The sequence below is a fragment of the Pituophis catenifer genome, unplaced genomic scaffold, assembly GCF_029215685.1.
Source record: "Pituophis catenifer annectens isolate HBS135680 unplaced genomic scaffold, rPitCat1.0.hap2 SCAF_9, whole genome shotgun sequence".
Taxonomy (NCBI): domain Eukaryota; kingdom Metazoa; phylum Chordata; class Lepidosauria; order Squamata; family Colubridae; genus Pituophis; species Pituophis catenifer.
This window is the reverse complement of record NW_027256889.1, coordinates 6,485,742-6,546,689: the sequence shown is the minus strand read 5'-3', so window position 1 is coordinate 6,546,689 and position 60,948 is coordinate 6,485,742. Positions and strand designations below refer to the sequence as shown.

General features: G+C 44.0%; 3 protein-coding genes across 3 annotated transcripts; all 3 read right to left on the bottom strand.

Moving 5' to 3' along the window:
* Window positions 1-507: 507 nt before the first annotated feature.
* LOC139321023 (phospholipase A2 inhibitor gamma subunit B) lies at window positions 508-8,322 on the bottom strand. Its single transcript, XM_070949627.1, has 6 exons — window positions 8,159-8,322; window positions 6,098-6,194; window positions 4,062-4,178; window positions 3,338-3,490; window positions 1,730-1,870; window positions 508-835 (listed from the first exon to the last, which is right to left on the bottom strand). Exons 2-6 carry the CDS (start codon window positions 6,144-6,146, stop codon window positions 693-695), a joined length of 603 nt encoding a protein of 200 aa, XP_070805728.1. The 5' UTR covers window positions 6,147-6,194; window positions 8,159-8,322; the 3' UTR covers window positions 508-692.
* A 5,620-nt stretch (window positions 8,323-13,942) lies between these two features.
* Window positions 13,943-20,782, bottom strand: LOC139321394 (phospholipase A2 inhibitor NAI-like). Its single transcript, XM_070950078.1, has 5 exons — window positions 20,734-20,782; window positions 18,220-18,333; window positions 16,775-16,918; window positions 15,012-15,149; window positions 13,943-14,223 (listed from the first exon to the last, which is right to left on the bottom strand). Exons 1-5 carry the CDS (start codon window positions 20,780-20,782, stop codon window positions 13,943-13,945), a joined length of 726 nt encoding a protein of 241 aa, XP_070806179.1.
* Window positions 20,783-27,675: 6,893 nt separating this feature from the next.
* LOC139321443 (phospholipase A2 inhibitor PIP-like) lies at window positions 27,676-38,906 on the bottom strand. Its single transcript, XM_070950152.1, has 5 exons — window positions 38,858-38,906; window positions 37,551-37,673; window positions 33,820-33,966; window positions 31,704-31,856; window positions 27,676-27,884 (listed from the first exon to the last, which is right to left on the bottom strand). The coding sequence occupies exons 1-5, from the start codon at window positions 38,904-38,906 to the stop codon at window positions 27,676-27,678; spliced, it is 681 nt and encodes a 226-aa protein (XP_070806253.1).
* Between the last annotated feature and the right edge of the window lie 22,042 nt (window positions 38,907-60,948).

Genomic DNA, 60,948 nt, shown 5'->3' with positions numbered 1-60,948 from the left:
CCCCACCTTATGGACATCTCTGCCTGAACGTGTTAAAAAAAAATCACCGCCGGATTTCAACCTTTCATAGCAGATAGGCCAGTAGCCCAGCAGGACATGGCCATTGAAGGCAGAGAGTGAGGGCATCGGGGAAGCCTCATGTCCATCAACACGCCCACCAGCCAATTGGAATGGAGGCATTTGGGTAAGACAGAAGGAAACAGCACAGGTGGATTTGACTGTTCTGGTTGTACCAGCAGAAGGGGAAACACACTATTTCTGACACACAACATGGGAACTAGGGTGGAACAGGTCATCTCCTGAGTGGGCAAGGGGTATTCTGAGGAGGTCATCAGCCATTCCTGCCCTTCTGAAACAGAAAGTGTCCTGATTTGCCAGTCCAGAAGTGCAAATCAGCACCGCACTGAGTGGTGTCATGGCAGGACAAGTGGTGGTAGTGAACCTGACACCACAAACCTGGTTCAACCACAGTCATTCATTCAAATCAAACTCTGACCCAGAATGGAATTCTTTTTAAAGTTACTGCTTTATTGATTGGACCATGGCTCAGTTAATTTTCACATGAATTGTGGGAAACTTTGACACATCCAGAAGAACGAGAATTCTGTTGAAAGCTGACTAAAACAGAATGAGCCACGTTGGCTCCTAAGTTCTAGTAAGGTGGAGCGATGGCCTTGACGTGCAGTTATACATCACTGGGAAGTCTGCGGGACAGCTGGGGTGCATTTTACGTCTACTTCGGACTCCTTTAAAAATCTCCAGAACTTCTTCTCAAATAAAGTGCACAGACTCTCAGAAGCGCATCCTTTGAAAGACATCTCACTCAATTCGAAGTCTGAAAAAATTAACCAATATGATAGTCAGAAACATCTCTACAGTACCTGATCCTTTAAAAATGGGGACAGAGTAAGTATTGAAAATTCTGGTTGGGAAACTAAATGTGGCAAAAGGAATTGATTGCTTTTACAAAGTGTTTCAGGAAAGACCATGGGTGCAACTTAAAGGAGGAGGAGAAGGAGATGGAGATGGAGGAGAAAGAGAAGGAGGAGAAAGAAAAGGAGGAGAAAGAGATGGAGGAGAAGGAGGTGGAGGAGAAGGAGATGGAGAAGGAGATGGAGGAGAAGGAGGAGGAGAAGGAGATGGAGAAGAAAGAGAAGGAGGAGGAGGAGATGGAGAAGGAAAAGGAGAAGGAGGAGAAGGAGGAGAAGGAGATGGAGGATAAAGAGATGGAGAAGGAGAAGGAGAAAGTAGAGTGGGACTGTTATCAAGTTTACCTGCTTATCTAGTTGAGCATTGACTATTCACCCTACCTTGAACTGTTTAATTAGAAATACTGAAGGCTTAAAGCTCATAAGATTTTTTAAAAAGTTATTATGTACCGGCATCTTACTTTCCTCCATTATTTTGAAACTTTGATAGGCCTTTAATCGTTGTGAGATAGATGCATTGCCCTTAGCTGTTTAATTGGGATACTACTGCAAAGATATCTCTGTTTATCAACACAGGTAACATCTAGCGATGTTTGAGCCTGATCTGTAGAGGCTGGTGTTACTCTTCTGGGGCATTAACTTGGTTTGCTTTCCTGTGCAAAAAAACAGGATCAGCTGCATTTTGAATCCCTTCTACTCCTTCTGTTCAAGAAGTCTCTGACTAACTACTTCAAAATCCTGATTTCTCATGTCGGGCCTCCCATTCTCGAATCACAATTCTAAAGGGAGCCTGTGCTTACCAGGTTTCTTCATCATTATAGTCATACACTGGTTTTCAGATCCCTGGCAGGAAACCAGGTATTCATTGCATTCAGTTGAGCTGAGTCCAATGCATCCAGGACACTGAAGTCCATTGGGTCGGTGGACTTGGGGTTCAAGCACTGCCAAGAACAAGAGCGAGAAAATGATTTGTACAACTCTCCTCTCCCCGCTGCCTGCTTTATCAGACTGGGTAAGGCTAGGCTAGGATGTTGAACATCCTTTCTCTTAAGAAAGGTCTTTTTGTGGGACCTAGGAAGCTTACTATGGCAGCCCCTGCCCCAGGGAAGACCTTTCCCCTGGAGTTCCAGAAGCCACTCTGCTTTTTTAAGCTCCCAGAAAGCCTGGGAGAGCTGGTTGATCCCTCAAACTATATTTCCCTGGAGATCCAGGGAGTCTTCTTGGATTTTAAGCTCCCAGAAACCATGGGAGGGCTGGCTGATCCCTCAAGTTAGATTCATCCTATTTGGGAATCTCCAGCTGTAGGTAGCCAGATGGTATTGCATGGGATTCAAACCCTCAACTGGAAATTCAACGGATTGTGTAATGCCTGAATTCTAGTCGTAATTGATACATCAAGCAGGATATTCCCTGGGAAAAAAATAGGAACTTTTCTCCCATCTGTGTAAAAAGTAAAACCCTTCCCACAGGGGCATGATACCCATCTCTCTCTGCCCTGAGAGCTTCTGGAAACAAATTCCTTGTGTATCTAATCATACTTGGCCAATAATCCTATTCTATTCTATTCTATTCTATTCTATTCTATTCTATTCTATTCTATTCTATTCTATTCTATTCTATTCTATTCTATTCTATTCTATTCTCCTCCCCTCTCCTCCCCTCTCCTCTCCCTCTCTTCTCTCCTCTCCTCTCCTCTCCTCTCCTCTCCTCTCCTCTCCTCTCCTCTCCTCTCTTCTTCTTCCTTTCCTTCCCTCCCCTTCCCCTCCCCTCTCCCTCCTCTCCTCTCTTCTCTTCCCTTCCCTTCCCCTCCCCTCTCCCCCTCCCCCATCCATCCTCTCCTCTCTTTCCCCCTCCCCTCCCCTCTCTCTCCTCTCCTCTCCTCTCCTCCATTCCCCTCCCCTCCCCTCGACTCCACTCCACTCCACTCCATTCCAGGAAGGTGAACTCAAGACATACCTTCAGATTCTGCTCATAGGATCTGCTCTGCCTAAACAAAGCCTATTATCCTCTAGTGTGTTTTTTTTCAATCTTGGCAACTTTAGGATGAGAGGACTTCAATTCCCAGAATTCCCCAGCCAGCACGAGCGAGTTTCTTTCACTCCTTAGCGAGAGACGCTTTAAATACAGGGTTAAGGTTTAACCCTTCGCTCTGACAAGGTTGCAATCAGAAATGGGCAGCCCTGCAGAGCTTAGAGTTCGCCTCACAGCAGTCGTGGGTTGCTACTGGTTCGCCCCGGATCAGGAGAACCGGTAGCGATGGTGGCCGAAGGCTCTGCCCGGACATCTCTGCACATGCGCAGAAGCCCAGGAGCGAACCAGTAGCGACGGGATTTGAATCCCACTACTGCCTCACAGGGTCCTTCAATATTGTCCATTGGGGCTGAGATGGGCTTCTTAGAGCTACATACCAGGAGGTGGCAGAGTTTCGCATTCATTCCCCGTACAGCAGGCTCGTTTGGCCCTCAATGTTAGTTCATTATGTGGATTTGTCTCCACGTAGTCAAGATGGCAAGCGTCAGAGGTGCCACAGGCCTTTGCAGTGAAAGTGATGGACAGAGGGGCTGCACAGGTGCGAAACAAAGAAGAGAAAGGCATTTTATTTGAGATTCAAGGATTCCTTGGTAGGTTAAAACGCTGAATGGCCACTAGATGGAAATAGCAGGTAGTCCTCGACTTACGACCACAGCTGAGCCCCCGAATGGATAAACGAAACAATTTGTTAAGTGAGCTTTGCCCCATTTTACGACCTCTCTTGCCAGAGTCGTTCAGTGGATCACTGCAGTTGTTAAGTGAGTCACCTGGTTGTTAAGTGAATCTGGCTTTTCCCCCCCGTTGACTTTGCTTGTCAGAAGGTCACAAAAGGGCATCACGAGGGCAGGGAGGACACTGTCCTTGTGGGGGACAGTGCGACCGTCATCAAGACACGCCAAGCGTGGCCAAGTATCCGAATTCTGATCACCTGACCCACAGGGATGTTGCAACTGTCATAAGTGTGAAAAACTGTCATAAGTCACCCCTTTCAGTGCCGTGGCAACTTTGAATGGTTCCTGAATGAATGATTTAGGGCCACCTGTATCGAGGACTACCTGAATCCATCTGCCTGTCTATCCCACGACTCTTAATATTTCATACGTCTTATCACTTCAGTTTGATAGGTAACACAAGTATCTTCATTATTTTCACAGGTTTCTCTCCAGCCGGTACAATTCTGGCCCCACATCACACATTGTTCACAGTCGAGACACATGCCTAGAGGAAGAAGATACAACATTGTTTCTGGATGCTTTCTATGGGAGTGCTTGCCCTGCCCCACCCCACACGACAAATGGTGATTCATGCCATCATAACCCAGTCCATCTGTCTTTCTTGTCAAGACCTTCTTTTGACAAACCCCTCAACTTGTTGATGGAATTAGCCCAGGGGTGAAATCCAGCAGGTTCCGACAGGTTCTGGAGAACCAGCAGCGGAAATTTTGAGTAGTTCGGAGAACTGGCAAATCCCACCTCCGGCTGGCTCCAGAGTTGGGTGGGAATGGAGATTTTGCAGTATCCTTCCCCTGGAGTGGGGAGGGAACTCCCAGACACTCAGCTGTACATTTCCACCCCAGACCACCCCAATGATGCCCTCGAAGTGATGTCCCAGTGTCTGGAGGCCGTGCGGGTCTGGATGGGGAGGAACAGGCTTCGGCTTAACCCTTCCAAGACCGAGTGGCTGTGGATGCCGGCGTCCCGGTATAGCCAGCTGGTGCCATCTCTGGCTATTGGGGGCGAGTCACTGACCCCCACAGAGGGGGCTCGCAACTTGGGCGTCCTCCTGGACACATGGCTGTCTTTAGAAGAGCATATGACGGCCGTGGCCAGGGGGGCTTTTTATCAGGTTCGCCTGATACGCCAGTTGCGCCCCTTTCTGGATCGGGACTCCTTGTGCACAGTCACTCATGCCTTGGTTACGTCACGCCTGGACTACTGTAACGCTCTCTACATGGGGCTCCCCCTGAGGAGCACCCGGAGGCTCCAGCTGGTGCAGAATGCGGCCGCGCGGGTGATTATGGGAGCGACGTGGCGCTCCCACGTAACACCTCTCCTGCGCGAGCTGCATTGGCTCCCAGTGGTCTTCCGGGTGCGCTTTAAGGTGTTGGTTCTCATCTTTAAAGCGCTCCATGGCTTAGGGCCAGGGTATTTGCGAGACCGCCTGCTGCTACCGATAACCTCCCACCGGCCAATACGCTCTCACAGAGAGGGCCTCCTCGGGGTGCCGTCGGTCAGGCAATGTCGGCTGGCGCCCAGGGGGCGAGCCTTCTCTGTGGGGGCACCCGCCCTGTGGAATGAGCTGCCTCCTGGAATACGATTGATCCCGGACCTCCGGACCTTCCGTAAAGCCCTGAAGACGTTTTTATTTCATCAAGCCGGCCTAGCCTAAATGGTTTTTAATTGGGATTTTAAATTTTATGGATTTGGGGTTTTAAATTTGGGTAGCCAATGATTTAATTCTTTTAATTATCTTAACTTTTGCATTTGTATGTTTTTTTAATTTTGGCTGTTCACCGCCCTGAGTCCCTTCTGGGAGAAGGGCGGTATACAAATTAAATTAATAAATAATAAATAAAATAAATAAAACGGGGATTTTGCAGTATCCTTTCCCTGCCACACCCACCAAGCCACACCCACAGAACCGGTAGTAAAAAAAATTGAATTTCATCACTGGATTAGCCCAATGTCTGCCTTATGTAGGCGGATGGCACGATGGCCTAGCACAGGGGGTTCCAAACTCAGCAACTTTTAGATGGGGGGGACTTCAACTCCCAGAATTCCCCAGCCAGCATAGCTTCTGAGAATTGAAGTCCATAGGTCTTCAAGTTGCCAAGGCTGAACAGCCCCGGCTTACATTAAAACGAATGAATGAATGAGGTCTACAATGCGAGGGGCTCCCCTACTTCTCCTACATGGCTGAGGGAACAAAAAAATAAATATAGAAAGGAGCCATAACTATGCAATCCAAACTCTGACTGTTTTCTAACACATGCAAAAATAATTATAATCATGGCTAGGGTTTCAGTCACACGGTGGTGGGCACCATCTTGGCTTTTCTGACCCCCTTCTGTGGACACCTGAGACCTGCCTGGAATCCTGCTAGGCAAGGTTCTTGAATTGCTCCCAATGTCTTCTCACCTGTAGCTAAGAAAGTGCCAAAGAGACAACAGAATAAGAGGAACTTCATGGTGGAGAACAAGATGATTGATGCCCAGGGCAATCTGGATAGAAATACCTGGAAGGGAAGGAAGAAAGAAACAGGACCAGGAACATAATGAATAGAATAGAGTAGAATTCTTTATTGGCCAAGTGTGATTGGACACACAAGGAATTTGTCTTTGGTGCATAAGAATAGAAAGAATAGAATAGAATAGAATAGAATAGAATAGAATAGAATAGAATAGAATAGAGGAGAGGAGAGGAGAGGAGAGGAGAGGAGGAGGAGAGGAGAGGAGAGGAGAGAAGAGAAGAGAAGAGAAGAGAAGAGAAGAGAAGAGAAGAGAAGAGAAGAGAAGAGAAGAGAAGAGAAGAGAAGAGAAGAGAAGAGAAGAGAAGAGAATTCTTTATTGGCCAACTGTGATTGGACACACAAGGAATTTGTCTTTGGTGCATATGAAGAGAAGAGAAGAGAAGAGAAGAGAAGAGAAGAGAAGAGAAGAGAAGAGAAGAGAAGAGAAGGAGAAGAGAAGAGAAGAGAAGAGAAGAGAAGAGAAGAGAAGAGAAGTCTTTATTGGTCAAGTGTGATTGGACACACAAGGAATTTGTCTTGGTGCATATGCTGTCAGTGTACATAAAAAGACAAGATACATTCATCAAGGATCATAAGGTACATCACTTAATGATAGTCATAGGGTATAAATAAGCAATCAGGAAGCAATCAATATCAATATAAATCATAAGGATATAAGCAACAAAGTTACAGTCATGCAGTCATAAGTGGGAGGAAATGGGTGACAGAAACAGGTATAATGTGGGTATAAATTTCTCATAGTGCCAGTTTTCAAATAACAATAACAAACCACTTTCAAGAATCTTTTCCCCCTTTTAATAGCTTTTTTAAAAATAGGAAGAATGGAAAAAAGACAAATCTAGAAACAAACATCACTCTCAGAAGGGATTATGTTAGCTCCTGGTAATAACTGCATTTTTCTCCGTTGCCGGTTTGGCCACTGAAGTCAATGGCTTAGTTATTACCAAGATGTACGAAAGTTATTTCTTTAAAAAAAATAAATCATTATCGGGATCTATAGGACCTGCTTTGGTTGAAATGGGTTGTTTTGATAGACATCAGGTGTGTCTAATTTAATGAAAAAAAGGACTGGGTTGGTAACACCACACTTGGAATATTGCAACCAGTTTTGGTCACCACAATATAAAAAAAATGTGGAGACTCTAGAAAGGGTGCAGAGAAGAGCAACAAAGATGTTTAGGGGACTGAAGACTAAAACATATGAAGAACGGTTGCTGGAACTGGGTATGTCTAGCTTAATGAAAAGAAGGACTAGGGGTGACATGATAGCAGTGTTCCGATATTTGATGGGCTGCCAGAAAGAAGAGGGGGTCAACCTATTTTCCAAAGCCACCTGAAGGCAGGAAAAGAAGTAATGGATGGAAAATAATCAAAGAGAGAAGCAACCTGGAACTAAGGAGAAATTTCCTGACAGTTAGAACAATTAATGAGTAGAACAACTTGCCTTCAGAAGTTATGGGTGCTCCATCATTCAAGGTTTTTAAGAGAAGAGATTGGACAATGATAGAGTTTTCTGCTTAAACAGAAAGCAGGTTGGACTAGAAGACCTCCAAAGCCCCTTCCAACTCTTTTATTCTGTTTTCCTGCCTTCCGTTGAGCTCCCAGATCATTTGAAACACTGGATGGGGACTCACCATCATCTCTATCTCACACATACACCCATACACAAATTTCCCTGGCTTTCAAGATAAGTTTCAGAGAAAACTTAGGTTAGAAGCGTAGGGTAAACTCCATTCTTACTATCTACACAACAAACAAAGGCTCCCTGTGTCCTTCAACCAAGGTCAGCATCTGCCCATCTTGAAGTCAGGTAAAAGGGAAGGGTAAATCATGTGGACCTTCACAGAGGAAAGCCAGAATACAAATATGCATAGGATATTGTCCCCTGAAAGGAAACCAAGTCTTGGTTAGAAGGATCCTCAACCCTTAAGAAGGCAGAAGGAACTTACGTAGAGCTTCAAGAAGCTGCAGCCAGTAATTTTTCTCAGAGACTGCCAGATGCTACCAGTCAACGGGCACAGCTCCTTCTCCCCTTTGTGTTTCCTTTTTGTAGGAGAGCTAGAATGTTTTTGGAAACACCTTTCAACTGCCGCTATATTTACTTTCCACCCAGATAGAGAATTTTTAAAAAAGGTAAAACTTTGGCCAGTTCACTGTCCTTTTCAAGGATCACCTATCTGTACGTAGCCTGCTGGATCAGCTTGTGAACATGATAGTATTATTTGGGATTAAAAATTCACCAGGTGGTCAATATAGATTTCAACACTGGGAGAGGGGAATGGCGAAACTGTTCTTGAACTGTTCCAAATCTGGTAGAATTTTCTTTTGAGAGAGGGGTGGATGGGAGGGAGAGAGGGAGGGGGAGAGAGAGGGAGTGGGAGAGAGAGAGAGAAAGGAAGGAAATAAGGAAGGAAGGAAGGAAGGAAGGAAGGAAGGAAGGAAGGAAGGAAGGAAGGAGAGAGAGAGAGAGAGAGAGAGAGAGAGAGAGAGAGAGAGAGAGAGAGAGAGAGCCATTTGGGACAATTCCATTCAAGAAGAATAGAATAGAATAGAATAGAATAGAATAGAATAGAATAGAATAGAATAGAATAGAATAGAATAGAATAGAATAGAATAGAATAGAATAGAATAGAATAGGTCAAGTGTGATTGTTCACACAAGGAATTTGTCTTTGGTGCATATAAACATCTTTGGCCCATAAAATGCTACATATCTGAAAGAGATTCCTGGCTTATTTGACCACAAGTAGCCCTTGTTTAGTGACTGTCTCATTTAATGGCCATCTGCAGTTACAACAGTGCTGAATAAAGCAACTTTACCACCCACCCTCACATTTATGGCCATTGCAAGTCTGTAAGACAAAGAAAAGCTGAAAGCACTGTTGCGGTTCCACTGAGTGATCTCTTTGCTTAATGACCACCTTTCTGATCCCGGTTGTGGCCACTAAACGAGGACTACTTGTACCGATGTAGGATCAGACCATGCTACTGAAGCAGAATGCAAAGCAAAACAGTATTTTTCTTGAGAGGTCAAAAAAGCTAACGCTAGCACTGATGATGTTACCTAGTTTGGTTAATGGAACGTCTGCAAGAAAACCACCAAGCTCAGAGAACACCAAGGACCCCTCATGTCAACCCTGAGCTACAAATATTCTCCTTTATTGGTGCCGTTTTTCTTATCAGACCCCACCAGCAGGTTCCCTGTGCTTCTATGGCTTCAAGAGAAAAGAAGAAGAAGAAAGCAGTGGTGGGTTCCTCCCGGTTCGGTCCGGTTCCGCTGAGCCGGTAGCGGTGGCGATATGACGTCACCGAACTGGTTCTCCCCCCCCCGCCCTCCCCCCCCCCACATTATTCTTACCTTTTATTTGGTCCCAGAAAGGTATCTGTGTACCACTTCTGCCACGCGTGTCATAGGTTCGCCATCACGGGACTAGAGGGGTGACATAATAGCAGTCTTCCAATATCTCAGGGGCTGCCTCAAAGAAGAGGGAGTCAAGCTATCCTCCAAAGCACCTGAGGGCAGGACAAGGAGCAATGGGTGGAAACTAATCAAGGAGAGAAACAACTTAGAACTAAGGAGAAATTTCCTGACAGTTAGAACAATTAACCAGTGGAACAACCTGCCTCCAGAAGTTGTGAATGCTCCAACACTGGAAGTTTTTTAAGAAGAGGTTGGATAACCATTTATCTGAAGTGGTGTAGGGTTTCCTGCCTAAGCAGGGGGTTGGACTAGAAGACCTCCAAGGTCCCTTCCAACTCTGTTATCTGTCTTTCTGGTGAGTGAAAAGGAAATAATGATATCATTGCTATAGTGCCACCTCCTGGCCATATCTTGCCACGGTACATACCAGCCCTTCAAGCTAATCCAAATAAAAAGAACCAACATTGGAATATTTTTATTGTAAGGTTACAGTAATAGAATCTTGCAAGTCCAAACATCTGGATTCCCAGTTCTTTTAATAGTCCATGCCTTTAGCTGTCTCAAACATCTGGATTCCCAGTTCTGTTAATAAGCTATGCCCTTACCTGTCCCAAACATCAGCTTAAACCAGTGGTGGGATTCAACCAGTTCGCACCACTTCGGGAGAACCGGTTGTTAACTTTCTGAGCAGTTTGGCAAACTGGTTGTTGGAAGAAATCATTAGGGCAGAGAACCGGTTGTTAAATTACTTGAATCCCACCACTGGCTTAAACGTCCATCCATCATCAGAAGTGTGAAAAGAAGGAGGGTCTTTTAGACAAACTGAAAAAGGTACTATCTGGGATGATATATTATTTGATATTTTAAAATGTATAAGTACCCTAGCAACCACTGCACGAGGGACGTCCCCCATCCCAGGGGAGAAAAGAAATCAAGTGAAGTGTTGCTAGAAGGCCACTTCTCCTTGATAAAAATAAACACGGCTGCCAGAGAGCAGAGCAGTGTTGGGACCTAGGCTTCCTGAGTCATTAAAACACATGAGTAGTCCCAAAAACCTCTTTTATTGCAACAGCTGTGAATTACTACGTTCATTCACAGCTGAATCCCAATTAGTTGCAAAAAGTCCTTTGGGAGAAGTCCTTTGGGATAATCACCAACATTTAGCTCCCTTGACACTCTGCCAAAGACCTATTTGGCAAAGCCACACGGATTTCAGAATCAAACAGAGATGCCGACTGGGAACAGAATTAACAACTTTGCTTTCCTGCAAAGTGCCCATGTGCCATTGCTCCTCTTTTAAGCCTTATGAAAGGGGCTAATCATCTCCAGGCCTTTCTCCCAAGTCGTCCCTTTTATTTTAACTGTTCATGCCTTCTGGCAGCTCTGCGCATGTGCGCACTAGGAACAGGCTCCTCCTGTTCCTCTGCTTCTTTGCTGTCCGACTCTGGAGGCTCCGGAATCCGCACATCACTCCCAGATGGCCCTGGCCCCATCTCTGCCTCCGACGCAGAGCCCTCGTCCAGGCCTTCCCCAGACTCCAGGACTGGCCCATGCTCCTCCCCAGCCTCTTCACTGTCTGACTCTGCTGCCAGCTCCACAGGCTGCTGGTGGACCACAACAAGCAGAGCCAATTCGATAACATCTGTTTGCAAATGGAATTAGACTCCATCAATAAAGGCTGCAGGTTGGAGAGGAGAAGAATTAAGTCCTTAAGTAGCCTGCGGTGATGCAATCCGCAGGCAACTGATCTGAGAACAGCCGTCTGCCATACACACACACACACACACACACACACACACACACACACACACACACCTTTCAAAAGAGGATTCCTCATCCGGTTCAAAGTAATGTATAATAAAAATGACAATAACCAAGCAGACCAGACAAAGAAGCATCTCGATAGGAAGATGGATTGTTTTTATTGAGAATGGCTACCATATATAAGTCAATCTGCACAAGGGAAAATGGGAAGAAAAAAAACGATGGGGGTGTCAAAGCTGTTTTAATTAAAGAGGAAAAATGTATCCGGTTTGTTTCCACCTGGGAACCACTTTATGCAGTAGTGGGATTCAGCCAGTTCGCACCACTTCAGGAGAACCGGTTGTTAACTTTCTAAGCAGTTTGATGAACTGGTTGTTGGAAGAAATCATTAGGGCAGAGAACCGGTTGTTAAATTATTTGAATCCCACTACTGACTTTATGCTCAAAACAGGAAAAAAAAAAAGAAAAAAACTTTGGTCTTGAGTTTCGAAGACTAGATTAACATTGTTGTTATTGAAGCGATTTACTAGAAATACAAAGCCGAAAAGTTGAGGTGACAACTGCATTTTGCATTGTACTGCACAACAAAAGAGCCGGAAGTCATTCCCCTTTTTTTCCTTTTTTTTTTTTCTTTCTGAACTTAACTCAACCCTTTGTATTTAATACTACGATAAACTCTAATAAAAACTTAGAGGGGGGGAGGGAGGGAGGGAGGGGAGAGAGAGAGAGAGAGAGAGAGAGAGAGAGGCCAGAGTAGTAGAATCTGGCAAATCCAATTCTGCTATGTCTCCTCCCCCTTTTACACCCATCCAAATTAGGGAGGTTTCTGTCTGAGTCTTTTATGAATCCTTTCTGCTTGTTTTGGATATAAGCCATGTTTTCCCCCTTGTCACTCTGGTAACAGATCCGGCTTACCACCTGGCAAAGACATTTCCCTGGCTCTCTACAATAATCTATCTGTTACTTGTAATTTGTTTGTTGGCGTAACCAAGCTTTTTCTCTCAGGAATTGACTGGATGGAATCAACCGAGAAACATGTACCGTGTTTCCCCAAAAATAAGACATCCCCTGATAATAAGCCCAATCGGGCTTTTGAACGCATGCGCTAAAATAAGCCCTCCCCGAAAATAAGCCCTCCCTGAAAATATTTAAATGCATGTGCAGCCAGTCCCCGCCATTTCCTCTGGTTAGGGTTAGGGAGACAGAGCTGGAAATCAGGTGAGACGGCAAGAGGAGCCCCATCTTGCTCCATGCACCCCAAAATAATAAGACCTCCCTGAAAATCAGACCAAGTGCTTATTTTGGGGTTCAAAAAAAATATAAGACAGGTTCTTATTTTCGGGGAAACACGGATATGAAAATGCAAACTTTGTGTGTTGTTGTTGTTTTCAAAATTACAAGCAGGTGGATGGGAATATGAGTCGGAATAATTGAAAATTGGAATCTACTGAAAGGGATCGCTCTGTTGGTCCTGATCTTACCAGCTCCACCTAAGACTTAGCTTTTATCTAGTGAATCAGTTCTCATCTATTCCCCACACATGACAGGCTGGAGATCGAGAAAGGGGTTGATGGTTTTCAAAATTACAAGCAGGTACAGGAAACTTTCGTCCCTGTTTCTCTTCCTTTCCATTGGAAGACCCTAAAAAGAATTGGAAAAGATTTTGGCACTGGAATGAATTGTATAAAGAGGCTTTACATGAAAGGCATGTGGATGGGGTTCTTGTGTAATAACTAACATCTTTCTTCCTAATAAATGCTACTAATCACAACTGTATGATTTAATGATGAATGTATTTTTAAGATGACTATGATCATGATTGATCATAGCTTTATGTACAATGAGAGCTTATGCACTGAAGACAAATTCCTTGTGTGTCCACTTGACCAATAAAGAACTCAACTCAACTCTACTCTACTCTACTCTACTCTACTCTACTCTATTCTACTCTACACTCCTATTCTATTCTATTCTATTCTATTCTATTCTATTCTATTCTATTCTATTCTATTCCATTCCATTCCATTCCATTCCATTCCATTCCAATCACAACCTCTGAGTTTGTTTCTAGAACCAATCACAAAGAAGAAAGGCTGCCTTGGCTAGTGCTGAAGGGAGTTGAAGGCTGCATATCCATCTGATAGTGAATGAGAATCACAACTGAACATTAATTCTCACCATCACAGTTAGTGATAACATTACAGCACATTAGCCTTCCCTTCTATTGTTAGAGGATACCCCTGGACATCAAAAACATTAACTCAAGTGTCGTGAGCCTCTGAGTAACGAACCTTTCCTGATTTTCTTTTGAAATATCTATGATTGTAGAAGATACAGAAGCTGGAAACAAGCTGGATTTAGGTGACCTGATGATTTAAAGCATCTAAATGAAGCGTACATCGGATGTAAGCTACAGCTCACAAAAAAAAAAACCTATTGTTTTTAATAAACTTTCTTAGCTGAAAAAGTGCTACCAGACTCCAGATTTGGGAATACTATAGACCAGCTCAGCATTTTTCCAATGATGAAATCTTTACACTTGGCAAAAATCAAGCCAGGAGTTTCCTAAGAAGGACGCCAGAAAGGATTGTGAGGAAGAGTCCAAACCATCTGGGAACAGTATTAACACCTCCAGAATACTCATGATATCGACTCAAGTCATTCCATTGGCTGACGGTTGTGAACTCCTGGTGGTGGATTGAGGAGTTTGGTGTGCATTGGATAGCGTGATGTCCACTGTCCTCAGGAGCCATGGCTTCATATCCAACCAGACTATCGCAGAGAGCTTTGTTTGCGCATCCTTTCAAACTGACCTCCACAGGAAGCATACCTGTGGAGAAAATGAAAGGGATGAATGCCAGGTCAATGACCAATGATGGGTCAATTAGAGTATCGCAGAATTCAAACTCGATTTCATTGAGGGTCGCATCTGGGTTGTGTTTGACTTCAATGGGCCAGGGTGTCAGCGTTTCAACGCTGGCATGGAGAGCAGAGGAGAGCGAGAGATAAACTCTGGAACTTTTGCCTGCTAAATCCCTTTGAAGTCGGGTTGTCGTGGAAATGAGGGGAGGGGGCACATTCCTGGGGAATGACGTGAAAAGAAGTCTGAAGAATGACTTGGAAGATAGCCAATGAGAAGCAGAGATTTGGGGATCGGAAAGGGAGGGATTGGGGGACAAAAGGTCAGTCTTGTCCGTACGGAGTCATGATCAGGTGGCTGTGCTCAATTAAAGAAAGATCTCCTTAAAGATTGGCAGTTTGGAAATTCATTTAATTTTGAGATAGCATCGTAGTCTGACACAGGGTGGGCGTGGCTAGCTTGACGTCACTTGTGTCACACACACACACACACACACACACACACACACACACACACACACAAACTGACTTGAAAGGTCCAAAGAAAACCCCACAATCAGCCAACGAACCAACCAACCAACCAACCAACCAACCATGGTTTTACCCAATGTATGAACACAACCTGGAGGCCTCTAAGACAGATGGACACTTCCATTGGAAATCTTGAGCTAGAGCTCTGTCCCTTTTGATTAAGGGAAGTTGTCATCCAAAATCAGGCTATTGTAATTTGAGGAAGGTTTGACCTAAATAGATAATTACCCATATTTGGATTCAGATATCCTTCGGCACAGTACAGCTCATCTCCAGTGCAATCGGTAACTTCTTCGAGACATGTTTTTCCCAATGCAAAGCATGCTGGGCACTGCTTCCCATTGGCTGGGGCCTCCTTGGGCAATTCTATAGAAAAGATAGAACAATCGGACACGGCATGAGAAAGAAATATATTCCCAGTGAAAAGGGCTTTGGGGAAGGGGTCTCCAACCTTGGCTAAACGTGACGACTTCTGGATTTCAAACTCCCAGGATGCCATACTGACCGAGGAATCCTGGGAGTTGAAGTCTACAAGTTGTAAAGTTGTCAAGATTGGAGACTCCTGTTTAGGGGGAATAATCCAGGGATTTGTTGTCTTCACTATGATTTTTTTTTCTATATGGCTGACCAACCACCAGCTGTAACTTTATGTCACATCTATATATTGTTGTGGCTCTGACCCCCGAGCCCGTCTTATCGGAGGAAGAAGGCTCCGAAAGGGAAGGAGAGGAGTTGGCCAGGCCTCCCTCTCCAGGACCCTCCTCTCTGGCAATGCCTCAGGTGTCTCCCGACGGAGAAGAGATTGGCCAGGAGCCAGGTATCCCTGCGCAGGTGCAGTCGGACAGTGACAGGGATGAGTCTTGGCTGGATCCACGCCAGTGTCGGAGAGATAAGTGCATGCAACAGAAGAGGAGGCGTGCCAGAGATTAGGCTGAGTCACTAGACCACACCCCACAGGGTATAAAAGGGAGCGTGGTGGCCAGTCAAGCCTTGTGACGAACAAAGCTGAAAGCTTCCACGCCATTCTGCATTGCCGGACTTTTGCTATAGGCTTTGCTGGATTATATTTGGACTTAAGTTACTCTGTAATTATTGAACATTTTACTTTGATGTACCAGAAGCGGAGAGAAGTTATCTGTTCCCTTCGTGAGTAATAAACTCTTGGCAGGCAACCACTAGGTTGCTGCCAAGTTCCGTTATCATAAGGATTTTGTGGGCTGGTTTGGTTTTTAACTCTTGGACGTCTGTTGGTGTGTGTGCATGTGAGACGGGGACAGAACATATATATAAAAGCGAAAACCACTCACACATTAATCATAAATCTCCAGAACCGTAAAGCCTACAAACTTGAAATTTGCCACATACTGTATGTTCCTCTTGGCTTCTAGGGACTCACTAAGAAAGGATTTTTCAAAATGACCATCAGAGCATTAGTATTTGCTATATTATTACTAACACACTCTGATGTATAAATTTTGGGCTCAATGGTGGTCGTAAGTCGAGGACTACCTGTATAAGATACAAAAATACAAAAGAAAATAGTAGGAAAGACAGGGGAGGGAAAAGGGCTGCCATAAAGAAGAGGGGGAGGGGGGGTTCAACCTATTCTCCAAAGCACCTGAAGGCAGGACAAGAAGCAATGGATGGAAACTAATCAAAAAGAGAACCAGTGAAATGACTTGCCTCCGGAACTCATGGGTGGTCCAATACTGCAAGTTTTTTAAGAGAATGGGCAACCCTTTTGTCTGAAATGTTTGCAGGCTTTCCTGCTTGAGAAGGGAGTTGGATCAGAAGACCTCCAAGGTCCCTTCCAACTCTGTTATTCTGCTATTCTGTTCTGTTATTCCGGAATACGAGGTGTTTGCCTCTCACTCAAGAGTTCCACCAACTTTTCTACCCAGTCATATGACGCGAACTGCAGTTCCCAACACATCTGAAGTGGAGAACAAAGACAGGGAAACCTGAGTGAGAAGAACCTAGCCCTGACATACTTGGAGGGACCACGTTTTCACATTCATGTCCGTCGCAGCATTTCAGGTGGGCAACAGCTATTCCTTGCTGACCCAGATTAATTACTTGAACGCCTTTGTCACAGATGTCAGATGTGACACAGGTTTTTATAGTCAGGTGTAATCCTGTGGGAAACGAAGAGAGAGAAACCGCTTTAACACCAGAAGAAACTATGATGGTCAATGCAGAATCAGTAGGAAGCATGTTTTGAGAACAGAAGCAACTGAGCTGATATTCTTTCCCATTTTCAAAAGCCAAAGAAGCTGTTCGATGAATCCAGTGGGATTATTTACAGTAGTCCTTCCACCAAAGATTTCTCCCTTCAGAACTCAATCCAAAGTGAGTAAGTAAAGGAACACTTGGGGGAAAAATGGGGATCTTAGCCATAAAACCCCCCGTAAATATGAAGTATTTTTAATTGAGGTAATGCAAATTACAATTAGGATAAAGGGAAAAAATTGTTCTGGACGGGACTATTTTGGGGGAGCCTTATTCTTGACGTATGCTACAGATAGTCTAGGGCAGCGATGGCTAAACTTTTTGCCATCGTGTGCCAAAAGCGGGGGGGGAGCGGAGGGGGGGGTCGCACATGCGCGTGCCCACACCCATAATTCTATGTGCCTCGCCCCCGTGTATGTGTGTGCGACCTCTCCGCACTTCTCCCGCTTTTGGCACGCGATGGCACAGTGGGCCCAGTAGGCCCGTTTTTTCGCCCTCTCTAGGCTCCAGAGCTTTTCTAGGAGCCTGGGGAGGGCAAAAAATGGCCTCCCCCCTCCCCCGGAGGCCCTACGGAGGCCAGAAATGGCCTGTTTGCTCACTTCCAGTGGGCCCAGAAGGCTGAGCTCGCGTGCCCACCAATATGGCTTTGTGTACCACCTGTGGCACACGTGCCATAGGTTCGCCATCACGGGTCTGGGGAGACCAGGAGTTCTAATCCATCTTAGATATGAAAGCCATCTGGGTGTCTTTGGGCCAATCACCACGAGAAAGTGAGTTCTAGTCCTCCTTTAGCCATGAAAGCCAGCTGGGTGACTTTGGACCAATCACCAAGAGAAGGGGAGTTCTAGTCCCGCCTTAACTATGGATGCCAGCTGTGTGACTTTGGGCCAATCACCAGGAGAAGATAACTTCTAGTCCCACTTTAACCATGAAAGCTAGCTGGGTGTCTTTGGGCCAATCACCAGGAGATGGTGAGTTCTAGTCCCACCTTAGGCATGAAAGCCAGCTGAGTGATTTTAGCCCAATCACTCCCTCCCAGCCCAACTCACCTCACAATGTGATTTTTGTGAGGAAATACAAGTCAGAAGGAGCATTAGGTATTTTCGCTTCCCTGACTTATTTATAAAGTAATAAAGACAGAATAATAATTAAATAAAATCAACTTCCTTGGGGCTTGTAGGAGATGCATCTTTCTTCTTGTACTTACCTATTGGGAGGGCCATATCAGTAATGCTGCATCTGTCTTTCCCAAAATCACATGGCACAATATCCCCAGAACAACCTCCTATTCCAAGGCATTCTTCACATTCCAGAGATAATCCTACAGCATCAACGACAACAAAAAGGACAGCAAATTGGCTCCTTTCTTTTTTCTCTGCCCTGTTTGAGACCAAGGTCACAGCAAGATTTCACCAACAATCAACTGAGATGGTAAGGAGGAAAAATAACCACTTAACAGATCACCTGGAAGGGTTTGGAAGCTTGTTCTCAACCGTGGCATCTTCCAGATGTACTGTTTCTAGATTCCTTAACTGTAGGCTAGCTCTATGAAGCTAGTTTAAGGCAGGGGTGAAATCCAGCAGGTTCTGACAAGTTATGGAGAACCGGTAGTGGAAATTCTGAACAGTTCGGAGAACTGGTAGCGGAAATTTTGAGTAGTTTGGGGAACCGGCAAATACCACCTCTGGCTGGTCCCAGAGTGGGGTGGGAATGGAGATTTTGCAGTATCCTTCCTCTGTCACACCCACCAAGCCACACCATGCCCACCAAGCCATGCCCACAGAACCGGTAGTAAAAAAAATTGGATTTCACCCCTGGTTTAAGGGAGTGGTGCACTAAAATGGAGCAATTAAGTATATACCACCCCATTGTGCTTTATAGCACTTTCTGGGCTCTTTACAATGTCAGCGTATTGCCCTCAACAATCTGGGTCCTCCTTTTACCAATGTGGGAAGGATGGAAGGCTGAGTTAAACTTGAGCCCCATCAGGATCGAACTCGAAATTCTGCTATGGGCAGAATTTGCTTGCATTCTCTGCCACCAAGCTTCTAGATAACCAGAAGGTACAATATCGCCTAGACTTCCAAACATTTTTCAGGATGCCAACAAAATAAATATGTGAAATCGAACTGTTAGATTGATGAGTATTATTATTATTATTATTATTATTATTATTATTATTATTAGTTAATCTTTAGTGAGATTCACAGCCTTTGAGGCTGGTTAATAGCTCAGCAGCTCGAGTCCTAACCAAGGACCTAGGAACTGTTAAGGTGGTTATTATATTATTATTATTATTATTATTATTATTATTATTATTATTAGCTAATCTTTAGTGAGATTCACAGCCTTTGAGGCTGGTTAATAGCTCAGCAGCTCGAGTCCTAACCAAGAACTGTTAAGGTATCGTTGGAGGATGTAAGCTGTTCCAAGTAAGGTGGTTTTTTGTAGAGTCAAAATGTTCAAGTCCGGCAAATGTAGAATTATTATTATTATTATTGTTGTTGTTGTTGTTGTTGTTGTTGTTGTTGTTATTATTATTATTATTATTATTATTATTATTATTATTATTATTATTATTATTATTGTTCATAGCACAGTCAGCCAGATTTTCAGACTGGATATGGCATTGTTATTATTATTATTAAATTCATTTGCTGCCCGTCTCGTGATTCAAGATGAGTCTGAGCGACTTACCGGGAGATAAAATAGCCAAATATCCAAACCATTATAAATATTAAAAAGAAATTAAAATTATCACACAAAAAAAGTTAAACTAAAAAGCATGAGTTTGGAGCGATGGTTAAGAACGCTGGAATTGAGAAAGAAGGAAAAAGTTTCTTATGCTTGCATTTTTGGCTAGCTCCAAACTTCCTCCCTCCCTCTATATGTATGTACTGTACATACGTGTGTGTGAGAGAGGGGGGAGAGGGAGAGGGAGAGGGAGAGGGGAGAGGGGAGAGGGAGGGAGGGAGGGAGGGAGGGAGGGAGGGAGGGAGGGAGAGAGAGAGAGAGAGAGAGAGAGAGAGGAGGAGAGAGAGAGAGAGAGAGAGAGAGAGAGAGAGAGAGAGAGAGAGAGAGAGAGAGAGAGAGAATGAATCTTGTCAACCTCTATAGTAGATGGCTTGGTTTCTTTTAACTCCCGTTAACTCCAGCTAAGTATTTTTTGCTAAATTTTGATCGTGTTCAAATTTTCAACTTTTGTATCCCCAAAATCAGAAGAGGGGAAGATTTTAATTTTTTTAACTTTAAGGTTTAATTTTCAGATTTTAATTTTTTTAACAGAGATTCAGTTCTTTGCATCCAGAGACTGAAATCCATTTACCAATGTGGGATTATAAAAGCAACAGAACTAAATTACCCGATTTATATTTCAAAGCAGTTTGCAGCAATATTCTGACCCTGTAGAAGATGGTACTACCATCTACTGATCCTGCCCAGAATCTCACTGGGGTCTGCTTTTGGGGGATTCTGGTCATTGAAGTCTTCATGCCTAAAAAGTTGCGAAATTTGAAAAACACTGGCCTAGAGATTTCGTCAGCTCCCCAAAAGATTTCCCTTTCAGTATGCCAAATAGAGTTATTTCTTTCTTTGAAATTCTACAATCCCCTATTGTCCATGTGCCACAAATTCTTTTGGAAAAAATATGCTACAAATTTGCAAAAGCAGTGAAGGCACAGAAGCCATTCACTTCAAATATTTGTCACTCTTGCCTACGTACCTTTGATAATAAATAGGGCGAGAAGGAAGATGGTTGGTGAAGTTTCCATGGTGCTTTGTTCAAAGCGGATCTGGAAATTCTGAATACAGGAAATTCTCTTATGCTGCCCGAAGCCGAGGAAGCATTTTTAACAGCAGCCCAAAACTACCACTTCCTGAAAAAGGAGGCGGATTTAAGAAATAAAAGTGGTTTTCTGGAAGGGGAAAAAAAGAGAGAGAGAGAGAACAGCAGGAATGCTTACAGGAAACGAAATCTATTTGTTTCCTGTTTTGCTATCCAAAAGTAAAGATTATTTGAAAAAACAAACTTACTGTACTTGTGGGTGAAGCCAAATAAAATATTAAACATTTAATAGCCAGCCAAAGTCATCTTTTACATATTTTGCTCGGTGCCAAATTAAAAGTTGCCAAGTCTGTCTTCCAGAAGAAAATACAGACTGCTTATTTAGCATGGTTGAATGGCTGCTGAAAATTTAAACTGTGTCATCTTAATCGATGGGGTTCACCCAAATGTGTGTAACTGGGACGACAATCCTCCCGATTTTCAGAGCAAAAGTTGGCACAGCTGCATTCTTTCTCTTGCCGTAAAATCAAAGGAAAGAACTTGAGGTTCCTTAAACACTAACGAAGTCGCTTAAGCAGAAGGTGCATGCTAACTAAGGCATATAAAACATTTGCTAGACCAACCAACACTGCATATCGGACATTAATATAATCGAACGAGTCCAAAGATATTTCATAAGAAGAGTCCTCCACTCCTCTGCTCACAAGAGAATATTTTATGTCACCAGACTTGAAATTTTGGGCTTAGACAACTTAGAACTTCGTCGTCTTCGGTCTGACCTAAGCGTAGTACACAAAATTATCTGCTACAATGTCAATGAATACTTCAGCTTCAACCACAACAATACACGAGCACACACAGATACAAACTTAAGGTAAACCGCTCCAAACTCGATTGCAGAAAATACGACTTCAGCAACAGAGTGGTCAATGCCTGGAATGCACTACCTGACTCTGTGGTTGTTCTGATATGATATGAATGATATGATATGATATTTGCATTGCATTATATTATTATTAATTATATATATATATATATATATATGAAAACCCGAATAACCAAAGAAAACCCGAATAACCAAAGACCTATATAAACAAATATATATATATACATATATATATATATATATATATATATATATATATATATATATACATATATATATATATATATATATATATATATATATATATATATATATATATATATGTACACACATATATATATACACACACACATATATGCATATTCTTTCTAGCCAGGTTTTATATATATATATATATATATATATATATATATATAGAGAGAGAGAGAGAGAGAGAGAGAGAGAGAGAGAGAGAGAGAGAGAGAGAGAGAGGCAGTTTGATTTAACCTGGGGATATATATATATATAACTAAAAGATTTTGGAAAAGGGGAGATTTTTAGAATAGACAAACAGACCAAGCTGATGTTTGGCTTATGAAATACAGCTAAAACTGCCTTCAACTCCTCTTAGCAATGGAGAAATGGATTTTGACAGGCCTGCTGGAGCCTATGAGGAAGTGAAACAAACTATATAGCAAGAGGTTTTTCTACCCCGATGAGAAATGATGACTCTGTGAAAATTTCAATGTCCCAAAAGGAATTGGCACTGTAAGCATTCTTTCTGTGGATAACTCAAAACTCGGTCCCACTCTTCACAAGATATTCCTTAAGGTGATTCTAAACAGAGTTTGGTCAACTCGTGCTTTCTGTCATTTGCCACATAAGTGAGTCCAAATGGACTATGGCAGAGTTTTATGGAAGACGGGATTCTACACTTCAGAAACAATAAAGATTGTACATCATACCAAACCATTGTTTGTTTGTTCTCTTAAAATTTCAATTTCTCTCTTTAAAGCTTTTCTTTTTAAAGCTTTTCTTTAAAGCTTTTCTTTTTAATTTCTCTCTTTAAAGCTTTTCTTTTCTCTCTTTAAAGCTTTTGTGAAAATATATTTTCACAAAACAACAACGATGAATTGACAGGTTGCTGTGTCAAGAGACTGGATGCCCGGAGAGGACTATTCAAGCCAATTCTGACTCCAAGTGACTAGTCCTCAGTGAGCAAATCCGTCATCTGAGATTTTCACTTCAGAAACCCTTTGGCTGATATTCAATCCTTGTAGCGCCAGACCCAGACTCAGCAAGACCTAAACACTGAGAACTAGTCCCACTTTAGGCATGAAAGCCTACTGCAGGACTTTGAGCCAATCACCAGGAGACTCTGAGTTCTAATCCTGCTTTAGGCATGAAAGCCAGCTGGGTGACTTTGGGCCAGTCCCCCTCTCTCTCTCAGCCCACCTCACAGGGTTGTTGTTGTTGTTGTGGGGAAAACAGGAGGAGGAAGGAGCGTTAGAAATGTTCGCCTCCTTCAGTTACTTACGGCTGCTCACTCCAGTCGCCTTTACAACCATTTGATTCATGCGATCAAAATTCGGACGTTTGATAACTGACTCACATTTATGACGGTTGCAATGCCAAGGTATCCCGTAATCCCCTTTCGCAACCTTCCAACAAGCAAAGTCATCGGGGAAGCCAGATTCACTTAACAACCGCATTACCACCTCCACAACTGCAGTGATTCACTTAACGACAGGGGAGAGAAAGGTCGTAAATAGGGTTGCCAGGTCTGCTTCCCAAAAATAGCAGACAAGCGGGGGGGGTGGTGGTTAAGTAGTAAAAAAATAAAAAAAAATTTACAATTAAATTATATATTTTGTTACAAACATTTTAACACGTATTAAAATAATCACTTCAAAACTTTACTTAAAATTCAAAACATCAAATATAATAATATGTAAAATATTAAATTACATTTTAATTTCATCATAAAGCTTTTGAATAAAAAAAAGTCCACTATTTTGTGAAAAAAAATAGTGAACATAATGTGAAAAAAGCGGACTGTCCACTCAAATAGTGGACACCTGGCAACACTAGTCGTAAAATGGGGCAAAGCTCGCTTAACAAGTGTCTCTCGCTTAGCAACAGAAATGTTGGGCTCAATTGCGGTCGTAAGTTGAGGATCCCTTGTATAAAAGGATCTCCCTTTTTTTTTTTTCCTGCGTGGCACAAATGAGAATTATGGAACAGGACCAGCGAAGGAAGGAAACATTATGTTGCGGATAAATATTCCTAATCTTTTTAAGTGCTACAGGAGCCTCTGAGTACTTGAAGCATTGCTTTAATTGTACCAATGGGGAGGCGGAGTGGGGGGGGGGAAACACAGATCTGCAGAATCCTGCAGAATTTCAAAATAGCATATTGGATGGGAAGGGAGAGGAAATCCCACCCTCTCTAAAAATAGTAAAAGAATCTCTCAATTTTCATTAAAAGGAGCAATAAAATGAGGAAGGTGGTAGTACCTCTTTTTTTTTTTTGTTATTTTTGATGACTTCCATCAAAAAATATGTTTGCTGTTGCGTTGAGTAATACATGTCTATCTGTCAGAGAATGCTACTGCTCCGTGCAGCTCTACAGCCAACCATTTAAAGCAAGTGCACACTTCAAAAGGCAATGTGTTTGCAAATTCAGATTTCTCAAAATGTCCCCACACTATCCCAAATGTCACTGTTGGCCCAACGGTTCTAAGCTCATCCTCAGAACTACACAACCCGTGCATCAAAGTTATATGAAGCATGACATGAACTGTCCTTCATGCAAAAAATAAAAATAAAAAATGGAAACATTGGGAGGGTTGGATTTGTTTGTGGAAAATGCCCAAAATTGTGGTGGAAACGCATCCAGCTTTGGAAACAATCCTGAGAACGCACCGGGCGATGGGAAGCCGTTGCTGGCTGCAGATGGTCCGACAAGAATCCTGGGCCTAAGCCATGTAGGGCTTTATAGCAGGGGTGGGTTCTAAATTTTTTTACTACCGGTTCTGTGGGCGTGGCTTATTTTGCAGGAGTGGCTTGGAGGTCATGTGACTAGGTGGGCGTGGCTAGCTGGTCAGAGTCATCTCTGGAAGGTCCTCGCACTTACGACCCGACTCATTTGTTTGCTTTTAACACTGATCAGCTGTAGGGCGGCCCTTTGAAGCCCCGCGGCAAGAGTTTAAACAGTTTTTTTCCCTCTAGTCATCAGCTGGGACTCAGGAGGCAGCAATAGATTGGGGGTGGGGCCAAATAAAAGGTAAGAATAACGTGAGTGGGGGGGGAGGGCGGGGGGGGAGAACCAGTTCGGTGACGTCATATCGTCACCGCTACTGGCTCGGCCAAACTGGACCGAAGCGGGAGGAACCCACCACTGCTTTATAGGTCATCACCAGCACCTTGAATCTCACCCAGAGGGCCACCGGTAACCAATGCAAGTCGCGTAGGAGAGGTGTAACATGGGAGTATCGGGACCCTCCCATCACAACCCGTGCGGCCGCATTCTGCACCAGCTGAAGCCTCTGAGTGGTCCTCAAGGGCAGCCCCAGATAGAGAGCATTACAGTAGTCAAGACGAGAGGTGACTAGCGCATGAGTAACTGTGCGTAGAGCATCTTGGTCCAAATATCCCAATCACAATCCCAGTCGTGAACCCGGAAGTAATGCTGTCCTATCTAGCCACGTTTTGGAGGCCGTGTGCATGCGCGGAAGGCCGAGAATCACACACATGCTCACATTTGCGAACCGGTAGGGAAGTTAAGTGAATCCCACCTCTGCTACAGAGTCTACGTTGTCTGATGGGCACATTAATGCCACCGATAAATTTAGCTTGATTATGATATTACTTTAATTGTTAATTGTAGTCACTTTTAAAGACTTGCAGTCTAGAGGCGGTCAGATTAGGGTGATTTATAAACGATTGGAGATTTTTTAAAAAAACATATACAAATGGGGTTTGGTGCATGTTAGGAAATGATTTTACCTAACTTGTTGGGTTGGCAATATATAAACCATATATAGCTTTAAAAACTGCTGTATTGCATCATACTGTGTCCTGATTGGTTAGCTCTGTAGCCAATGTCCTTAAAAGGGAGCTTGAAACACGATTTGTTTCTCTCTTTGTCTCTCTGATGCTGGTTACTGCTCTTTGATGCTCATTGCTGTTTGCTGTGTTTTGCTACTGTTTGCAACTGTTTATGTGTATGACTACAACGACTGGTAAGAAGACTTTGTAATTGGATTAACCCTGGACTATTGTTTTACTATCTACTACTTTATCTGTGTATGACCTGGACTGTTTATTGGACTGTGTCTTATTACTATTTCCTGAAAGTAAGCACAACTCAGTGTATCTGTGTGTTGGCTGTGTTATTTCCTAACTACTCTCAATCGCTTTCATGTGCACACCCTTGCTACTCAAGGGTTGCTCTGCAAATTCCTCAACAGTGCACATCAGGGGTGGGTTCTACTTATACAACCAGTTCGCAATGGGGCCGCGCGCATGCACAGAAGCGTTCTGATGATGTCGGGGTCGGTGGGTGGAGCCTCCTGCTGGTTTTACTACCGGTTCTATAGAACCGGTGCAAACTGAGGGCAATTCACCACTGGTTCACATGTACACTTTAGCCCAGAAGCTGCCCGCTTTACAGTCCAGCACAATGCACACAACACCAGGGTCCACAAGCAGAAGATTACAGCAGCCTGATCAAAGTCCTGGTCCTTTAAACTTGGATGCTCACTACTGTAACCATCATTTTGACTATTTTTATCTCACACCATAAATGCCAGTCAAGGACATACATGTCAGGGTTCCAGGTAATACACCCACAGCAAACGAGCAGGTTCCTCAAAGAACAAGTTTATTGGGCATATCATATTGGCACAAACTGGTGAAAACTGACTCTGAAGGTTCCTGCAGTTTTCATCTAATTAAAAGTAAAAGTGTCCCCCACCCCACTTTCCCAAACAATCCATCACATGATCCAACCTAGGCTCGCTCTGGTTGCTTGGAAACTTCACTCCTCCTCTCCTCAACCACCTGTGGGAATGCCCTTGGTTCTCAGGGGAAAACTATTTTGTTTTGGCTACAAAACCCCAACTATCTCTATTCCCCCTCTATCCCTCATCACTGTTCTGGCAATACTGAAGCTTCCAAGATGGCGTCAGACAGACCAGCTTCGGAGTTGACAATACAATGGTTTCTATGAAGTGTGGCAATGCTGCCGCTGCGGTGAAATCTCTTCAGTGTCCAGTAACTACAGAGGTGGGATTCAACCGGTTCTCTCCGAATCGGGCGAACTGGTAGCGGCGACTGTGGGAGGCCCCGCCCACCCATGTGGACATAATGCGCATCTACTGCGCTTGCGTAGAAGCCCGTGCAAGTGCGCAGATGAGGCACGTGCCCTCATATTTGCGAACCGGTAGGGAAAGTAAGTGAATCCCACCGCTGAGTAACTAGCAGCATCCTCCCTCCATTTTGTTCTCAATCCTCAGAAACCCCATAAATGGATTAGAGGCAATTTTTGGCAATAGGCCCTCAGAGGGCCTATCTTCTGGACAGACCACTTCCCTTTTTTTTTTCATTCTTCTCACTACCCATTTCCTTGACTTCCTTGGTGTCCATTTTCAACCCTGCTGGATGGGAGGACAAAGCAAAGGGGCCCTGCACCTTCTCTGTACAACTTTCACAGCTCGCTTGTTCAAGGTGGGCAGGTCAACTGGTAACAGAGCTAAGAAGAGGAGGAGCAGTACTAGAAAGAGCTTTAGCTGCTGGCAATCAATCCCCTTGAAATATATGGGTTGATGATGGCCCTATCTTTTCTGCACACCAGTAGAGAAAATAATTGAGAATCAATCCTCGAAGCACAGATAAGGAAAGTTCTGGCTTTTCCCTGAAAGATGAGGACCTGCATGAAGCCAAAGAGGCATAAGCAATGGAGAGGGGGAAGAATTGACAAGCAAGATCTGAGTTTTAATTGCTGAGGACATATCAAGAAAAGATGGTCACCAACAAGAGCCCAGCTTGGGCCGAGAGGAAGAGTCCAAACAATCCAGTTGTGGTGTCAACTGCCCCAGTGGCATTCTTACAATTGCTATTGGGGAGTAAAGTAAATGGGCTAACAATGGTTGAAATCTCCATCTTCTCACAGAAAGCTTTATTGGCACATCCTTTCATGGTGGTGGTCATATTTTTTCCTCCTGCAAAGAGAATGGGAGGAGACAGCTGTCAACAACTGGGAGCTAGCTGACTTGGAGCAATGTGGGAGAGAGAAAGTAGGACCCAGAGAAAACTTCCTTCTGCTTTCGGCATACACGTTCCCAGAAAGAAGGCATGGAACTGTATTCCCCAATAAAGGTTGACACCAGGGATGCTATTCAGCAGGTTCTGGAGAACCGGTAGCGGAAATTTTGAGTAGTTCAGAGGACCGGCAAATACCACGTCTGCTTGGCCCCAGAGTGGGGAGGGAATGGAGATTTTGCAATATCCTTCCCCTAGGAGTGGGGAGGGAATGGGGATTTTGCAGTATCCTTCCCCTGGAGTGGAGTGGGAATGGAGATTTTGCAGTATCCTTCCCCTGCCATGCCCACCAAGCCACGCCCACAGAACCAGTAGTAAAAAAGTTTGAATTCCACCACTGGTTGACACAATAGACTTCATCAGATGAAGATTACTAGATTCAGGTAGTGCTTGACCTATGACCATATTGAGCCCAGAATTGCAATAATAAGTCATACTGGTTATTAAGTGGGTCACGATGTGACTATGCCCGATTTGATGAGTTTTTTGTGACAGTCATTAATGAACTGCATGATTGTTAAATGAGTCAACTATACCCAATGGATATTTTTTTTGCCAGAAACTGGAAGTTAACCCTGGAAACTGGCAAATTGTGGTTATGTGACTGCGGGATATTGCAAATGGCCATAAATACAGGCCAGTTGCCAAGTGCCCAGGATATCACATGATTGCAGAAAGATGTCCATCAGAACTTTGAAATCGAGTTGTACGTAGGTCTGGGGAGGTCCATCATAACTTTGCATGGTCATTAAGCAACCAATTGTAAGTCAAGGACTACTTGTATGTTATAGGCCTGTGATGGCAAACCTATGGCATGCGTGCCAGAGGTAGAACACAGCGCAGTCTCTGATGGCACACAAGCTGTCGCCCCAGTTCAGCTCTGCTGCACATGCGTGCAGGGCTCCCACTGGCCAGCTGGTCTTTGGGTCTCTGCCACACATGCACGGGGGGCAAGTGACATGCGGGGGGTGCATGCATGCACAGGAGGAGCAGGGCACATGTGGGGCGTATGCATGCACGGGGATGCAGGAGGCACATGCATGCAGGGGGCAAGGCACATGCGGGGGGTGCATGTGCATGCAGGGGGGAGCGGGGCGCTTGTGTGGGGGGCATGTGTGCGTTGCATTTTGGGGCTACTTTGGGCACTCGGTCCGGAAAAGGTTAACCATCACTGTTATAGGCCAAGCACAGTTACAGCTGAATTGTTTAGGAGATTATATTTGGACTGGGTTGGCAATTTGGTGACATAGCATATTTGAATCCATACTGTTTGTTTAGCTAAAGAGCCGAGGTGGCGCAGTGGTTAGAGGGCAGTACTGCAGGCTATTTCAGCTGCAGTTCAGCAGTTCAAATTTCACCAGGCTCGAGGTTGACTCAGCCTTCCATCCTTCCGAGGTGGGTAAAATGAGGACCCAGATTGTTGGGGGCAATAGGCTGACTCTGTAAACTGCTTAAAGAGGGCTGTAAAAGCACTATGAAGCGGTATATAAGTGCTATTGGTATTGCTAATGACTGAATGGATTGTCCAGAACCAGAAAAATGGGTCCATTTGATAATTAGGTTAAACCATGTTGAGTAAGAACAACCAATGCAAAGAGGCTATTCCAACCTCGGCAGAAACATTGATCTTATGGAGTACTGTATACTGGTTTGCTTTCAGTACCATGGACAGCATCCCTATAATTAAAAGTGGAAGCAGCCACTGAAAATTTCCTGTGGCCTCAAAGGAAGTCAAGGATCAAAATGTACCCTCTACCTCAACACTACCCATTATGATTAGATAGAAAAATCCTACCTTTTTTCCCCTCCCAGCTCTCATTTAATTGGATGACGCTGGAGTGTAGCATCTCAGGGGAGGAGCAAAAAAAAATCCCCTTGCAAGATGGCAAGTTCAACCTAGCAACTGATGCCCTGTCTCTTTGATGTACATGTAAAAACGGGTGTGGTTTCTACCATAATGCCACACCTCCCTCCTTTCAGATGTGGACCTCCCTCCCATGCATGGGAATGGCCTTGAAGAACAAGAGGTGAAGGGGAGAGTTGAGACAGGAGAGTGTTTGGTTTAGCACCTGGGAAGAAAGTTAGTTTTGTCTTTATCTATATTAATTGCTCTGAGCTATTGCCAGCAGTTTGATACTGACTGGCTCAAGGTCGACTCAACCTTCCATCCTTCCGAGGTCGGTAAAATGTGGACCCAGATAGTTGGGGCCAATATGCTGACTCTGCAAGTTGCTTAAGCAGGGGTGAAATGCTCCCAGTTCGGACCGGATCAGGCAATCCGGTAGCGATTGTGGCAGGTCGTTCAGAGAACCGGTAGCGATGGTGGCGCAAGGCTCCGCCAACCCGCCCAGGTGTCGTTACTTCCTGTTTTTAAAAGGTTAAAAAAAAGGCTCTGACGATCATGCGCCACAGCTGTGATCATCAGAGCCTTATTTTTTTTTACTTTTAAAAGCATTTTTTTACAACCTATTTGAGCAAATAGGTTGAAAAAAAATGCTTAAAAAAAAAAGTTGGCCACACCCACCCAGTCACATTACCCCTCCACCAAGCCACACCCACAGAACTGGTAGTAGCAAATTTTACATTTCACCACTGCACTTAAGAGATTGCTGTAAATGGTATATAAGTCTAAGTCCTATTGCTATTGGTGGTACGCTGATCTTGTCGATCAGAAAAGTCAGCAGTTCAGCGGTTCAAATCCCTAGTACAGGACTCCTGTGTGAGCAGGGAGTTGGACTAGATGACTTCCAAGGTCCCTTCCAACTCTACTGTTACTGTTACTTCTGGTGGTAACAAAAAAATAGCAAGTAATAGTAACAACAACTAGCAAATATGTGTTTTGGCCACACAATGACTGACCAGTGTCATCATTAAAAAAAAAATTCAAAAGAATCAAAAAGAAAAATTCCATCCATACTAACACGACTTCTGCGTAATTTGGAAATATCTGTCTGTGAATGTGTGTATGTATAGATATCAGAGGAATCATGGGTAGAACCTCGCCCCTCTTACTACCAAACTGAGTCTTTTAGATCACGGTAACCTCCAAAATATCACTTAGCAATAGCACTTAGACCAGAGGTGGGATTCAAAAATTTTAGTAACCACTTCTCTGCCCAGTTGCTGGGTGGGTGTGGCCATGGTGCGCTTGGCCTACTCGGCCTCCTGCACCATGGCAGGGGGGCATTTTCACCCTCCCCAAGCTCCAGAGGCTTTTCTTGAGCCTCCGGGAGGGCAAAAATGTCCTCCCCTGGGCTCCGGAAGCCCCCCGGAGGCTGGAAACAGGCCCGTTTCCAGACTTCTGGAACTTCTGGGAGGCCCATTTTTTGCACTCCCAGAGCCTCCGCACGAGCACTGCACTTACCTGGCATCCAAAACAGGCTGTGTGGAGACTCCTGGGAGGGGCAGGGTGGACGGGGCCAGCTAGTCCTTGCAACTACTGGTTCAGCAAACCAGATGTAAAATTAGCATCTGGTTCGCCCGAACTAGCTCGAACTGGCTGAATCCCATCCCTGACTTAGACATATATACCACTTCATAGTGCTTTATAGCCCTCTCTAAGCAGTTTACAGAGTCAGAATATTGCCCCCAACAATCTGGGGTCCTCATTTTACCGACCTGATCTGGCCTTTCAGGTTATGGCAATGTCCATTCAAGAATTGCATTTCCTCATCAGCAGCTTCCAATACTGAATAAGGGCATGGATCTATAGGTCTCACCTTCTTTCTTCTGAAGAAACACTTCTGCACAATATGTCTCATCCTCTCCAGTACAGTTAATCGTCTTCTCCTCGCATCCACTCTGTTCCTTTGGTTCAGTATAGCAAGCCGGGCATCTTTCATTCTTGGTAGTTACAATTTTTCTGGCGGGCACTGCAGGGAAGAAGAGGAGGTTTAAGTTAAAAGAATGATAAAGGAGGTTGGGATGACCTCAGCGTAAGGGTGGGAAACTCAGAAACCAGCACGTTCCTCCCTTAGCAACTTTGCTCAGTTCCGATGAAGAGAACATTGGTGATTCAGGGTTGAACTGTGGGGTCCTTGGTGCTCTCTGAGCCTGGTGGCTTTCTTGCAGATGTTTCATTACCAACTAGGTAACATCATCAGGGCTACCAACAGTGGTGAAATCAGTTCGCTGACTGTACATGCGTGTTGCATTCCTGGTTACCATGTTTGGTAATGAAGCGTCTGCAAGAAAACCACCAAGCTTGGAGAGCACCAAGGACTCCACTTTCTCCATTTCCTATCGACACTATCATGCAACTGAGAAGTTGCCCTCACTGAAACATAATCTTTTTTTTTTAATTTGATTTATATGCCACCCTTCTCCAGAGATTCAGGGCGGCTTACAGTGCGTTAAGCAATAGCCTTCATACTCTTGTATATTTATACAAAGTCAGCTTATTGCCCCCACAATCTAGGTCCTCATTTTACCTACCTTTGAAAGGATGGAAGGCTGAGTCAACCTTGAGCCTGGGGAGATTCGAACCTGCAGTAATTGCAGGCCACTGAATGTTAATAACAGGCTATTAGTCTGCTGCGCCACCAGGCTCTAATCTGACTACTTTGTCCTGTTATCTGGGAGATCCGTAATATTAGAAAGGAAGAAATAGTGAGATTAAGGCAAGAAGTTGCAGAATCAGCATATTGCTCCTAACAATCTGAGTCCTCATTTTATCCACCTCAGAAGGATGGAAGGCTGAGTCAACCCCGAGCTGGACAGGATCGAACTTCTGGCAGTGAGCAGAGTTTGCCTGCAGTACTGCCTTCTAACCACTGCACCACCAATAATCCCATGCCCACCCAAGACTTTTAACATACTCCACTGAACAAAGTCAAGTCCCTTTTACAGTACGAGAATGGATACTGAATATTGAACTTTTACTGAATGAGAGTCAGTATGGAAATATCAGGAAGAACCTCAGCCTGGGATTTTGAAGAATTTCGAATGCCCTTGTCCTAGATGGTGGGCCTGCCTGTGACCATCTGTTCTGCCCCAGCTATGGACCCTAAAGAACGCAGCACACACAAAGTCTGTACAAACCTTAGTTTACTAATTAAGTACTACTAATGAGTTTTTCTTAGTAGTTGTTCGAACACAACTACAGTTTAGATCAGTCTTTTCTGAACAAGGGCTATTAATTTAACTTCATTAACAGCTGACAAGAATCCAAAGAAGAATAACTCAATTCTGAAACACAGTATTTCAGATAACCATAATCTTACTGTGGTTGGCAGAATGCCCAGAAGCAATTCGCAGGAAAACTGACAAGAAAGGAGCAAGAGCCGATCAGACGTTTCTGGAATCAAGACGCAAAGGAATATGAATGAAGTTGTTTCCTGCAAATTGCCTCAGTCGTCATCCTTCCTTAAATAGGCTAAGGGAGTGGCCAATTAGCCCCAAGCCTTACTCTCGAGGAGACCTCCTCCTGAGGAGCCGCTCCTGCCTTTTGGCAGCTCTGCATGCCCGTGCATCGAGAAGAGGCTCCTCCTCTTCTTCCCCTTCACTTATGGGAGCTTCTGGAGGTTCTGAAGGCCCTGGCTGAATCCCCGCCTCTGGCACCACATCTTCTCCAGCCTCCTCATTGTCCAACTCGAGTGCCAGCTGCACTTAGGCTGTTGGCGCAACACCACACCAGCCTCCTCACTGTCTGAATCAGCTACTAGCTGCACAGGCCGCGTACGGGCCACAACACCATCATGCTACTCTACATCTCACCGAAACGTCTCCCCACAAATTGAGGTATGATCCCATGCAGGAAATTTATCTTTAGGTGGGGAATATGGGGAAGGGAAAGAATGGCAAAGAATCAGAGAAAACAAGAGCCCCAAAGCGTACAGCTGGAATGATTGGTGCATTGATTGTCCTCGCAGCAGGAAACGTGGCCTTTGATGATGTGGTTGTTGCCCAGGTCCAGAACTGCCAGGCCCTTGTTACACTCCTCAGGATGGATGCAACTCTTCTTGGTGGCGTAGCTGGTTGATCCTGTAGGGATCCAAAAGAAGAGTTGGTGTCTGAAACGGTGAATTGCTCAGTATCTCTGTGAGTGGCAGATAAAAATGCTATTGAGCATGAACCTTCAGCATCCCCAGTCCTTCTCCAGGGTCCCAAGATTTCTGCCCCAACTTTCCACCATATGGTTGCCTCCAGATAAATTGGAATGTCAGTGAGAATAGAACTAGGAAGGATCTTGGAGGTCCTCTAGTCCAACCCCTTCCTCAAGCAGGAGACCCTATACCCGTGATGGCGAACCTATGGCATGTGTGCCACAGGTGGCACGCAGAGCCATATTGGTGGGCACGCGAGCATTGCCCCAGCTCAGCTCCAGCATGTATGCACACGCTGGCCAGCTGATTTTCGAGCCTTCTGGGCCCACCGGAAGTCGTCAAACGGGCTGTTTCCGGCCTCTGGAGGGCCTCCAGGGTGGTGGGGAAGGCTGTTTTCACCCTCCCCAGGCTCCTAGAAAGCCTCTGGAGCCTGGGGAGGGCACAAAACGGACTTACTGGGCCCACCATGCCATCACATGCCAAAAGCAGGGGGAGCACGGGGGGTGACGAGAGCATGCACGGGGGGGCAGGGCACATAGAATTATGGGTGTGGGCATGCATGCGTGCAATCACTCCACACTCCTCCGCTTTTGGCACGCGATGGCAAAAAGGTTTGCCATCACTGCCCTATACAATTTGAGACAAGTGGATGTTCAGTCTCTTTAAAAACCTCCAGTGATGGAGCACCCACAGCTTCCGAAGACAAGTCACTCCACCGGTTAATTATCCTCATGAGTTATTTTATTCGTGTTCTAGAACAGGGGAGTCAAACTTGATTTCATTGAGGGCCACATCAGGGTTGACCTTGGAGGCCCAGGGGGGCTCATGGCCAGGGGTGAGGGTGGCCATAGTAGGCGTGGCCATGGTGGGCATGACTTGGGACTCATGTCGGGGCACCTGTGGTGACCAAGTGCTAAGGCAGGGCTTCCCTGAGACCCTCCTATTTTCCTTCCTTTTCTTATTTTTCCTTCCCTCTTCATTCTCCTTTCTTCTTCCCACAGAGAGGGCCTCCTCAGGTGCCATTGGCCAAGTTATGTCGGCTGGCGACACCCAGGGGGAGGGCCTTCTCTGTGGGTGCCCCAGCCCTGTGGAATGAACTGCCCCCGGAAATACGTAAAATACGTAAGATCTCCGACCTCCGGATATTTCGTTGCTCACTAAAGACCCTGTTGTTCCACCAGGCTGGGCTATCAACATAACATTTTTAAATTGGGTTTTAAATTTCTGGGGTTTTAAAAATTTAGCCGAATTTATTTAATAATTTTAAACTATTTTAACTGATGTTGTTTTGTGTTTTTAATAGGCTGTACACCACCCTGAGTCCTTCGGGAGAAGGGCGGTATAGAAATAAAATTATTATTATTATTATTATTATTATTATTATTATTATTATTATTATTATTATTATTATTATTATTATTATTTAATCTTTAGTGAGATTCACAGCCTTTGAGGCTGGTTAATAGCTCAGCAGCTCGAGTCCTAACCAAGGACCTAAGAACTGTTAAGGTATCATCGGAGGATGTAAGCTGTTCCGAGTAAGGTGGTTTTTTGTAGAGTCAAAATGTTCAAGTCCGGCAAATTTAGAATTTCTAAATAGCGGGGTAGCCCTTTGGGTATTGCTCCGAGGGCTCCAATTACAATCGGGACAACACACGATTTCTTTTTCCATAGTCGCTCAACTTCAATTTGCAAATCCCGGTATTTTGTGATTTTTTCTTGCTGCTTATCTTCAATCCGTGCATCACCAGGTATTGCAATGTCAATGAACCATACTTTTTTCTTTTCAACTATTGTTATGTCAGGTGTGTTGTGGACCAAGTGCCTGTCAGTCTGAATCCTAAAGTCCCACAAGATCTTGAGTTTCTATTCTCTAAAATTTTCTCAACTTGATGTTCCCAGTGGTTTTTGCTGTACTCAAATCCAAACTTCTGGCACAATTTCCAGTGAATGATCTTAGCAACACGGTCATGGCGTTGTAGGTAGTCAGATTATTATTATTATTATTATTATTATTATTATTATTATTATTATTATTATTCCCCTCCTTCCTTCTTTTTCCTTCTTTGCTCTCTTCCCATCTTCCCTCTTTCCGTTTCTCCTTTCCTGTCCCTTCCTGCATGCTCAAATGCAAACGGGGAAACGTTTCTCCTTTTGTTCTTTTTTTAGTTTCTTTTGATAGCCCTCTGCCAGCAAAAACGGGGGGGGGAGGCTGCACACGGAGGCAGAGGCACCGAGGCCCAACCTGTGGGCCAGATCTAAGCACCCTGTGGGCCAGATCCAGCCCATGGCCCTTGAGTTTTACACCAGAGGTGAAATCCAGCAGGTTCTGACAGGTTCTGGAGAACCGGTAGCGGAAATTTTGAGTAGTTCGAAGAACCAGCAGATACCACCTCTGGCTGGCCCCAGGAGTGGGGAGGGAATGGGGATTTTGCAATATCTTTCCCCTGCCATGCCCACCAAGCCACACCACACCCACCAAGCCATGCCCACGGAACCGGTAGTAAAAAAAAAATCGGATTTCACCACTGTTTTACACCCCTGTTCTGGAATCTACAATGCAGCTAGTCCTTGGCTTTCAAATCTTTGTTTAGGAACCATTTGAAGTTACAACAACAGCACTAGAAAAAAAAAATTAAGTTCACTGCCTTGAGTTTATTATAAAGGCAATAAAACTGGATTAATAAATAAACAAGATACTAAACAACGGAATCATCTCTGTTTTTCCCTTCCTTGCTCTCCAGATTAGATTAGCCAATCTAGGAAGGAAGTCGGCAATTGATGGAGGGGACTCTCACGCAGGATGCTAGGGGATGACCACTGAGAGGCGGGTGTGTCTCAGCTGTGTTTCACACACAAAGACACACAGACACACAGACACACTCCCAAGGAAAAGCATCACATGAATCTAGGGGTGGGCTTCAAAAATTTTAGCAAGGGATTCTCTGCCCAGTTGCTGGGTGGGCGTGGCCATGGTGGGCGTGGCCTAGTCAGCCTCCTGCACCATGGCCGGGGGGGCGTTTTTGTCCTCCCTGGGCTCCAGAGGCTTTCCTCAAGCATCCAGGAGGGCAAAAACAGCCTCCCCAGGCTCTGGAGGCCCTCTGGAGGCCAAAAGCTTCCATTAGGCCTGCTTTTCACCCTCCCCCAAGCCTCCGTGTGTGCCCTCCACTTACCTGCATCCAAAATGGGCTGTGTGGGGACTCCTGGGAGGGGCGGGGTGGGGTGGGTGAGGCCAGCCGGGAGTGGGATTTGGGGGTTCTCCAAACTGCACAGAATCTTAGCTAGAGGTTCTCCAGAACCCCTGCGATACTAATTGACAGGCACACAGAGAGAGAGACACACACACACACAGAAACGCAAATCTTTTCTTTCTCAAAACTATGAAGCCCAAGTAATGAAACCACAAGACATTGATTCCGTATATGCTTTAACCTGCAGGATAAAATCAATCCAGTCCCTAGAAGAGACCGTTCAAAATAATGTTGATTGGCTACACGCTGGATTTAAATGTTTTGTACCTACCTAAAATCTTTTCCAACGAAATGATGCTACATTTGTCTTCCGGAGCAGAGCAGACTGCCTTATTCCCTTGGCAGGTCTTTGCACTTGATTGACAAATGGTACATTCCTGGGACTTTGCAAAAACTGAAGAAAACAAGAATAAAATGAAAAAACGAATCATTTCCCTTTCCTTTCCTTTCCTTTCCTTTCCTTTCGCTTTTCCTCTCATTTCAGTTTCCTTTCTTTGCCAAAATTAAATGGTACTAGTAATAATCTGGCTGACAGTGTGAGTAACCATAACAACAACAACAACAATCCAGGCCATTGAAAGAACTTGATAGGTGGATAAAAAAATGCCAAAATCCTGTTTAAACTTCTCCTTTGCAATGCGATCCACCGTATGAATAATAACAATAATAAATTATTAAACTTCCATGCTGCCTGTACCTCCACCGCTCTGGGCGGCTCCCAATGAAGAAATTACATTGACTCTGCACTACTATTAATCTTCTCATCGTTCCCATCACCCATCTCCACCCACTTAAGACTATAACTTTGTTGCTTGTATCCTTACGATTTATATTGTTTCCTAGTATGATTTGATTGCTTATTTGTACCCTATGACTATTATGAAGTGTTGTATCTTATGATTCTTGACTGTATCTTGTCTTTTTAGGTACATTGAGAGCATAGGCACCAAGACAAATTCCTTGTGTGTCCAATCACACTTGGCCAATAAAGAATTCTATTCTATTCTACATTACAATCAATAGAACCTAAAAAATAAAGCTGAAAATGAGAATTGCCGCATTTGCTTCTTGAGTTGGGGTGGGGGAAAGGAGGTTTCTGCCCAAACCCTTGTCAAGTATCCAGCAGTATATCATCCACAGCTTTCCACGCCTCCAGAGATAGTTGTGAATGCTTGTGATCCAACCTCAACAGTTTGCCCGGCTGAGCCCACATAAACCTCTGTCCACATACGAAGAAGAATGCAAGTCTTGTGGTGCCACTTAGGCAACAACACACTTTGCTTCTATTCCACGCAGGCATAGACACAAACAGAATTTGAAACACCCACAAAGCACTGTCTGAAGCAAATCTTCTCAGCCTTCTTTAATGGCAGAGGTAGTCCTGTTTCAACATGTTGTCGCTGAAGGCCACCATCTATTTATGAAGAGGTGATCATCTTAAGGGTGGGGGGGCACATACTTCAAATCAATTTAATGAGCATTGGCAATTCCTTCCTCTCCCCCAGGCACAACTGGAAGGATTGGAACCCATCGTCCAGAAGAGGATCATAAATCATCCCAAACGAAGGTACTACTTACCCAGAGTAATGGATGCCGTAAGAAGGCAGATGACAAAAGACGTGTCCATGTTGACAGTTGTTGGCTGAAATCAGAGCTGGGCTGGGAAGCTTGTTGAATGCATCAAAAGACTCTGCTTCCAAGAGAGCTAGTCTGGCTTTATGGAGAAGGCAGCCAAAAACGGGAGAGGAGGTATCCAATCGTTGCTCCACCCCTGCCTCTCCCTCCCCCCCCAGTCCCCCCCCCTTACAAAGGGATTGTGGCCAAGCTACAGTGGTGAGATAGCAACTTTCCGTAAAGGTAGCCATGCCTTTTTGCATCAAAGCCAATTAAGAGTCTAGCATCCTCATAAAAACAATTGCACTGATTAGTCCACACATTCAATTTTGTTAGACTTTATCAATAGACAATAAGATAAACCTTATTGCCGGGTATAAACACTCTGCAGTTTTCTTTCTTTCTTTCTTTCTTTCTTTCTTTCTTTCTTTCTTTCTTTCTTTCTTTCTTTCTTTCTTTCTTCCTTTCTTTCTTCCTTCCTTCCTTCCTCCCTTCCTCCCTCCCTCCCTTCCTTCCTTCCTTCCTCCCTTCCTTCCTCCCTTCCTTCCTCCCTTCCTTCCTTCCTTCCTTCCTTCCTTCCTTCCTTCCAGAGGTGGTATTCAGCAGGTTCTGACCAGTTCTGGAGAACTGGTAGCAGAAATTTTGAGTAGTTTGGAGAACCGGTAAATGCCACCTCTGACTGGCTCCGCCCCCATCTATTCTCTGCTTCCCAAGCTGATTGGGAGGAAATGAATATTTTACAATATCCTTCCCCTGGAGTGGGGTGGGAATGGAGATTTTACAGTATCCTTCCCCTGCCACACCCACCATGCCACACCCACCAAGCCACGCCCATAGAACCGGTAGTGAAAAAATTTGAATCCCACTACTGCTTCCTTCCTTCGTATATTCTTCCTTCCTTCCTTCCTTCCTCCCTCCCTCCCTCCCTCCCTTCCTCCTTTCTCTTTCTTTCTTTCTTTCTTTCGATTGGTTGCCCACCTCTACAAGGTGAGGAGGACCATCAGAATTCCCAGCTGCCAATCTTACAAAGGAGGAATCCAAAATAAAACCCAGCTTGGAATTCTTTTAGCTTTCTCTCAGTCCAGCTATTGGTTTTTCTTTGCTCTGAAATTCAGGAGGAAATTTGGAGAGGGTTTTTTTTTTTTCTCTCCTTGTTGATGAAGGTTGGACCTCTGGGATTTGACAGAAATCAGATGCTGGTTTTAAAAGAGATTTCCCATGGCAGAGCTTCATGTCGGCTACTACTAAACATCTTTGCTCAAAATCACAAATAATCTTTCCGACAACAAGTCGCCCTGCTGGCTTCTCCTGTCAGATAATCATTTGTGTTCACATATTTTATCCTTTCTGTCCTTTTAAAATATTATTAAAACAAACACGGTATATTAGATTCCTCCAAATTCTGAGGAATAAATGCTAGATGCTCACCGTATTTCTTCTCCTCTCCTTACACCCACCCCTGCTCTTCTTTCTTTCTTCTATATTTTTAAGAAATTGAAAATCGAGAGTGTTGGGGTGTTAACCCTTATGTACTTCTGCAGTATCGGAAAAAGCATTACATGCTACGCACAGCCTGGCACCGATCCAACTGTTAAGTGCACTGCGGTGAGAAAGTGAATTTAAAAAAATAAAGTCCGACCATTAAGAGCTCTGCAGCACTTAACTGTTTTGAAAGTTTACGTTTTATGTTATTAAAGTATGAAATTAAGTCTCATGCTAGCCAAGCCCCTCTCATAATATTGAATTGAAGAAGAAAGACAGATTGAGGGCCTGAGACGTAAAGTAAATTTAGTTGTTTGTTTGTTTGTTTGATTGGTTGGTTGGTTGCAGTGGTGGGATCCTCCCGGTTCCTCCCGGTTCCGCCGAGCCGGAAGCGGTGACGATATGATGTCATTGAACTGGTTCTGGCCCCCATCCCCACCCCGCGTTATTCTTACCTTTTATTTGGCCCCACCCCCAATCTATTGCTGCCTCCTGAGTCCCAGCTGATCGACTAGAGGGAAAAAAACTGTCTTAACTCTTGCCATGGGGCTTCAAAGGGCTGCCCTACAGCTGATCAGTGTTAAAAGGTAGTGTGGTGGTAGACCGGTACCTCCCAAAACAAATGAGTAGACCGGTGCCTGCAAAAATAAATGGGTAGACCAGTGCTCCAAAAACAAATGAGTAGACCGGTACAGCTCTGCAAGCAGTTAAAAGCCTGGTAGACCAGTACCTCTGCTAAATCCTAAAGAATTGTCACATGACCATCAAGCCACGCCCACAAAATAAGCCACGCCCACAGAACCGGTAGTAAAAAATTTTAGAACTCACCCCTGGTTGGTTGGTTTCTATTCTGCCTTTTGACCAGGAATTCGAGGCAGCAAGGCAACTCTCCTACCTGCCTTTTTTGCCCACAGCAACAATCCTGTGAGCAGGAGTGGGATTCAAAAATTTTAGCAACCGGTTCTCTGCCTGGTTGCTGGGTGGGTGTGGCCATGTGGCCTACTCGGCCTCCTGTACCAGAGCGAGGAGGGGGATTTTCACCCTCCCCAGGCTCTGGAGGCTTTCTTTGAGCATCCGGGAGGGTGAAAACAGCCTCCCTCAGACTCCGGAGGCGTAATCCAATTTTTTTTACTACCGGTTCTGTGGACGTGGTTTGGTGGGCATGGTGTGGCTTGGTGGGCGTGGCAGAGGAAGGATACTGCAAAATCCCCATTCTTTCCCGACTCCTAGGGGAAGAATATTGCAAAATCTCCATTCCCTCCCCATTCTAGGGCCAGCCAGACATGGTATTTGCTGGTTCTCCGAACTATTCAAAATTTCCACTACCAGTTCTCCAGAACTTGTCAGAACCTACTGGATTTCACCTCTGGACTGGCCCAAAGTCACCCAGGTGGCTTTCATGCCTAAATTGGGATTAAACTCACAGTCTCCAGGTGAGTGGCCTAAAGTCAGCCAGCCAGCTTTCATGCCTAAAGCGGGATTAGAATTCACTGTCTCCTACTAATTGGCTCAAAGTCACCCAGCCAATTTTCATGCCTAAATCGGAACTAGAACTCACAGTCTCTGAGTGAATGGCCTAAAGTCACCCAGCCGGCTTTCGTGCCTAAACTGGGAGTAGAACTCTCCATCTCCCAGTTTCTAAGACAGAGGATGAGGCTTTAGAGCTGAAAATTTACCTAATCCCTTGAGAATCCCTTTCTCTTCAAATGCTTCCAATAATGTTAGGCAAAGACCAACATGATATCATGTACTATATCCAAAAATGACTCAAGTGCTCAGTGCAAACATTTTATTCTCTGCCCAACGCTCTCAGAAGGTTCTTCTCGCTGTAACGGTGCATCCCACATTTATACATTATGCACACTGCACAACGTTTTCAATAAAATATAAGAGGAGACAGAATGTAAAATACAATCCACGTCCATTAGGAACTTATATCTTAATGGAAAAGTAATGAGTAATAATGGAGCAATTTTGCAGGAATTCATTTGAAACCATATTCTCTAATCGTATCATCTGGGTAACTTTTACTTTCGTAGTGAATCAGTATAACCGGAACAGAATTTCTTTTGAGATAAACAATATCATTATCCAACAGATCAGCGTATGTATTTTAATAATTAGGATTCAGATCAATTTTTCAGGACTGATTTGCAGCTTATGGTGATCAATAATTCTTCCAAAAAGAGCAATGTTGAAATATATTGGCACTTCAGGCAGTAACTGAAGTTCCTTCTGAAAATCAGAGTCTCACATTATGACAATCACAATGTTTTTGGGAGTGGGTAGGTTTAAAGTGTCAACCCAGCCAATTATGGTTTATTCAACAAACCGTGATTAAGCAAACTGTGGCTTAATTTGACATGAGAACCCAGTTAGTAACATCAATTTATTTCACTATATATCAACTCAGAAGTAGATCCCATTGAATATCAAAACAACCCCACGCAATGCTTTTAGACCAGGTGCAAAAATTAGAATTCTCTTATTTATTTATTTTTGATAAACTGAATTACCTTGCTGACCACATTCATGCAATATGCTAAAGTCCAGCCAGTCAAAAGGCAGAATCTAAAGCCCTGTAAGTGAATCCAGATGCTGGAGTTCGCACATTGGGATTGATGGTTTAATATAATGTGTGACTCAACAAACCAGCATTTTAATAAACCATGAATTTGCCTTGGCGTGACATGCCACCTTTCCAGACTTTCCCAGAGAAGAAGATTAAGGAAGGAAATAAAGATGAATTGGATGTTTTGTGAAAACAACAACAAGTGAGACAGTAAGTAAAACAGCAGAATTAATCTCTAATTCCTTTTATTTTAATTTTTTGACAATTCGACTGAGAGATGCAATTTTGGAAAGGTAGGGTAGGAAGAAATATCCTTCTGGGTTCAGCTCCAAGTGGGGAAAAAGACACTGGAAACATGGAGACTGCTTGAAAAGATGGTTTAATGGTGGACAGGATCACATGGTTTGAGTTCCTGAACAGAAAAAGGGGGAAGATCCTGCGAGTCCCCGGGTTTTATGCCCTCTCTGGCTTTGAACTTCCTGGGGCCCAGAAAGAGTATCCTGATTGGTTGTCAGACTCCCAGGGGGTGGGGGTCTTAGCTAGCCTTGCTGGCTGATGTAATCATCCCAGGTGCCATGTGGTGAGTTTCTGTTGCTAGATGGGTCCTATTGTGTTGCAGATGATGGTCCATTGACAAAGATGGGAGGGAATTGAGTTTCTGCCTCTGGCCCATTGACAAAGGGTGTGGGGGGGGGGGCAAGAAGGTGGGAACTGCTTCATCTCTAAAACCTGCTTCTCCATTTCTCATCCAGGGAAACATAATATTCTGCCTTTTTAATATTTCCTAAAATATTTCATTCTTCTAGGAAAGGGCTGGGTGCTAACTTCCTACAGTAGAAAAATGCAGCATTAACTGAAGCTGTTCTTTCCAGAGAAAGGAAAGGTCTGCAAACAGCGGTCTCATACAGACCAAAGAATATTGGTCTATTCAACAATGACTGCAACATTTCAATGTCTAATTTTAAGAGCATCCACTCAAGCATCAGCTTCAGGGGTGGGTTCTACTTATCTTTACTACCGGTTCGCAACAGGGCCGCGCACGTGCTTGCTCTGCTTGCGCGCGCGCTCTTCTGCGCATGCACAGAAGCGTTTTGATGATGTCAGGGTCAGTGGGTGGAGCCTCCCGCAGGTTTTACTACCGGTTCTATAGAACTGGTGAGAACCGGGGGCAACCCACCATTAATCAGGTTGTATAAATATATCACCCAAACCCTGATAGGCGTATACAATATATGTACATATCTATATAAACTGATTGATGGGAAATCAGGCATTAGACCATTAGTCCCCAACCTTTTGGACCTCAGGGACCACCAAGTTCATAATTTTAAATCCTACGGACCACTAATACGAATCCAGTGCACCGCTTGCTGAAGCGCCTGGACTCCCAGTGACAGGATGGGGTCCTTCAGGCACTCTCCCTCCTCTTTCTCTCTCTCTCTCTCTCCTTCCAGAGAGAGAGAGAGAGCTCCAGTCACAGGACTGGCCATTGCTCATCCTGGAGCAGCTCCTCTACCCTGATGCGCCGCGGACCAGCAAAATTTTCTCACGGACCACCAGTGGTCCGCGGACCACCAGTTGGTGACCACTGCATTAGAATACTGTATTTTTGAGGTACCTTATCTTTGGATGGATCAACTGCTTTGAAATGTGAAATGATACAGTGAATGCCTGGATAGAGCTAATTAACCAACCGATTCAAGCAAAATCAACGGTTTTGTGCCACCAAAGTCAATGGAATACATTCATCAAACTCAACTTAAATCCCATTGACTTCAAGGGAAATATACGGGAGCTAAGCAAATTAGGGGATCTGGCGTTCTGATCTGACGGCAGGACATAAATGGCATTCATTTTAATTCCGTATCAGCAGAACGAAAGCTTACATTAAATGCAGTTAACAATTCCCATTTAGTTCATATAGATTGATGGAAATTGAGGTGTGAGAACACTGTACTTTGAGGTAAATTGTTTTTCGGTGGATCAATTGCTTTGAAATATGAAATGATATCGTGAACGCCTCGATGTTGTTGCTCTAGTCACCAAATTCATTCTGCTCCAAGCAAAATCGGTGGCCGAATGCCCCCAAACTCTTCAAGGAAAATATGCTGGAGTTCAGTAAATTTGGAGGGGTCTGAAGTTGAATTTAGCCTTTGGATGGGATTCTCGACCTCATTTCAGGAGATGGGGCTCCAAATTTGCAGGGGCAGGACATTTAAACCACATTCATTCCATAATAAGGGGATGAAAACTTACACAGATGGCAATTAATAATTCCAATTTAGTCCATAATTTCTCCCGTTAAAAAAACATATAGATGGCAACTTTGAGAAGGACATTAAGAGCAGCAACAGAGAGGTATAAGATTTTTGCAGCGTAAGTTTTAGTTGTGGGCTCCTTGGTGTTCTGTGAGCCTGGTAGTTTTCGTGTAAACATTTTAGTATCAAACTAGGTAACATCATCAGTGCTTAAAGGGAGGGAGATTGACCCCAACCTAACCTTTCTTAAGGCCTTTGCCAGCTACCTTTGACTTAACTAGGAGAGAATTTTCACAGCGAAGATCCCAAGGATGCATGGAAAGAAGAAGGCCACCTGTGGCCCGAGGTCCTTCTTCTCCAGAGTGAAAGCCAGGTGTCCCAACGATGAAAGAGCCCCGTTGGCTTCAGAACACTGAACATTTTTAAATGTGAACTTGTAAGCCCCAAAGAGGACGGACTTTGTGTTCCCCATGTTATCGCAGACTGCTTTACTGACACAACCTTTTCCAGCAAAAGGGATTGTTGTGGTGATATTCAAGCCTGAAGAAAAACAGGGTTTTAGTTTTAGGGACTTGTTAAAATTATTTGCATTACAGTTTCTTTGCATCAAATGTATGAAAGATTTCTAAACAAAGGATGGGGATGCTGATGGATGTGGAGCAGAGAAATCACAATCCCAGATGGAAATAAGAGACATGTATGTATGTAGGTATTATGTATGTTGCAATAGCAATAGCACTTAGACTTATATACCGCTTTACAAAGCTTTTACAGCCCTCTCTAAGCAGTTTACAGAGTCAGCCTATTGCCCCAACAATTTGGCTCCTCATTTTACCAACCTCAGAAGGACGGAAGGCTGAGTCAACCTTGAGCCTGGTGAGATTCGAACTGCCAAATTGCAGGTAGCCAGCAGGCAGCAGAAGTAGCTGCAGTACTGCACTCTAACCACTGCGCCACCACAGCTCAGAAATGTAAATATGCATGTATGTAGATATCCAAATCACTAAAATCCAAGAAGTATAAAAACATCTGCTTTTTTTTTTTCATGCTGTAGTAACTTTGAATGATCATTAAACAAATAGTTGGACTTACAGCCACAATTGACTTATAACCACAATATTTATAATCCTTGATAATGATAATAAATAAAAAATGTATACACTAAAATAAATTGGCTTTCTGTCCACTGGCAGGCAGCATGCCATCACACCTGCGGCAGGTTCCCTAAATAAATAAATGATATCAAGAAGTAGAAGTAGTAGCCTGCAGTACTGCATTCTAACCACTGCGCCACCGGGGCTCATACTGGCTGTTTGATACCGGTTAGCTTAGTATAGCTAACAGCAAAAGGAGTTTAAATAAAAGAGAAACGATAAAGAGAGCTTACCGGAATATGTATGGGTAATTTCTCCATTCATTTCAGTACAGCTCGCTAAATCCCCCACGCAAAGCACTTCTCCATCAGCATCGCAGTTATTGTAACCGGTTCTGAAGCATCTGGGGCAAGATTTCCCATTTTCATACATGCGAATGGGTGGATCTGCAAATCACAGAATAAGTTCACGTAGCAAAATCATAGATTTAAAGCAGTTATCAACACATCTTATTTTCCCTTTCACAGACTTTTTAACCCCTAGGGAATCTGCTAAACAGTAGAATAAATGGATTTCCAACCGTTTTATCTTTCTGATATTCTGATGACCCAGTCCCTTTCAATTCCAGAAGGAATTCCAGGATGTTCCTGGCATGCTTTGCCCTGATCCAATGGGGCAATCTTTGGTTGTGCTTCAGAAAGGAAATATATATATATTCTTCAAAGGCCCAGTCACCATTTCTAAAACTCTTAATGCCCTAAAAAGTGTTTTTTTAAAAAAAATTGCAAAATGGGAAATTGCAGATTTTTATTTTATTTTATTTTATTAAAAAAAAAACCATATAAAAGGTATGTGGGGTAAAAGGCAAGAAACAATGGATGAAGAGCCTTGGTGGCACAGCAGTATAAAGTGCTATTAAGTAGCACCAGCTGCCTGCAATTACTGCAAGTTCGAATCTCACCAGGCTCAAGGTTGACTCAGCCTTCCATCCTTTCGAGGTAGGTAAAATGAGGACCCGGATTGTGGGGGCAATAAGCTGACTTTGTATAAAAAAGAACACCACTTGGGGGGGGCAAAAGCCCTACTAAGCAGGTATATACAAAAAGTATGAAGGCTATTGCTTAAGCCATTGTAAGCCGCCCTGAGTCTCCGGAGAAGGGCGGCATATAAATTGAACCAGTAAATAAATAAACAATAAATGAAAACTAACCAAGGAGAGAAGCAATCTAAAACTAAGGAGAAATTTCCGAAGGATGAGAGCAATAAATTAATGGAAGAGCTCGCCTCCAGAAGTTGTGGGTGCTCCATCACTGAAGGTTTTCAAAAAAAAAAAAAAGATTGGACAGTCAGTCATTTGTCTGAAACGGTAGAGAGCCTCCTGCTCGAGGACGGGGTTGGATAGAAGACCTCCAAGGTTCCTCCCAACTCTATTATTCTATGTTCGGTGTTCTAAGGCAGGGGTGTCAAACTTGATTTCATTGAGGGCCCCATCAGGCGTGTGTTTGACCTGGTGGGGGAGGCTGAGGGGGTGCATGGCCAGGGTGGACATGGCCAACTCAACATCACTCGTGTTGGGGGCACCAGTGGTGACCCAAGCTCTCTGCCAGGGAAAACGGGTTCCGGAGCTCCATTTTCAGCTGTGACAGCCTCCTGCGACCTTCTACCAGTGAAAACAGAGCTCCATCTTTACTGGCAGAGGCACTGCAGACCTGTCCTTCGCTGTTTCCAAGATAGCTCTGCGGGCCAGATCTAAACACCCTACAGTCGCATCCAGTCCCCGGACCTTGAGTTTGACACCCCTGTTCTAAGGGAAGAGGATGACCTTTGCTCATCATATTTATTTGACATGAGGTTTTGTTGTCCTTGTGGGTAATTTTAGTGAAGGCAAATGAAAAATGAGTTATGCCAGCTCAAGTGAATGGGCATTAAAGATCAAACAACTGGAAGGTACCACCTTGCCTCATCCTGGTTCAAAAGACAAAATGTCACCTGTTTATTACCAAGTTTTATCTATAGATGAGATCAGAGGTGGGCTTCAAAAATTTTAGCAAGGGGTTCTCTGCCCGGTTGCGTCCTGGGTGGGCATGGCCATGGTGGGCGTGGCCTAGTCGGCCTCCTGCACCACAGCGGGGGGGGGGAATGTTTTTGCTTTCCTTGAGCCCCCAGGAGGGTGAAAATGGCCTCCCCAGGCTCCGGAGGCCCTTGGAAGCTGGAAGCAGGCCTGTTTCTGGCCTTCCAGAACTTCCGGTAAGCCCGGAGGTTCGCCCTCCTTGAATCCTCGTGCATGCCCTGCACTTACCTGCATCCAAAACGGGCCACTTGGGGACCGCTAGATGAGATCAAGAGTGAAATGCTACCAGTTCGGACCAGTTCAGCCGAACCGGTAGCGATGGCGGCAGGTGGTTCGGAGAACCGCTAGCAATGGCAGCGCAAGGCTCCACCCACCTGCCTGGTCCTCGTTACTTCCTGGTTTCAACCAGGCAGTAACCTGTTTTTTACCCTCTGCACATGCACAGAAGGATTTGCGCATGTGCAGAGGGTCCGTACGTGCATGTGGCATGTGAAAGATGTCGCTTCTTTCCATTGGAATTTTCCCATACGTAGATTTCTTTTTTCAACAATTATAAAAGAAAAGTGCCAAAAGCAAAATAAAATTCAAAAGCATTTTACATACCTCGAATGGCAGCAATGCAGCCTGGGGTCTTTTCATCACAAACCTCAGAAGTAAAGTCCAAAATAGAGGCATTTCCAAAATCAAAATAGAAGGAGCCAGACAAATTATTTGGGGAATCTACACAGGTTCTGGAGGATAATGTGATTACATCATGATCTATTGGGAAAACATAATGATTAAGGAATGTAATCAATTGAGCATCACACAGCTCTGTCTTACAAACAATTCTATCAATGGAATCAGCCAAATGTACTACTCTGTAGCTTCTAAAGCTCCAGTTCGTTTTTGGGTTCCTTTGTGGCTTTGTGACAGATACCCTACACCAGTGATAGCTAACCTTTTTGCCGTCAAGTGCCAAAAGCGGGGGAAGAATGGGGGGGATTGTGCGCGTGCATGCCCACACCCATAATTCAATGCGACCCACCTCCTGCACATGCGCGTGTGACCCCTCCGCCCTCCCCCCACTTTTGGCATGTGATGGGGGGGCCCAGTAGGCCTGTTTTTCACCCTCCCCAGGCTCCAGAGGCTTTCTAGGGGCCTAGAGAGGGTGAAAAGGGCCTCCCCCCCCCCAAGGCCCTCCGGAAGCCAGAAGCCGTCTGTTTCCTGACTTCTGGTGGGCCCGGAAGGCCTGAAAATCAGCTGGCCAGCGCACACATGCACGCTGGAGTTGAGCTAGGGCAATGCTCACGTGCCCGCACATATGGCTTCATGTGCCGCCTGTTCACTAGAGGTTCGCCATCAGGGCTCTACACTCTCACCGCCCACTTTCCCAGCTGACACTGACCCCTGTCGGTGACTGGTATAGTGCAACATTACTCATTGAATATCTTTGGGTACTTAGCAACTTTCAGATTGTACAGGCTCCACTGAAGATAATGCTCCAGTGAGCATTCTGAAATACCCAGGTGTGTTGCAGCATTAAAGCAACCTTCCCGTTGTTGTGTCAGCTCTACACAATGGAAGAATGGGGTATAAAAAGACTGTTTATACCAGTTTTACCACAAGAGTTGGCGCTCCCGTGTGACACCTCTCCTGCGCGAGCTGCACTGGCTCCCGGTGGTCTTCCAGGTGCACTTCAAGGTTTTGGTTACCACCTTTAGAGTGCTCCATGGCTTAGGACCTGGTTATTTACGGGACCGCCTACTACCACAAACAGCCTCCCACCGGCCGGTACGCTCTCACAGAGAGGGGCTCCTCCAGGTGCCGTCAGCCAAGCAGTGTTGACTGGCGGCCTCCAGGAGGAAGGCCTTCTCTGTGGGGGCACCACTATCTGGAATGAGCTCCCCCCGGAGATACGGAGGATCCCTGATCTGCGCACTTTCCGCCGTGCTCTTAAGACCCTCCTATTCCAGCAAGCCAGCCTGGCCTAATTTTCTCCCCTTTCTTTTTAATTTTTTGAACTGAAATTTTAATTTGTTTTAAATTATGGGGTTTTTTAATTGTCTTGGGCTAAATTATATAATTTGGTTTCAAATTGTTTCTAACTTTTGTATTTATGCATTTTATTCTGTGCCTGTTCACCGTCCTGAGTCCTTCGGGAGTAGGGCGGTATATAAATTTAATAAAACAAAACAAACAAAACATAAAACAAACAAACCCTCACAGTTGTTAGCAAATAAGCAATATGGCAATTATGTAATTATGTAATTATAGAATGGAGTGTTTGGAAGTGACATTAGACATCTTCTCGTCAGAAACCCCCTGCTAAAGGAACCCTGACAGACAGGCCATCCAAGCTCTGTGGAAACTAATCAAAGATGGAAGCAACTAATCAAAGATGGAATTAAGGAGAAACCTCCTAACATTGAGGACAATTAATCAATGGAATGGCTTGCCTTCAGAAGTTGTGGGTGCTTCATCACTGGAGGTTTTTAAGAAGAAACTGGACAGCCAATTGTCTGAAATGGTACCGGATCTCCTGCTTGAGCAGGGAGTAGGACAAAAGACCTCCAAGTCCCTTCCAGCTCTATTCTGATTCATTGATTGTTAGATTGAAAAGAGAGTCTACCGTGACAATCTTTGAATTGTCCTAGTTGAATACTTCCTAAAGAAAAGTTTCCTGGTGTCTGTTAAAAAGTCTACTTCCTAGTAATTTAAATCCATGATTTCACATCCTGTATTTTTTGGAACAATTCTAAAATTTTTGCCTCATTTTCTACAAGGCAGCTCTTTAGATATCTGAGAACAGTTATCACATCTCCCCAATCTTGTCTTCAAGGCCCCCAGTAGAGGACCTGAGATTTGAGAAGGACACATACCACTATAAGGGCAAGAAGAGATTTTTTTTACATGCAGATAGACAAATAAACACACATACCTGCACACACGCCACCATAGGGATGAAAATATAATTTTTATATACGGACACAAATACATAGAGGCTTCAGCTGGTCCAGAATGCAGCCACGCGAGTAATAATGGGGGTGACTCATTGTTCCCATGTAACACCCATCTTGCGCGAGCTGCACTGGCTCCCAGTGGTCTTCCGGGTGCACTTCAAGGTGTTGGTTACCACTTTTAAAGCACTCCATGGCTTAGGACCTGGTTACCTACAGGACCGCATTCTGCCACCGATTGCCTCCCACCGACCAATACGCTCCCACAGAGAGGGCCTCCTCAGGGTGCCGTCAGCCAAACAGTGTACGCTGGCGACCCCCAGGGAGAGAGCCTTCTCTGTGGGGGCTCCGGCCCTCTGGAATGAACTGCCCCCAGACATACGGAGGATCCCCGACCTCCGTGCCTTCCGTCGCGCTCTGAAGACCCTATTATTCCAGCAAGCTGGTCTGACAGGATAAAGGTTTTTAAATTGGGTTTTGATAGGGGTTTTAAAATGATTTTAGTTGGATGTTTTAAATTTGGCCGAATGATTGAATTATTTTAAATAAGCTTTTAATTTTTGTTGTATATTGTTTTTACCATGGCTGTTCACCGCCCTGAGTCCCTCGGGAGAAGGGCGGTATATAAATATAATAAACTAACTAACTAACTAACATATACATGCATACCTACACACAGCACCCATAAGGATGAGAAGGGAAATATCGGACCACTTACCTATCGACAGTGTGGTGCGAGACTTAACACTTATGCATGCTGACTTCTCTGGACAGTCTTTTGGTTCTGTGCCTCCTGGGCAGGGAACCTCTCCATCATCTGCACAGACAATGCATTCTAGAGAGAGCAGAATAGATTTCTTTTTTTAAAAAAAAGACTTGTTTGAGATTCCTTCATATTTCAGTTGTGTCATTATGCCATAAATATATTTTAAGAAGAGGATAGGCTTCCTCTCCTAGCAGAAGGTTGGTAAGAAATGGCTCATGATGAATCTCTGGCTGCAAAGAGAAAGAAATCTCTGACTACAGAGAAGGAGAAAGCCAGGCTTGGCGTGGAACGAATAGAATAGAATAGAATAGAATAGAATAGAATAGAATAGAATAGAATAGAATAGAATAGAATAGAATAGAACCCTGGTGGCACAGCAGACTAAAGCACTGTTATTAACATCAGCTGCCTGCAATTACTGCAAATTCAAATCTCACCAGGCTCAAGATTGACTCAGCCTTCCATCCTTTCTAAGGTAGGTAAAATGAGGACCCGGATTGTGGGGGCAATAAGCTGACTTTGTATAAAATTTACAAAAGTATGAAGGCTATTGCTTAATGCATTGTAAGCTGCCCTGAGTCTCCAGAGAAGGGCGGCATATAAATCAAATAAAAAATAAAAAAAATAATAGAATAACAGAGTTGGAAGGGACCTTGGAGGTCTTCTAGTCCAACCCCTTGCCCAGGCAGGAATGAGAAGCAGAAGGCTGGAAAGAAATTCCATAAATGGTTTAGGATGAACCTCTGACCACAGAGAGGAAGAAAGCCATGTTTGGGGTGGAATAAGAACCATCCACAAAAAATAAAAATCAAAAACTTATAAAAAGACGTGTGCTTTTTAGTGACACACACACACAGAGAGAGAGAAACACAGAGATATATTCCACCAAGAGGGAGCAGAAACATACCCACAGATGAACGCAGCTGATTAAATTATATATGCATATAACTTTCTTTAAAACAAGATAAAACAAGCCAAGTCAAAGCATGTACTCATCCTTAGGTAGCAGTAAGGCAATGGCAGTAAGAAATGACTGTAACTATCTGCCCAGATTCTGACTGTGTTCAACTTTTAGCTCGAATTCCATTGATTTGCATTCTCTCTTCCATGCGAAAGGTTTCTGCCTAACCCAAACTGAATGATTGATTTTATGAAATGCTCCGACGGCCAACACCGTGCTCTCTGTATATGTTCAGAGGTCTAACTCAATCCACATTTCAGTACGTTCCAATATTGGTCCCGGATTCTTTGCTGCCTGAACTTCCAACCAACCAACTTCCAACCTGCTTGAACTTCCAACCAACTTCCAACCAACTTCCAACCAACTTCCAACCTGCCTGAACTTCCAACCAACTTCCAACCAACTTCCAACCAACTTCCAACCAACATGAAGGGAATCCACCTTCATGCTTCCCCCATCCTTCCACCCAAAGGCCACCTGAAGTTGGTCACTTTAGCGGGCTTGCCTTCGAGAGCCTATTCGGTTGATGCAATCTGAGAGGAAGAAAGAACTGCCTAACTCAAAAATGTTGGTTGTCCGGTAGAAAACAGCTACAACTGCATCAGAAGAAATGGAAATGAATTCAAAGAACCCCAACATACTTGCAGATCTTGCCACAGGAAGGAGGGAGATGGTGAAGATGAAGAGCACAAAGGAAGCCATCGTGATGCCGGTTCAGGTCGGTCTGGGTTCTCTGAGAGGGAGATCTTCTCTGGGTGAGGTTTTATAGGCAGGGAGTGTTTGGGGAGCCCTCTGCCTTTTGAGGAAAAAGAATGGTAGAGTCCAAAATATATTTTTCCTCTTAACAGTATTTACACTGTCCAAGGACGTCATGACAGGTGATGCATTATAAGTTTGCTCTCTTCAGGGCGGGGTTGAAAAATCCCACGTAGGCTAGCTGTCGTGTGTGTGTGTGTGTGTGTGTGTGTGTGTGTGTGTGTGTGTGTGTGTGTTCTCCTTCCTAGTGAGCCACAGGCAGTGGTGGGATTCAAGTAATCTACCAACCGGTTCTCTGCCCTAATAATTTCTTCCAACATCCGGTTTGCCAAACTGCTCAAAAAGTTAACAACCGGTTCTCCCGAAGTGGTGCGAACTGGCTGAATCCCACCACAGGACATACCACCATGAAGGATAATTTCTTCCAGTATACCTGGCCACTTTCTTAACATTCTCCGGTGCTGCCAGAGGTGAATTGTGCAGAATTTCTTCCACCTAATTCTTCCAACCCTGAATCAGATAAGAGAAAGAAATATAAAAAGGGTAAGGGAAACATTGTGGAAAGTCGAGAAGCAGGAGGAAACACAGATTGGTGTTTTCAGTTTTAGGGCAGGTGTGTGAGCGCCAACCTGTATGCGCACACAGGCCTGCATACGTAATAGTTGGAACCGCACAATGCACAGTAAGTGTATTGTTATATCAATTGATTTCCACGCACATTCCCAAATAATCCATAAGCAAAGTTCAAATTAAGCAATTAAATAGGCTGTGCTAATTGCTGGGAAACTGCTTCTGGATTTTGTGCTGGAGATGGGGGAAAATTGACTTTGAGATTTGCTGATTTGCTAGGTTTGATGTTATAGAAATGGCTAGTACATATTAAATATTTAAAAGGAAAAAAGTTGAGGCTGTAGTGATAGGTTATTGTTCTGTGCTACAGAGTTGGAAGTCAATGCTTGTTTTTCTTTCTTTCTTTCTTTCTTTCTTTCTTTTTCTTTCTCTCTCTCTCTCTTTCCCTTTTTCCCTCCCCTATTTTCCCACTAATTTTATTTGTATTTTATACTTTGATAAGTTTAATAAAGTTGTTTTTAAAAACATGCTTTGTAGATTAAACCACTAGTTTAAGTGATCTCATTGTGCAGGTTGATAAATGCATGTGTTTGTTTGTTTAGAGAATTTATTATGTTTTAACATAAAAGCAGAATGGATGGATTCATACAACATGCTAAACCTTAATCCTGCATTATCCAAATTCTTTTCCAGATTGTGTATAGAAAAAAAACAATTTGGAGTCAACTTGGATTGCTCATGTATTTATGATTTATTTACTCATAAATGGTCATCTCAGCTGTGAATGGCTAGCCTAATTTTAAAAAAATGCAGTAAGAAAATGCAAGAAACTAAAACCTACAGCAACAAAGTGAGTTTTCAGACAATATTAAAACGTTCCTGACCCAAAGTAGCTGGGGATATTGCTGTAATAATACCTTTTTCCTGGTCTCAGGAGAACACAATAACATTTTTAAAAATGAAAGAAAGAGAGGCATTTTAAGCGGTCATGTAGTGTCTAGCCTGTTAGGATTACTTTATTCAGACTTTGTCAGGGTTCCAAGTAACACACCCAACGAAATCAAACTCCGAGGCTTGAGCTTCCTCAAAGCTAATTTTTATTAGAGATGTCATATTGGCACATCTGGGAAAACCCGAATCTGAGAGTTTCTGGGTTTTCCTCACTCAAAAGAAAGTTCAATTCCTTGCCCTTCACCCACATGTCCATCACACGAACCAATCAGGTACCCTCCAGAACAGAAGATACCTCCTCATTCTTCTCAGCACAGCTGCAGGGCAAAGCGGCCTTGACTCTCTGGAAAGAATGTTATTTTGACTACGTATCATCTACACTCCATACAATCCCCCGTCCCATTTTCACATAGTAGGCTCAAAGATGGCTTCCAGCTCTGACAGACTTCTTGCTTAGAGGTGAAAGAAATGTATTTATAGATGAAGGAGGTACAACATCGGTTGCGAAAAAATGCTCCTGAGGGACTTAAATCATTTTTAAAGGTTCCACTAGTGGCTGATCAATTCCAGGGTGGCAGCCATCTTAATAATGAGTGAACTTCCACATGGCAGCCATTTTATGACCATGTCCATTGCATTCTCTGGGAATTTGACCCAATCAGCTAACCAAAAAAAATCCTCTGGTTTATCTACTGTGGCTCTAGGATAACTCGCCACAGGATAACTGGCTATGGGATAATTCCATGCTGTATTCATCATTTCATTTGGGTATTCCTTTTTATTGGTGATCATGTTTTCGTTGAAATTATTGTAACTCTTGGCTTTCTGGATTGACTTTTTTTATTTTATTGTTATTGGTCATGGATCCATCGAAATTACAGGTAGTCCTTGGCAGATTGTTTAGTGACTGTTCGAATTTACAACGGCACTGGAAAAAAAGTGACCTATGACCCTTTTTCACACTTACGACCCTTGAAGCATCCTCATGATACTTCATGAACAAAATTCAGATACTTGGCAGCTGAGTCATATTTATGACGGTTGCAGTGTCCCAGGGTCTTGTGATCCCCTTTTGTGATCTTCTGACATGCAAAGACAATGGGGAAGTTGGATTCACTTAACAACCGGGGTTACTAACTTAATGATTGCAGTGTTTCTCAACCTTGGACACTTTAATATGAGTGGACTTCAACTCCCAGCATTCCCCAGCCACCATAAGAAAGACAGGATCTACAGCTGGTATAGTAAAATACTTCACCCGAAAGAGATAACCTCTAGAACAGTGGTTCTCAACCTGTGGGTCGTGACCCCTTTTGGGATCAAATGACCCTTACTCAACTTGATAGGTTGTTTTGTTTGTTTTATTGTTTTATTAAATTTATATACCGCCCTACTCCCTAAGGACTCAGGGCGGTGAAAAGCACAAAATAAAATACAAAATACAAAAGTTAAAAACATAATTAAAACCAAATTAAATAATTTAGTCCAAGACAATGAAAAATCCCAATAATTTAAAACAAATTAAAATTCCAATTTAAAAATTTAAAGAAAGGGAAGAAAATTAGGCCAGGCCAGCTTGCTGGAATAGGAGGGTCTTAAGAGCACGGCGGAAAGTGCATAGATCCGGGATCTTCCGTATCTCCGGGGGGAGCTCGTTCCAGATAGTGGGTGCCCCCACAGAGAAGGCCCTCCCCCTGGGGGCCGCCAGTCGACACTGCTTGGCTGACGGCACCCGGAGGAGCCCCTCTCTATGAGAGCATACCGGCCGGTGGGAGGCTGTTTGTGATAGTAGGTGGTCCTGTAAATAACCAGGTCCTAAGCCATGGAGCGCTCTAAAGGTGGTAACCAAAACCTTGAAGCGCACCCGGAAGACCACCAGGAGCCAATGCAGCTTGCGCTGGGACATCACTTCAAGGGCATCGTTGGGGTGGTCCGGGGTGGAGATGTACAGCTGGGTATCATCAGCGTACTGGTGGTACTAGGTCTCCCTAGAAATATTTAATTATCCCAGGTTCCATCTCAAGGAATTTCATTCGGTGGATTTTGTAAGGCAATAACTTAGCCTTCCTCAATTTTCAAAGGAGGGTGTGCCCACAATAAATCAGCAGGTCAATGTACTTTCATACCACACTTGTGTTTCCTTATTGCTTTTTGTGATCACAAAGGACAGGAAAATTCATGTTACCATCAACTTTTCACTTCAGGCATTTATGTAATCTACCCATCCTAAAATCTGCTACTCCGGATGGATAAATCTTCTGATTTCTGGCATCCTAGAAAGTCCACTGAGCAGACTTTGAAATTGTTCTTAGTCAAAGCCCTCTAACTAGGTGAACAAATGGATTGCAATTGATGTCATTTCAAGATAGGTTGCATTAATGAAACTAATCAAAAACCATCACACATAAAATGGTTGTCAAATAACTTTGTGGATGTGTCCATGACATCACCATCCATCCAGCTCAGCTCCTGTAAGAGGCTGTTTAGACTTTAGATTTATTTTATTATTTTTTTGCCAGGGGAGATAAAAAGGGGGGGAGAGAGGGGGAGGGGAGGGGAAGGGAGGGGAGGGAGGGGAGGGAGGGAGGGAAAGAAGGAAGGGAGGGAGGAAGGGAGGGAGGGAGGGAAGGAAGGAAGTAAGGAAGGGGAGGGAGGGAGGGAGAGAAGGAGGGAGGGAGGGAAGGAAAGAAGGAAGGAAGGAAGGAAGGAAGGAAGGGGAGGGAGGGAGGGAGGGAGGAAGGAAGGAAGGAAGGAAGGAAGGAAGGAAGGAAGGAAGGAAGGAAGGAAGGAAGGAAGGAAGGAAGGAAGGAAAATTCACAAGTTGCTATCACCTTCTTAACCTTCACCAGCTATACCTTCCATATCTGGATAACATTTAGGAGGGATATGTGGAAAAAAGCAGAGATTATTAATTAATTGATTTATTTTTCTATCCTGCCTTCATTATTTTTATAAAGAACTCAAGGCAGCAAACATACATAATATGCCTTCCTCCTCCTAGTTTTCCTACAACAACTGTATGAGGTGGGTTAGGTTGAGCGAGAAGGACTTCCCAAAGTCACCCAGCCAGCTTTCATGCCTAAGACAGGACTAGAACTCATGGTCACCTGGTGATTGGCCCATAGCCACTAATCTGGCTTCACACCTAAGGTGGGACTGGAACTCACCATCTCCCAATTTCTAAGATAGAGGATGCTTTAGAGCTGAAGATTTAGATGATCCCTTGACTATTCCTTTCTCTTCCAATGCTGCCTATAGTATTAGGACTTTTCCACAGCCAAGATTAACATGATTAAGGTAAAGGGAAAGGTTCCCCTCGCACATATGTGTTAGTCCTTCCTGACTCTAGGGGGCGGTGCTCATCTCTGTTTCAAAGCCGAAGAACCAGCGCTGACCGAAGACGTCTCCATGGTCATGTGGCCGGCATGACTAAACGCCAAAGGCACACAGAACACTGTTACCTTCCCACCAAAGGTGGTCCCTATTTTCCTACTTGCATTGAACCCCGTTACGCGCCACTAGGGATTCGAACCGCTGAACTGCCGAGCTTTCGATCGACAAGCTCAGCATCTTAGCCACTGAGCCACAGCATCCTTCTTTTAACATGATTACCATGTACTATATCCAAAAATGACTAGAGTGCTCACTGCAAACAATTTTTTTTTCTTTTTGATTACTAGTCAAAAGGCAGAATCTTCAACACTTTAAGCAAATCCAGTTGTTGGAGTTTATACATTGGTTTAATTGTGTGAATCAACAAACCAGGGGTGAAATGCTACCGGTTCGGGCCAGTTCACCCAAACTGGTAGTAAAAAAATGCTACTGGTTCGCTGAACCGGCAGTAAAAAATGTAAAAAAAAAAAAAAAGTTCCGACGATCAGCTAAGCGATGCGCGATCATCAGAACTTTTTTTTTTAAAACTTTTTTAGCATTTTTTTACTACCGGTTCTCCAGAACCAGTAGTAAAGAACGCTTTAAAAAAGTAAAAAAAAAAAAAAAAAAAAGGCTCCAACGATCACAGCTGTGCCACACGATCGTCGGAGCCTTTTTTAAAAAAAAACTTTTTTAAAGCATTTTTTTACTACCTATTCGCCCGAGCCGGTAGTAACAAAATGCTTTTAAAAAGTTTTTTAAAAGGTTCCCACACACGCCACAGCTGATCACCCCGCCCCGCACTGTTCTACTTACCTTCCCAAGCCTCCTTTTGGCACGCACTGTGCATGCACGGCTAACTGGTAGTAAACCAGTTCAGATTTCACCCCTGCAGCAAACCAACATTTAAATAAACTATGGCTTTCCCTTGGCATGACATGCAGCCTTCTCAGACTTTCCCAAAGAAGAAGGGTACGAAAGGAAATGAATGGGAAGTTTTATGAGTAAAGAAACACTCCTAAGACTGGAGAGCTAATCTCTAAATTCCTTTTATTTTAATATTGCGACAAATCAACGAGAACTCCAATTTTGGAAAGGTAGAAAAACGCTGAAGCTGTTTTTCCAGAGAAAGGAAATATCTGCAAACAGTGGTTTCATACCGACCAAAGGATATTGGTCTATTTCAACAACAATTGCAACATTTAAGAATAACCATTAAAGCATCACGTTATATAAATATATCACCCAAATCCTGATAAAGTGGATATGTATATCTATAGATATACCTAAATTGATTGATGGAAATTCAGGTGTGAGAACACTGTATTTTGAGGTAAATTGTTTTTCGGTGGATCAATTGCTTTGAAATACGAAATCATATCGTGAACGCCTGTTGATCTAGTCACCAAATTCATTCTGCTTTAAGCAAAATCTGTGGCCGAATGCCCCCAAACTCTTCAAGGAAAATATGCTGGAGTTCAGCAAATTTGGGGGTCTGAAGTTGAATTTAGCCTTTGGATGGGATTCTCGACCTCATTTCAGGAGATGGGGCTCCAAATTTGCAGGGGCAGGGCTTTTAAACCACATTCATTCCATAATAAGGGGATGAAAACTTACACGGATGGCAATTAATAATTCCAATTTAGTCCATAATTTCTCCCGTTTAAAAAAACATATAGACGGCAACTTTGAGAAGGACATTAAGAGCAGCAACAGAGAGGTATAAGATTTTTGCAGCGTAAGTTTTAGTTGTGGGCTCCTTGGTGTTCTGTGAGCCTGGTAGTTTTCGTGTAGACATTTTAGTACCAAACTAGGTAACATCATCAGTGCTTAAAGGGAGGGAGATTGACCCCAACTTAATCTTTCTTAAGGCCTTTGCCAGCTACCTTTGACTTAACTAGGAGAGAATTTTCACAGCGAAGATCCCAAGGATGCATGGAAAGAAGAAGGCCACCTGTGGCCCGAGGTCCTTCTTCTCCAGAGTGAAAGCTAGGTGTCGCAACGATGAAAGAGCTCCGTTGGCTTTAGAACACTGAACATTTTTAAATGTGAATGTGTAACTCCCACGCCGGAACGACTTCCCTTGAAGGTTGCAAACCGATCGGCTGACACAACCTTTTCCAGCAAAAGGGATTTTTGTACCTAAGGCAGAAGGAAACAGTGATTTATTTTATGGGCTTGTTCAAGGTATTTCTACATTTTCCTCTCATCCAATGTATGAACGGTTTCTAAACTAAGGGAAGGGGCACCGATGGACGTGGAG

Bases quoted from the DNA above. Each gene is read 5' to 3' on its own strand.
- LOC139321023 (XM_070949627.1), bottom strand. From the start codon at position 6,146: ATGAAGTTCCTCTTATTCTGTTGTCTCTTTGGCACTTTCTTAGCTACA. The intron at 4,179-6,097 runs GTGAGAAGACAT...TTCTTCCTCTAG, and splicing joins TGGCACTTTCTTAGCTACAG to GCATGTGTCTCGACTGTGAA. The intron at 3,491-4,061 runs GTATGAAATATT...GCACCTGTGCAG, and splicing joins TCAAACTGAAGTGATAAGAC to CCCCTCTGTCCATCACTTTC.
- LOC139321394 (XM_070950078.1), bottom strand. From the start codon at position 20,782: ATGGAAACTTCACCAACCATCTTCCTTCTCGCCCTATTTATTATCAAA. The intron at 18,334-20,733 runs GTACGTAGGCAA...TTGATGCTGTAG, and splicing joins CGCCCTATTTATTATCAAAG to GATTATCTCTGGAATGTGAA. The intron at 16,919-18,219 runs GTAAGTACAAGA...CGTTTCCCACAG, and splicing joins TGATATGGCCCTCCCAATAG to GATTACACCTGACTATAAAA.
- LOC139321443 (XM_070950152.1), bottom strand. From the start codon at position 38,906: ATGGACACGTCTTTTGTCATCTGCCTTCTTACGGCATCCATTACTCTG. The intron at 37,674-38,857 runs GTAAGTAGTACC...TGTTTTCTTCAG, and splicing joins TACGGCATCCATTACTCTGG to TTTTTGCAAAGTCCCAGGAA. The intron at 31,857-33,819 runs GTACGCTTTGGG...TCTTCCCTGCAG, and splicing joins ATGCACCAATCATTCCAGCT to TGCCCGCCAGAAAAATTGTA.